Raw genomic sequence first — 72,089 nt, 5'->3', positions numbered from 1 at the left:
AAGGTTCATCTCCCACCCTCAGTTTCACAGCAGCTCATAGGTGTGGTCTTTGTGAGTACAGAACTCCACAGTTTGTAGGGGGAGCCTGGCTGGGCAGGGAAGGAGAAAGAGATATGAACCTCTGCCATACTTGCAAAGACATCCCCACCTCAGACAATGCTATCCGTTATCTTCTCTCACTGAGGGTCCTCAGCTACATTGGGACCAGTGTGTTTCTACTGGCTGGGGGATGGAGAAAGTAGGATTTGAGGAGTCTGTATGCCATTCAGCTCAGTTTTGTTAGGACTCTTTGTGTCATGGAGTCATCAGTGAGGAGCTCTATCTTAGGGTGTGTTGTCTCTTTTGGGCTTGCCAAACTGTCAGTCTTCCACAGAGTCCTTCCCCCTCTGAGATAAGGAGAGAGAGTGTGAATGCATCATTCCCAAGGGACCTGGGGCTGGAGTCCGATTACTTCAGTAGCGAGATTGGAATGGTTCATCTTCCGTACTTCTGAAATCGGCTACTAACTTAGGTGCCAAGATAGTTGAGTGTACAGGGACCCTAGACCAGGATGCAGAAGTCCTGAGTTCATGATCCTCGACCAGCCACAAATGTCCTGCATGAAGTAGGGCAAGTCAACTAATTTACCCTCTGTTTCCCCTCTGTAGAATTCAGATAATACTTTCTTTCCTCAGAGAGGTGTTGGGAGATGATGATGGTGAGGTATTCATGTGATCCTCACCACTGTAGTATTTAAATATCTGGACAGACAGAAACATCTGCATCCTTTTCCCCCTGTCTTTAGGCACCCAAGTTTGAAAACAGTGCCATAGTGCACATGTTCGGAATGTTTGCTTTTTCAGCATGCATAAACTTTGCTGTTTCAAACCAAATTTCTTCACCAAGGCTAAGTGTACGGTCCTCATTGAGGATTATAAACATGACGTGTTAAATCAAAGCCAGCTTTTAAATATGGAGTAAAAGCATCTGAAAATTTCCTTAGCAGCTGAAAACTTGTTTGATGTCCAGAAAATTTTTACTAACTACCCAACAACCATGAAATATCTCTGCCAAGAGAATAATGAAACTGCTAAGTAACTGTAGATGGTCATTTCATTCTAAATGCCTATCTCAACCACAACTACAGCATCATTACTGAGACACTCTAATACATAGAGACAGATTTATGTTAATTAATTCATTTCACTCATTATCTAAAACATTGAGTATAGCATAACTCTCCTTGAAATGCTAAATTTATGTGGACAAGTGTGTGCTGATTGCATTACATGTAAGTAGCAGAGTGAAGCAGGCCAGTTGGCCCAAATAAATGTAAATAGGGTAACTCCTAGTTTAAAGAAAGTAATGCCAGGTGTGACTTATACTTCATCCGTTTGTCAAATGATGTTGGCCAGGTTAGAAATTTTCATTAACGTTTTGGTTTCCACAGGGAAACCATCACAGTAATTTAGAGGACCTTCTTAAGCAACTGCCACAGTGGCAGAGGTGCCAACTTTTCACTTTCCCAGTGGGTGGTCTGCTGCAAAATTCCCCAGAGGCTAAGGATCCGGAGCTGGTTTGGGCATCCCTTTAAACTGAAGTGTTTCAAAGATTTTTATATGTAATCTAAGATGTTTCCAAGAAATATAGGTTCATATTTAACTTTCACAGTTTGGTGGGGGGTTTTTTCCATCAAAAAAATCTTAAGGGGCAATCAGCACATTCCATATTCAACAGCCACACACACACACACACACACACACACACACACCCTTGATCCTACACACACACACACACACACACCCTTGATCCTACTGCCACATAGCAGAGTCTCCTTGGATTCCAATCTCTTCTCCTCTCATTTGCTTTTCTTTTATGTGGAAATTGCCAGAGGCCAGACTTTGCCATCATTACTCGCAATGAACAGAACCTATCTCCATGATCAGTGCCATTGATTTCTTTCGGACAACTTGCATAGCAAAGGTACTACTCAACATGAGTAAGAATGGCAGAATCAGGTCCTAGGTTAACTTTAAACACAGTATTACAAATACTAAGGGTTCTATTCTGCTTATTCTGTGTACACAGGTTCCTGATCAATATCAATGGGAGTTCAGACAGAAATAATGACCTACATATTCATTGCACATGTTGGTGTAACATGAAAAATGTATTCCTTTGGTGTGGTTTTTTTTCCTTTCTTTTTATATAATCTTCAGAGACCTATGGAAAGACAGGCGTGCCAAACATCTTAGTCACACAACAAATGCATGTTCTAAGTTCTGTTTGCAGATAAATTCTGTGGAGGTACGCTGCTAAGCAGAATTATGGGGTTGTGCATGGCAGATCTATGTACATCTGACTTATTCATGTGCATACCTAATTATCATAGTTAGCCAATCATAATGATCCATGCTCTTCCATGTTGGAAAAACTATGGAAAGCTGTAGATCTCTGCTTCAGAACAGAAACGTCCAGTCTGTGTTGAATTCCTCAGTAGTTCTCCTCACAGAATGGCCTGGGGATTCAGCCCCTTAAGCCTATAGAACTTAGGGAGCTGCTAGAAGACAGAGCCATCTGGTCTTACCTCATTGAAAGAGAATCCCCCAAATGCTGGCTGCCTACACAATGCGCTCTGGGCAGGGTGTCTATATTGCTGAGGAAGGAGGTGAATGAGTAATTGCAGACTCTGTTTGCAATAACTTATGCTCTTTGCCCTGTGGCCTTCAGGTTTGTATAGGCAGAATGTGCTCAAGAGGCTCGTGCCTCACTTTCAAACGGCAAATGTGGAGTCATTTTTTTTAGACTTACCTTCACAAATCCTCTGTTCAAAACCTTCATCATCAGGGATGGTGCTGGTGATACAGCACCAGAATTGTTTTTACAACTTCTAAGCTGTAATAGCAGCTCTGGAGGAGCTGCAGTGGTGCTCCATGGTGGGAAAAGAAGATTCTACTCTCTTGACCACTACAGAGATCCCCTGTTCAAGGCCTGTTTATTTTTTATTATTATTAGCATGGTAATTGCGCCTAAAGGGCCCAATAGAGGCTGGTTCCCCATTGTGCAAAGCAATCTACAAACACAAGGTCAGAGAGCCCTAGATGGAATAGTTCATAGTCAAACCAGGCAAGACTGATTCATTGTTGGAGGGGAAACAGAGTCAGAGAGAGAGAGAAAGTGACTTGCCCAAGGTGACACAGAAGGTCAGTGGCAGAACTAGGACTAGCCCTCAGTTCTTCTAGCTGCTGCCCTCTGAGGTCTTTGTAAAGGGCTCTAGGATCTGGTCTTTAGAAATGTGTATGATACTAACTGCAATACAATTATAAAAACAACAAAATACATGTAATACCCTGATTCAATTAATAGAATGAACATTCTGATATTAGGGGCCAATTCTGCAGAACTACTGATTTGAATGGGACTACTTCTGTGATGAAAGTTTGCTGGACTGGGCCCTTGTTTTAAAAATATTTGTTTAAATAAAGCATAACTATTATGAAGTCCATGTTTTTGCACTCGGAAAGGGATGGTTCATGAACATAATCTTGGATATAATAAGGAATAAAGAACTCACTTTTTGAAAGTTTGTGTGTATATAGAGAAATATTTTTTCACAGCTGCTACATTTGAAAGAGGAAAAACCTGAGAGAACCATTAACTCTATGGCGCATCAGCAATCTGAGATATCTTTGTCCTCTGCTAAATGATTAGCTCAAAGCAATGCCTATTCTTGCATTTCCATCCCAAGCAAATCCTACAGACAAACACTCTAATAGCTATTATAAAATAAAGAATCCTTCATACATAACAATTTTACAACAGTGGAAAATCAGACTCATCTTTATTACCCACAAGAACAATGTTTATTTTTCATTCATTTTTTAAATGTTTTTATGGCAACATTTACCAAACAGTTGAAAGTAGTAGTGGAAGAGAGCATAAATCACAGGAGAAAGGGAGTCAGGATACCTGAATTATATTCTTGCTCTGCCACTTATTTGCTTTATGATCTTAGGCATGAGGTTTAACAGCTCTGGGCCTCCGCTTACCATGTGTAAAATGGCTATAATTCCTAACTCTCAGAGGAATGGATTCCCCCCCACCCCCACTGCTATAGAAATCACATTGGGAGGGGCTCATGGGAAGGAATCTCCTTGTGATGACCTTACCATGTGGTTCCACTGTGGGGCTTTCCCCATCTATGATGCAGAATTAGACTCTGGGGCATTCCTACAAACCTGGAGAATGCCAAGGGATTCATAAAAAGCACAGGGTCATCCACCTGGGGACCTGTGCCTGCCTCCACAGATGTGTGGTCCTGCAGGGCCCTTGCCCTTAACAGCACAGCTCGATTGGAACTGCATTCCCAGGTACTCTGATCATGGCAGCCCAGGTACTCTGTACAAATAAGTTCCTAGGTGTCTTGAATTGCACACCCAAAATTAGTGGAAACTTTTGACCTTAATCTCTTTCTGCCTCAGTTCTCCATCTTATAATGAGGCTACTATCCCCTCCCTTGACAAGGGTGTTGAGAAAATAAATGAATTTAGTCTTTGTGAAATACTCTGATATGGTAGTGATGAGCACTGCAGTGTGCAGTAAAGGAGGTCTAAGGCCACGTACTGAACAGTGACGATAATGAGCAATTATTCAATATTTTGCTTTAAGTCAGCTCCATCCATTGTGGGCACTGAATGAGGCAGCCGTCCTGTAGGAAAAAAATAGTAAAAAGACTATATCCTAATGCATATGCACAAGGGGGCTGACTTAAGATTGAACAGGCAACTTTAATTCTGGAATTTCCTAATTTTGTGAGTGTTTGACTTTGTAACAATGTTCTTTTAACATAGTTGTTTTAATGTAATATATATAGGCTTTGAGAGCCCTGATGATTTATGAAGTGCCAACAGTGTGGTTTGCATCTCATAAGAAAATATAGTTGCTGACCAAAGGAGTTGATATTTTAGTTCAGACTAGAACTGGTCAAAATAAATTTCATTTTTCTTCAATTTTTGTATTGAAATTTTCATTCCACAGGTTTTGGAAACAAAGGATTTGTTTATTCAGCATTTTTGTGTGATTAAAAAATTCCTAAACCAAAATCTCCTAGTTCTTATGTTTTCTCCCTTCTTATCCTTTTTTTCCTCCTGTGCTTTCCCCATTTCTCCTTATTCATTCTTTTTCCCACCAATTTTGCCACTGAAAAGAGGGGAACCCCCAAAAATCTTGGGGGAAAATGATTTTTTTCTCATTTCTTAAAAAAAATTCCTGAAAATGTTGAAAAACACTTTTCAAATTTTTTTTATTAAAAAGCCACTTTTTAATATAAAAGACTTTCAAACAATTTTTTGACCAGCTCTTTTTCAGTTTCAGACATGAGTACTACAAGTTGTACCAAACAGAGCTGTAGGTCATGCAAGAATATAGCAATGGTTATTTAAAATCAAAACAAAAAAAACGGCTTTGTAGAGGTAGTGTGATTGAAGGAGCAGAGGTAGGTTGCTTGATCCATGGGAAGGGACATGATAAATAAAGTACAACCCCACTTATTTGAACTGTTTCTGGATATCCAAAATATTCAGCTGAGCAGGAGAGATGTTGAATAAGTGGTGCACATCAGATGTAACTAAGATTCAGATGAGATGGACTTCCAGATACATGGGGTTTTATAGTATAACATGTTCCAAATGAACACATTCAAGAAGGCATGAGTGTGTTAGCTTGGGCACTTGACTTATTTTTAAACACTTATCTAGTCAGCCTGCCAAGTTTTCAGACATGAGCTCAAGCAAAATTCTTAAGCCCTGTACTTTATAACTGCAAAATGTCTGTCTTTCTTGGGAAACCTATTACTTAGGCCTTGCCTACACACAACAGTAGTACTGCTTTAACTACACTGTTAAAGTGGTACAACCTCTCTAATGTGGATGCAATTGTATTAGGATAGCTAATTTATCTATTGGAAGAGGAATAACTTGTATTGTTATAAGTGTCTATACATGGATCACTGCATCCACACTGGGAGTTGTGCTAGTATAACTATTTCAGGAAAAGTATTATACCCCTGACCAACATTGTTATACACTTACAAAAACTGCGTGCAGCCCAAGCTGAAGTGGTCTATGGGTCTTTGTCCTTTTTTTAATCCAGTGGGATTAATACGTGCAAACTGCGAATACATACAGCCAAGGACAAAGGGCTTTCTAAACAGCCCTCTGCTCACAGAGTCTGAATCCTTCAGACCTGCACTATAGGCTTCCTATAAATACAAGCTGGTTGTGCAAATTAGATGCATTTTTATATGGTGAAGGTGAAATATATTTTTTATGTATACTTTTGAAGGGATGAGATAGCGCCACTTTTCTTTATGGCCTATTATTTTATAAATATCTGGATATACTGAACATCTTAAAGCAACTGAAAGAAGGATTCTATTAGCTTTTGTATAATCTGTAGGATGAAGGGAGGCACTTCTAAAAGCTCTAGCTGACAGGTTTTAACAGGATGGTGGGTAAAACTGTACTGTAAGCTCTTTGGGCCAGGGACTGTCTTCTTGGTCTTGTTGTACAGCAACTAGCATGATGGCACCCAAGTATATGATGGGGGATCCTAGTCATTACTCCAATAATAACCACAATTGAAATGCTAACATTACTTTGCCTACACTGTATCTTATACTAAATACAAAACTAGATGAGATCAACTTTCCCGGTTGGATTTGAACTGACAGAAATTAAGAGAATAGAAACAGCCAGATTCCAAGTTTCCCTTGTTGTGCCACAGTACTGAAGTAGCTAATGTACTGTGCATGCAGTTCTACGTGCTGGTATTTAGGGCCCGTTCCAAATCCCATCCAAGTCAAGGGGATTCTTTCCATTGACTTCAGTGTGCTTTGGGTCAAGCCCATAGATAATATAAGAATTGATGCCACAAAAATCCCTAAAATAGTAGAAAGATGTACATGAGACAGGCTGGTACAGCAAAGTCAATTGAAAGTGACCTGAAGAGGAAAGAGTGGGTTTGTTCCTTTTTTGATTCTTAATGAAGCACAGAGCGCCTGAGAGGGGTTTTATATTTTTTTTTAAAAAAAATCTCCCTTACTATTTAGTGTTCTCCATCTTGCTGGCTGTATTTCTTGGAGCAACCCAGTGATAGGGATCGGGAGCTCTCTGAGCACTTAGCTGAAGGAGGAAATGTTTTGAATTTGTAACCAGCCCCTGATTCGGCAAGGTACTTAGTTATGTGCTTAACTATAAGCACGCAAATAATTCCATTGAAATCAATAGCACGACTTGTGTATTTTAAGTTACGCTTGTGCTTGACTATCTTGCTCAAATGGGGGCTCCAAAGGGCTTTTCTTCCAACTATTTGTTCAGCAAATCAATTACGCAGGTGTTAACAAAAAGTTTTATGTGGTCTGAATAAAAATGACATCCCCTCTCAATTTACTAGGTTTCAGTTCTTTGGTCTCTGTTGTCACAAACCTACTAATTCTCCATCCTCTATAGAGTCATCCAGGAAAAACTGGGTAGCCAATACCTCAACTTCATATATAAAATACAAACAATCTCAGGAGTTCTTTGTATATAACAGGCAGCAGAGAACACAAATCCATTCTCTTCCCCTTTGCAGGTTACCTTTAAGAACAGAGTGGATGCCTTAAATCTGCATTCCCTTGGGTTTGCCACACATTTAAAATTCTTCCATAGTAGCAAAGAAAAGAGCTTCACTCCAATCGGTAACAGAGTTAACCATTGCACTGCTGTGCTTTTCTTCTTTCCTTTCAGATGATTCTATTTCAGTCTACATCCACCTGTGATTAATGGCACCAAGTCCCAAGACACTGACACAGCAGCTATGTATCTGTGAAGTATAATTTCCTGGATCTGACACAGTATATTGAAGGAGCCCAGAAACAAGAAACATTATGGGCATTCATACAATCAGTGTAATACCTTCTGAGGGGTTATAGGCATTTTGTACCAGCCCATCCTGTGGAGATGTAATATCAAAAAGTTCAACAACAACATTAAAAAGCTTTGATTTCTGTTCATACAGAGTATGCAGGCAACAACAAAACCAAAATCTGCTATGACTACTACCAACAATTATAAATTAGCTCTTCTAAAATACCACATACTCTGAAGAGATTATGATGTTAATATGTGTATAAAACATTAAACACTTTTCTGGGCTCTGATCCTGCAAGCTATCGCACATGGGTGGGGCCACATGGAGTCCCACTGACGTCAGTGAAGCTCTGGGCGAATATAAGGGTCTGCCTGTATGGGTTAGATTGCAGGTCTGGGGCCTTGCAGCCTTATTCAGACCCCATTGAAGTAAATGGAAGGACTCCCTTTGATTTCAATGGGCTTAGGTTCAGGCCTTTAATGAGCATATGAAATGTTAACGTTCAGATAACCTGACAATTTCAGTTCTTTAAAGGGCCTGGTTCACAATAATATTATTTGTAAGGCGTTAGCACCTAGAGTCCTAGGTCTGGATCAGGACCCCACTGTGCCAGGTGCTGTACAAACACAGAACAAAAAAGCATTGAACGTCTCTTTGAATAAAAGTTTCCGGGTACTGTTTTGATTCAATAGTTTTAAAAGCCACTTTTTTGTTTTAAGTTTGAAAAGTAAATAAGCAACCCTTCTTTTGAGCTGGGACCTTATGTGTCAAGGGACAGCCCCAAATGAATGTTTACTGTTGAGTCATAAACTCTTACCGTTAAATAGAGAGTTTATAATGAAAATGTTGACAGACCCTGAGCTCTGGTATCACTTCTAAGCATTCTGCCTGATGCATCCTGGAATTTATTTCCATTTACAACCTAAACGGAAAAAAAACCCCAAATAATGCATGGGTGTGTGTATGCACATGTGTGCACTTGTGCCCATAAATCTGTGTTTTAAATAAAGATGAAACTTCCTGTCAAGTTTCAGCAGAGTGACTTTTTGCAGTAGAATTGCTGGAAAAGCAGGAGTTTCTAATGGAAATGAGGACACACCTATGAACCGCATAAGTCTTAACAGGCCAGGAACACACAATTTTCTTATATTTTGTGAATTCCTTTTCTGTTTATAAGCCATTGTTTTAAAAGTTCTGAAATCTTTCAAACTAATGCTGCATTCACTGAGAGATTCCCTCTGTGTTGTTTGTCTTCCCCTAAGATGCATGTTTGCCTTAGAAAGGTCTTCTGATGTTTGTCCCCTCAGTCCCCTTGCTAAGTGTTGAGCTAAAACTGATTAATATTTCAAAATAAATTGCTCCCTCTAGTGAGATTACAACAGTACTGATGTCTGGCAGCAATGACTAAATTGCTTGTTTTGCTATATGAACTGATAACAAGTAAAATATGTAATGGACACGATCCTGCACACCTTATTCAGACAAAACTCACTGATCTCAATAAGAGTTTTGCTCAAGCAAGAAGTGCATAATAGGGCTTTATACATTTAAGATTATGCTATTTACAAAGGCTCATTCCTCTCACCTCTTCTCAATACATTAGGGCTTGTTTGAAACACCACTAAAACCTTCCCTTAAATAACATGTCAATTAACTAGCAGACCTCTGAAGAGCCATAATAGCTTACACAGTGCTAAAGGCTTTGCTATGGATAAACTTCACAGTAGATACAAACAGCAGTCATTAATATCCACTTTATTTCTTTTATCAGAGAAAAATTAATTTTTTTTTGTTAGAATCTGGTCAAATTTAACAAAACATATGGTGTATATGTCACATTCCTTTCTCTACCCTTAATTTTTTTAAAATAGAAAACTAACCTAGAATAATTATTTAAAAAATGCCCAAGCAAGATATTAAATTAACCAGAACTACAACAACAACAAAATTAATTCTGTTTAGGTTCTTATTCCATGCTCACCATTGTGATACAAGAGTGCCTTCAGAATTGGGACACTTAACAAGGCAACTAATATCTATTGTGACAAAGTTCCTCCTCTATCTTGGTGGGTCCTGCACTTATTAGCGGATTTTCTTGCCTCAGAGATTCACCATGTGGGTTGGGGAACAGCCCAAAGACCTTCCCCTCTGGGAGAAGCACAGTCCAGGTCAATTGGGTGGTTTGGGGGGGGGGGGGGTGTGCGACCTAGGCCTGCCCTCTACTCCGGGTTCCAGCCCAGGGCCCTGTGGACTGCAGCTGTCTATAGTGCCTCCTATAACAGCTGTATGACAGGTACAACTCCCTGGGCTACTTCCCCATGGCCTCCTCCAAACACCTTCCTCCTGGTGTCTGATAACACTTGTGCTCTTCAGTCCTCCAGCAGCATACACTCTCAGCTCCTTACACCTCTTGCTCCCAGCTCCTCACACTCACACCACAAACTGAAGTGAGCTCCTTTTTAAAACCCAGGTGCCCTGATTAGCCTGCCTTAAGTGATTTTAGCAGCTTCTTCTTAATTGACTCCAGGTGTCCTAATTAGCCTGCCTGCCTTAACTGGTTCTAGCAGGTTCCTGATTACTCTAGTGCAGCCCCTGCTCTGGTCACATAGGGAACAGAAAACTACTCATCCAGTGACTAGTATATTTGCCCTCTACCAGACTCCTGTACCCCACTGGTCTGGGTCTGTCACACTATTATAATTTTAACAGTGTGTTGCCCTTTTGATTAGGCAGCAGTAACCTGGAAATTCTCAGCAGCAGCTCTTCAATGCAAGGAAGGGGGTACTAAGCCTTTTGTCTGCCAAGTCTTGTAAATGAATAATTAGCAGTATTGTCATAGAGTTGGGCATACGATTAGTTATGGATGACATATAATCATCCCCTTCTCAGAATAGTTGCATCATGCAACCCTAACATAAGAGGCTATCTAGAGAGGGCCCCCTGGATGGGTGTCCTTTGCTAAGAGAACATGCAGATAACTCCCAGAGCTCCAGACTGTAAGGTGCAGGGCTCCACCAGGGAAGAAGGACAGTAATCACAAACTCATTGGCAGTGATAACACTTCCCACTCCTTAATAGATCAGCTGCTCCATGACTCTGGGTTCTGCAGGCTCTCCTTGCTTTCTAATTTAGGGCTTGAATGTGCACTATTTAAGTGAATGCTGAGCAGAATCAGACCCTTAGACTTCTTCTCCTTCTCCCTGGCTAAAGCTGGTATGTGACCTTCTGTTTTTTCTCTTTGATTTCACTTCCTCTCTGCTTTGCCAGCCAGCCAGCACTAACTATTCTCAGCATGCAGGGGGAGGAGGGCATGGCTTTGTGAAGGTATTTAGGTGTTGTTCTGCTTAGCACTGTAAGGCCTGAATCCCATTTTTCCAGAAGTGACCCAAGCCTCAGGTATGGACCATGGAAAAGGGAGTCTGCTCTTCTATGTGAGAGAGAGGGCCAGGAAAAGGGGAATTAAGAAGGGGACTTGGGGATGTGGAGAGGCAGCAATAAAGAGCCCAATAAGGGAAGTGGACCTAGGCTAGATACTGGGAAAGGAGAGGGGGAAGGCAGGGAGGAGCCAAGAGAAGAAGGGAGTTAGGGGGAAATGGATCCAGGGGGTGGGGAAGACAAGAGGGGACATTTAGAACAAGAAATAATTCTATTTACATGTGTTTCTGGCAGGATAAAACTGCCTTTTCTTTTTGTTGGTTGAATGGCTCATCAAGATCAATTCACCTGATTTCACTGGGGAAAGGTCTCCCTCCTGTGTCACTCTCCACACCAGGTGTCTATCAATGTGATGACCGTTGTGAAGCCACACCATCAAAGACAATATGTGAAGAGCTGAAAATCAAAACTACCACCCTGTATTTTATCTGGGTACCATTTAAGGTTAGTGAGCATCATTGTAACTGTCTTTCTGCATATGCTTTAAAATCCTAGCTTCAAATGCGAGTGCTCTGCTCACCCTTTAATGTCTTACACAATATATGCAGGATTCAATGATCATCTTATGTCAACCTTACTGCAGCTGGGCTAAAACTGACACCAGAAACTGTTGCTCCTTCCCTCCCGCCCCCCCCCCCCCAGTTATTACCAGTCAGATCCATGGATGTTCGGAGAAGGATAGTGCAACATAAAGGGGTTCTGCCAAATGGACTGTGGTCTGCTAGTGTGCCTCAAAGCTCCATTTAAACACTAAATTGTAAAATTACAATGGTATCATTAGAATTTAAGTTATGCGCCTGGATCCTGCATCGGCTTATGCATGTGCTTAACATTGTTTACATGAGTAGTCCTTTTAAGTAGGGCTGGTGGAAGGATGTTTTGTGCCCTAGGCGAAACTTCCACCTTGCGTACCCCCTCCCCCGAGCTCCTGCCCTGAGGCACCTCCACCCCCCCTGTGGCAGCTCCCCACCCTGAGGCACCCTCCCTGCCCCAGCTCACCCCTTCCCCGCCTCCTCCCCGAGCACGCCGTGGCTGCTTCACTTCTGCCGCCTCCCAGGCTTGTGGCACCAATCAGCTTAGAAGAAAATGCCCCCCCCCAAATCCTAGCACCCTAGGCAACTGCCTAGGTCACCTAAATGGTTGCACCAGCCCTGCTTTTAAGGCAAATCATGTGTGTGTTTGCTAACCAGGGCCTCTAACTTGCAATGGGCTGAATTGCCTGCCTACTTGATTGGGTGCTGCAGGCAAAGTAGATACTCCTCTGCCTATTGTCTTGTTTTTGGATCACACAGGGGGCTAGGTGAGGACACCTGCAGTAAGGCAGCAATATGTGTGTCCAGAGGCAGAAACATAGGCCTCTAGGGAGCTTTTATCATGAAAATTTAGTTGTTTGAGTGTAGTTAGGCACTTACAGGTTTTGGCAGCAGCCAAGCCGGAGTTTTGTGGCTCACAGTGAAGCCTAAAACTGGGACTTAAGTGCCTAAATACCTTTGTGGATATGAGCCTTAGATGCTTTTATAAAACCCCCAAAGCAGATACATCTAGGACATTTTTTTATCCTAAACATTTGAAGAAATATTAATACATAAACACAGGCAGTGCTAGCAAAACCAAATATAATTAACTGTAATGACTTCTACCTGTCACTAGAGGCTGCTGTTAATACACAATGATGAAACATTAATAGGAAACAGTTCATTCTGCTTTTTTCACCACAAATATAGATTACTTACAATTTACTGAACATATTCTGATAAGAAGTTAGCAAAGCTAATTTGTATTTCCAAGATGCACTTATGCGGTTATCTCTATTTCCATTCCTCAAATCAGATCCATTCAGTCTCTGTTGTAACTCTTAACTCCGATGGGACTATCAGTATCATAGGAAGGTATCCCATTTTCCAGACTAACATGCACACTTTTCTATAAGGCTCAAAATAAAATGGATCCTAATATTCAAAATGCTGTGTAAGTCGTGGCTTCTCTGTTTTATCAGTAGCTGGGTGATATTTCCTCTAATTTATGGTGAACAACGCATATCTACAATCTGTAACAATGCACTGCATTTCAGTTACTGAGAACTTTAAATATACCAGTTATTTTGTCATCTCCTTCTTCCATGTCACCCTCTGTGCTTGGAATCCTTTCCAAAATCTATTCAGTCCTCCACTCTAACATTTTGCAAGGAACGCCAGAGGATCACTTCTGTAGCATTGTTGACCGAAAAATAAACACACTTTTTTTTTTTTTGGGTCAACTGTGACTATTTGAGGTGGTTGCTGCATATCTCTTTCCCCTGGTAATCTGATTTTTGAGTTAACTAGCATTTCCTCTAATTATAGTGTCAGGTTACGTTAGATGTTTCACTTTTATTTTACTTCAGTCCCACTGCAAAGTCCTGTTGTTGTCTCTGTGTTTCACCCCTGTGTCTATGGGGAGGCACAAAGGCATAGCCTCAGCTCCCTGCACTAAGTTTGGCTTTCCCGTGTGGGACCCTGTGCCTGCAGCCTGCAGAGGGACCCCCTCTGCTGCCTTCTCTTGTGTGCAGCCAGCAGTTTTCTTCAGTTTCCCACAGCTCACCCCGCCCCTGCACACACCCCTCTCCAGCATACCGTCGCCATCCCTCATTTGACTTAAAATAAAATGAGTGGTTAATAATTTTAAGCACAGACCTGCACCTCTTGCAATTTACACCAGAACAAATGACTAATCTTAGTGTCATCAAGAAAAGGACCCTCCCACAATATGCAGCCACCTGCAGTTTCTGGATCTTGGGCTCCCCAGCCCATCCAAACCTACTGAGAACATATAACTCACATGTTCCAGAGTCCTGGGGCATTACAGTTGGGGTGAGACCTGCCCATTGACAGAACATTAACCTCTTTCTATTCTGGGAGGCTGCTTCACTGGGCTCTACTGTTCCCTGAGTAAAGTGTGAGAGCAGCTGCCAGCATGAAATACAGGAGAGGAACTCTGCAGACACACTGACCTCTTGCCTTGCTTTGGGTGATGCCCATCCTGGAGGAAACTATTCTAATGACTAGCCCTCCAGCCAATGACAATCAAACTTCTCTGTGCAAGTGGTAGAGTGGCTTCTAGTCCATGTGGGGGGGGGGCGGGGGGGGGGAGTTCCCTGGCTGCATGGGGCCTCTAATATACATAGGTGTAGCATGCCTTCCAAATTGACATATAACTCCTCACAAGTAGAGCTGTGTGAATCTTTTATCCAAAGAAACCTTTTCTTGGGGAGGGACAAAAAAGAAGATTCAGCAACACCAAAACATTTTGTGAATTTGTGTTGATTTTTGCTGAATGATTTCAGTCAAAGCACTTTAAAATTCAGAAAAAAATCAAACCCTTTCATTTCAAGACACTTGCAAAAGTTTCACTTTTTTTTTTTTTTAATGCTGAGTGGCTTTTTGTTCAGAAATTTCCTTTACTTTTATTTGAAAATACTTAAAGTAAAAATGCTCAAAATTAAAATGCAACATTTTGTTTGACCCTGAACAAATATTTTTGACTCTTTGATTCACTAAATATTTTTTTAAATTGTTTTCAGTTTGAGCTGAAATTTTGCTTTTTTGGGGGGCAATTGCCGGCAAACAGAAAAATTTGTTATTCACCCAGCTTCCTTATGTGTGTTAAGGAGAATTCTGCAGTGCCCTATAAATCCTGTTGTGGGGATGTGATCACTTTTCTCACAGCCCTGAGACCGGTGGACCTTTTCTGGTCTGTCCTGAGCCTGAGATTATCCCCAGTGTTATGTAGACCCGTTGCAATACCAACTAGCCATAAACTGCTGTCAGGGGAATCTCTGTCTCTGGCATCCATCTGTAAATAAATGCGTGGTCAACTTAGAAGGGGAAGGTGATGTAGGGCAGTTTTCTGGGGGCGAGGCAGTATCGGCAGCAGTTTGTAGGTGCTATCTGTACACAGCAGTGTGCCCTTTTGGATATTTCATGGTGGGCACCCCCATCTCCCCTGCAACTTTTGGGCTAGAAACTAAAACTTCAGTGATGGTTACAGCCTCTTGTAGTTTTTTTACTTTGTTTTTAAAATTAGGTACATTTCAGATACATTTTTTTTTTTAAATACACCTCTACCTTGATATAAAGCTGTCCTCGGGAGCCAAAAAATCTTACCACATTATAGGTGAAACCGCGTTATATTGAACTTGCTTTGATCCATCGGAGTGCACAGCCCGCCCCCCTGGAGCACTGCTTTACTGCGTTATATCTGAATTCGTGCTATATCGGGTCGTGTTCTATTGAGGTAGCAGTGTAAATTAGGCTGCAGTAACCCAGGAAGACTTATCTCCAGACCACCTCCCACTAAGTCTCAGACACATCAACAGCAATGTGCTCCTGTGGGTGCTTCAGTGCTATTTTTCTTTGGAGGGGGCGAAATGTTTTTACACTTGTATCATATTTTTTGACACCAATTTTTTACCTCTTGAGACAGTTTCTTATCATATGTGTGTGGATGTAAATCTGGAGTAACTCCAGTGGAGAATGTAAAGTGGGGCCCTGTTACAATGTTTCCTGATTAAAATATAATCTTAGCTTGGTTAATGTTTTCATAACCCAAAATATACAAAGCCAAGTCATAAGTAAAACTTAGGGTGAGAGCTTGATCCCTCTATAACAGGAATTTTGCCATTGATTTCAATAGGGGCAGATTTAATCTGTAGTACCTCTTTCCAATATATCTAGTACAACCTGTTGATATTTGTACCAATCACTGGTTAGCGTCTCCCATTTCACCCTGAAGCCAATGAGCTGTTACTGTACTGTTAGAAGACACAATATTCTAGGATAGTGGCAATTGCCAGTTAAGTTTTCATTCATGACCTATTTTAACATTGGGATCCTTTATCGGTGAGGTTAACTGCTTTGCAGTCCACTTCTCCATTGCCCCTTCTGTTGTCTCAGCAGCTGACTCAAGAACACTTATACAGCTGCAACACCCAGGGCGCTGCAGAGGTGCTATTCGTTTCTTGTTCTCTTCTTCAGAGTAATATTTCCAACTAGCCCTTCAACAGGAGCAGCAAGAGAAAGCATCTTCATATGCCTATAATTTCTGCAGTGTTCTCATTCTGTGAGCACTTGCATCTGTGTTTAATATGAAAATTTCTCAGGCAAGAGTAAGGCAACACTGAAACAGTCCTAGTGCCTGTTTTAATTCTGCAAATGCCAAAGTACACTGTGGTGATACTCCAGGCATTTCTCTTACTCAGTGTATGCAATAGCTTTTCCTCTATTGGCAACCCAGAAAATGAACCTGGGGTAATAGGAACAGCAGAGTCCTAAAAAGTTGTGTAGAGCTAAAAAGCCAGCCAGTTCTGCACTCCTTCACTTTATCAGTGGAAATTCCTTCCTCGCTGATCAAATGACCAAGGGAAAATTATCTCTTTTTAAAACAGCTCACATTTCTTTGGATTCAGTTTCAAATTGTCATTCTTAACCTTATCGCAGACCATTTATAAATGCACCAGTTCCGGACCAAAAGATTTAGTATGTACCAGATTTGTTATCCATGTATGACAAACAGTCTGAAAGAGGTGCATGCCACAGAGTACATTCTCCATGAGCCGCTTAAAGGTTCCAAGAGCACTGCATAATCTAAAGGACATTACTTGAAATTGCCAGAGCCTTTATCCTGCTGTAAAAGCCGCCGCCTTCCTGGTTTTTTGGATCCATTTCCACCTTTGCAGAGCCAATTAAGATCAACATGGAAACTGAACTTACCCTATTACAGCACTAAATACATCTGTTTCTGACAAAGGACAGAAATCCTCTGTGACTGTAACAGAGTAGCTGGCCCTTTAAATAAAATTGGCTCAGCACTCCTTTTCCAGTCCAGGTGTGCCCTAGTTTGGTGTAATGAGCAGGGTTGGGAGTTCAGAAAGGGCAGTTCAGAACTCCAGAGTCGTCAAAGAGAACTTATAGGGAGAGCTTGGAAAGGGCAAGCCAACCAGCACTGATAATAAAGAGAGCTCAGAGGAAGAGCAGAGCTGAACTGAAAGCTTCAGGGAGGGGTCCCACTGAAGGATGGGGTGGTGAGAAGTCCCGGGTTGAGCAGTGGAGCCACAACAAGCTGGTGAAAGCAGAAGCTAGGAAGGCAGTCAGTCACCTACAAACTTCTCCAGGCTGAAGAGCTAAGCATGGCCAGAGATAATTGGAGAGGTCTGAAGGCTCAAAGCAGCAGAGGGAGATACCTGCTGGCTCTCTGAGGGCCAGAGAAGGCTGAAGGCTGGGGAATGGATAGGGCTGAGCCCTCTGATGTCTCCAGGCAATAACTAGAACCATACGTGGGAAGGAAATAAGGCAGAGAAACACTTTAGGTAGAGGAGCTGGCTTTGGCACGGTGAGAGATGCTAGAGCCGTACCTGGGAGCTGAGCTGGAGCCCGGTGAGAGACGCTGGAGCCATACTTGGGATTGGACGGTTGGGGACGAATGTACTGTTTGGACTGTTCTGAGGCTGGGGGATTTGGGGTAATAAGCTAAAATCACAAAAAGGGGTATTTATATACTCTGAAGGGTGCAGTGAGTTTATCTGAGGAATCGAGAAGGAAACTGAGGCAAGGGACCACTTGCTGGGCTGCCATGAGCGGGAGCTCCCAGTGACCATTTAATTTTCTATCATCCACACAGAATCTGGCATCAATAATCCCTTTTCCCAACCAGAAATTAAGGCTGATGCTAGAGGTTCAATTATCTCTTCCTGACATTTCATTACTCATCTGTAAAACTCTTCTCTGTCAGAAAGTGAGAGTCCGTGAGGTACTTGCTTGAAAAACATGCTTCTCCTAGTGTCTGTCTTGGTGTATTTACTAATGCAATAAAACTCTTTATCTTGGTTGATTGAGGGAATAAATTCAACCAGAAACACTTGTCAAACGCTGCTGCTTGTAACAGTGTCCACTAGTGCACTGGATCAAATCTAGTTAGACCTTTAGAAACTCCTCTTCTCCCCTCTCTTCCTACTAGATGAGCTGCCTCACATTTTCTCATTGTTTTATTAACGAACACAAAAAAATCTGTATTTTTCAAACCGACTTCACAAACCAACTAGAATGCTTGTCTTGAAGCTAATAGAGCTGAACCATCTTGTAAAACTAATTCTCTTCTCTTTTTGATAGGTGCGAATGTAACCCATTGCTCCGTATATGAAATGGGTATCGCTCTATGACTGATCCACAGAGGATATGGATCTATTACAATTCTCAGCTTGGGAGGTGGTTCCTTTTAACTCATGCTTTTTACGGTAGAGGTCTCTGGTTCAGTGCCAGATGAGACCTCACTTATGTGATAGCTGACACACAAGGGATTGAACTGAGTACCTCCAAAGCTAAAAGAACAAGGTGGAGCTAAAATGCTCGGCTCTTAAGGTGAGAGCTGTAACAGATCTCTATCTCTTTTGGCTCAGGTACAGAGGGGAATACACAGTACGTATTGGCCAGATAGGATCAAAAACATTTGGCTAAAAATAGGCAGTGTGACTTTGAGGGGGGAAAACAGCCTGTGCCAGTGAGTATTACTATGTATTGGAGGGTGCTAACATTAAATCAGCCCACAGGAGAAGAGCCACCGTATTTATTTGCTTTATTCACCATATTTATTTGCTTTATTCAATCATAAAAATCTTTAAAGGGACAAACAAAAGATGATGGGGTCTAAGACGCATGTGATATGTACTTGTCCAGACAAGGGCTCATTATAAATATAGAATCATAGAATATTAGGGTTGGAAGAGATCTCAGGAGGTCATCTAGTCCAACCCCCTGCTCCAAGCAGGATCAACAGCAACTAAATCATCCCAGCCAGGGCTTTGTCAAGCCTGACCTTAAAAACCTCTAAGGATGGAGATTCCACCACAATATGAAATAGTTCTTCATATTGAGGGGGGGAGGAAGTGAAAGATTTTGTTCAGGGTCTGTGCATGTTTTGGTTCTGTACAATTGCCTCACTTTCATTGCTGGGCAAAGGCGAGAGCACTGAAGAAGTCACTTGGCTCTTTGCCATGTTCCCATCACAATTGGAAGTATATGACAGCAGTGGGTTGTAACCATTGCAGGTTAAAATCCTTAAATGTTTATTTGCGGAATGCTGGCTGACACTTTCCTTTCACATAGCAATTGACTAGCGATCACTAGAATTCTCTGACCTCAATGGAAGCTACCTGCACATCCTAGGGTGAATTTGGCCTGAAACATGTGTAAGGGGTCAATAGAACATGAGGAAGCATCAGTTCTGATTCTCAAATCTCTGAAAGTGAAGAAACTGCTTATTCTTTCACAGCTGGATCCAGATTCACAGTTGTTCTGCATCCCCTTTTTGCACCAGCTAAGGTGGAACAAATGGGTTGGAGGGGTGGCATAAGGCAGGAGTAGCTGCACAGGAGCCCCCTGTTCCTAGGATATTTCTCTATTCCTGGTGCACAGCCAGATCTGTGCCATCTCTTCAGCAGCCTCACTCACCCTCCCGCCTGCTGGGGGACATTCCAGGGTGAAAGGAGGTGTGCTTTTACTCTCCATTGATTCTGCACTCCTGCAGTGGCCCATTGAAATAGTGGATAAGTTTGGCCAACTCTGTTCTACTCAGTAGCCTGCACTGGGAGACAAACTGGCCCCCAGTTGTTCCTGGATAGAGGAGGCACAATCTGTTTTTCCCCGTGTTCCTGGGCCAGCCCTAGGTCCAGCACAGGGATGAATTTGCCCCTCCTAGGGCTGGAGGTGATTGCCATATCTGAAATTCTTAAGAAGCAGTGGTTGATGTTTTTCAAAAAGGCAGTGGTGGCCAGTCTTTTACTTCCTAGTTAAGAGTGAGTGTTTCCTAGTTTTTGTTGGTTTTTGTTTTTGCTCTTCTTATGGAAAGAGAGGTAACAGGTACCCATTTCCTTGTCTAAAACATACAGTGACTTCTATCCTAGGCGCTGGTTACTTTGACAGGATTTAGAGAGAAAAACAAAATATAAAAATTACAGAATCCCAAATAATAAACTTAAACAGTAGGTTGGTAATATTGATCCCTTGAATACCAATAGTTACACTTTTAAAGAATCAATCGGGAAACAAAATTAACTGACATTTCTTTAGTACTAAGAACACAAAGCTAAATCCCACATGCTGGCTTTTACAAGTATAAATATATAAAATGATTTTAAAACAAGTTCAAATTACTACTTAATTCCCTTGGAATAGACCACCTGTAAAATACAGTTGGAAGGGTATCCCTGAGTGTTTTAAATACTCTTAAATGGGTTTCTTTCTACATAAACAAAGGGGTACATTTTTCAAAGCAGTAGGTGGGAAGTACAAACAGGAGCCCAACCCTGCAATTTTTTTTATAACTTGAGTAACTTTACTCTTACAGGTAGTCTTATTTATCTTACATGAGTAAAGTTATTCAAGTGCATAAGTGTTTGTAGGATTCAGAGACAGCATTTGTAAATGGATTCCCAAATGTTCATGTAAGAAACAGTAAGTGCATAAAATTAAGACAATATATTTTTAATTCTTTGCAACTTTGAAGTAAAACATTAAGTTGTTAGCCATGCTTCTATCTCTCCCTTGTTTTGTTTTAGCCATTCAATATTATTCTTTACTGTTTCGAGAGCCTGTTTTCTGGGTGCTTGTCCTGCTCCAGCATTAGGGTATTTTTCAAAGAAATTTTCCATCTTGAAAAGAGAAAATGAAAATGAATTCACAGGCAGCAAGTACTTCTGTTGTATTTAACATCAAATAATTTTTATAAGGCCCAATTCTATGTTCTTGAAATCTGGGAAAGTTTTACTTGAGAAAGGACTTCAGGATTGGACTGGTAGTACTTGAATAATTATTTTATAGCATTCAAAATTATGTGAGGCATCTTAGAGAATAAAAGGGCAAGTTTCCTGCCGAGGAAGATCTTATAACTTAGTAGTTTAAAATGACTATAGGCATCATCTCCATACCTCCCAAAGCTGAAGGTCAGTGTTGAATGTTTGGGTTATTGATACTATTCGACCAAGATTTCTATCATTGATTGTGTATCTGAAAAAAATAAATAGTATTTGATATAAAAATAATATTGCTTTTTTTGGAGTGTTTGTTCCTTTATTGTTAAACGCTTTTAGCATCGTGAAATAGATGTTGCCCCCAAATTCCAGATGTTACAGAAATATTTGAAAAAGCATATTATATTATTTTTGTACTATTCTGTAGTTTAGCTATACCTGGCGAGATCTCTGATGTAAACATATTCAAAGAATGGTGTCTTCTGCCGGGAATCAAGCCAACCCTTGAGAGAAATTTCCATTACAACACCCTCACATGTCTGTGTCCCTTTGTGGAGCTAAAATTGTGTATGGCCAGAGGACCTCTGTAAATTGGCAGGCTTAATGTGATTCTATGCCCTCATGTGAGTTTCAATTAGATTCCCTTTCTAATGTCCTTCTCTGGTAGTAGAAGTGAAAGAGCATCTCAGGAATCAGTGTGAATAGACAGGAGCAAAGCTGGAAGCTGATTTCATTGTTACTACAAGAGGGAATAAGAAAATTACAAGACCCCTCATTGTAGATTGCTGTGAATAAAGAGAATATTCTGTATTAGGCCAGATTGGGGATTGACTGCTGCAGAGTCCATAGAAGAACACTCCCATAACTCTGTGGAACTTGCTACAGTTTTCTCTTGGCATTGGCTGCTAATGATCATTTAGGAATAGAAATATACCTTGTAGAATAAGTCTTAACTGCTTTATCTACATATTTTTATTCCTCAAATTCATATTACTATTCTTTACCACACAGATTTACAGTTCATAAAGCCCAAACCATAATACGGCACACCTCTAGGAAACTGTCCTGTATTTTCTCTCTCCTTTTCCTAGAAAAATACTTGGCTTTTTATGAGTAAATATTAAAGCAAAAAGCTTCTTGACTGATTCTTCTGGTGCTGTCACAACTTAGTGTGGGAGAGATCACAATTCACTAATGGTGACAATCAATATGCCTGCAGAAAACCAGAATGGGCAGTGTCTATATGGGTGAAATGACTGGAAATTCTTTTTTTTTTTTTTGCGGGGGGGGGGGGGGAGGGAGGGAGGGACAGGGGAAGATGCAAAATCTACCTAGGGCACTGGGCAACAATGCATTTTCTCTGTAGCTGTTGTTCAAGCCTATTGGTTGTCCCAGCAGGTGCAGCCCTTTCACACTACTTGCATGGGTGTTAGTCACCGAATCCATGGAATTATTGCTAGCCTCTGCAAAGTTTCTGATGAGCTGGTGTGATGACTCCCTCTGAAGTTTGTTTAGTTATTCCACTGGTAGCTTAAGTGGTGTGGAGGGCCTTATACAGCCTTTAGTCTGCAAGGAGCTTAGTGTTGTGAAAGCTGTGGCAGATTAGGGTGCTCAGTATCTCACAGATCAAATGTTAATGGCTGGAGTCTCAGAAAAGCTGGTCTCCCATAAACCAATGGGATTATTCACATGCTTAAAGTCAGGCAGGTTTTTAAGTAACTTGCTGAACTAGGGCCTTAAATGTGCTTCCTATGTTATGCAGTGTTTCAAAGATCTGATAGCTAGTTACTTTGTCCAAAAGAAAGGCAGGTACCTAGCACAATGTAGTTTTGATTGTTACTTAGCTCTCAGCAAGTTTTGATTCAGACTGGAACTATTGTGTAGTATTTTCAAGTTGGCAGAAACTTTTTTTTTTTTTCCTCACCACAGGCTGCAATAATATTTAAAACATTTTCAGCTCTCTGTCCAAAGGAGTTGCTTCTTAGAGCCATTTGCTTCCACAGAAATGGGTAAACCCAAAGATATTTGCAAGTTTTGCTTCACATTAAGAGAAATGGATTGATGTGTTCCTGTACCTAATGGTGACTGTGTGGAGAGACTAAAGTAAGGTGAGATAAGAAAATAAAGAGCAGGCGACTTAGAATTAAGTGTAAAACATTCAAAGGATGTTAACATACCTGCTGACTAAGTATTCCCAGTTGAGCCGTATCCAGTCCCAAGCCATGGTTTTGCCATAGCTGTTATAGGAGATGTATCTCAGGACAGTGAACACATCCTGACTTTTAATAAGACTGGTGTTGTAAATATATTTTAGATACCTAGGAGAAACCAGATGGGGAAACAATTAAACAGACTTTTTAAAATCTTTCATTAAAGATTGTGAAAAGTGAGTTGTAAAGAAACGATTCAAGTTGCTGAGACCAACCTAAACCGTCTGTAGAAATATTTGTATTTTACTATGGAAAATCTAACACTAGAGACTTATTTTTCCTAGACCATTTTAAGGATGATATAGGCTGGTCTAAAATGTGATTACCTATTAAGGATAAGATTTTTTTTTTTTTCCCAAAAGTGACCGGCATGTAGACATCGCTAGTGTTTACTTTTTTTTTTTTTTTTTTTTTTTTTTAAAAGGTGCCTGGGCTCAAGCAATAACAATGGCATCTTCCACATATCATGACCTTGTTTGCACCATATGTGCAAAGTCGTGCCTGGCACACTACTGCCAGAAGAGATGCTGGAGCTGAGCCCCAACACAAAGTAAGCCCCGGGCATCTCACTGAAAAGTAACAGGGCTTACGGCCCAGATCCTCAAAGATATTGAGGCATCTAGTTCCCATTGATTTCCTAGTTCACTTGAAAATTTTACCCTAAATCTATCCGTTTTCTATCCCAGTGAGTGAGGTCAAAGTTCCTTCGTCTAATAGGATGAAATCTTGTGAACTATAGAAGGTCTATAATGCAGTAGGTCAGGGGTGTGACCAATAGGTCCATAAAATGGGTGGACTCACTGTCACATAGACACATTTAAGGACAATATTGGGAAGCTACTCCTAGCTACAATGTACAGTAGCAGCTGCAAAAAGGTTCCTCTTCAGCTACTGTAACTTGGGGCTGAGGGTTCTGTTCTTCCACTCCATAAACAAGTGGCTGAGTGCACAGCCAGCTTTCTCAGTGGTGTGTTCTTTTTTCCTTTATTTCACTAAAAAAGTTGATTCTGGGAAGGGCCAAATTCCACCTGTGAGTTACCTACAGTGCAGATTTTTTGTTGTGTTTTTGCTCTGCATATTTGGGTTTGTCTGAATAATCCATGTTTTAGTCATAGAAATGATGACTGTGTAGGGGTTAGTTATGAAATAACCTTAAATGATGTGCCCCTGTGAAGTTATACACAATGCTAACCTCAGTCACCACATAGCCATATTACTGTTACCTTCATCCCCTCTCTTCTAGTTCTTCCTATTGTTAATTCTGCTCATTTGTTTAATCTTGTCTTCAATTGTAAACTCTTTTTGGGGCTAGGACAATGGTGCCCAGATCCCAACGGGGACCTTGGTGGATACTGCCGTGGTGGTGGTGGTAGTAATAGTAGTAATTAGGGTAGTTCTATGCTTGCAAGAGATGAAGAGCTATAAAACCCATCACTTGAGTGTATTCTTTCAAGCAAGGGAACAATGACTTTGCCTAGATATTGGCAGTATAATCTCAGGGAGGACTACTCAAGAGTGACAGCATTTGACAAGTATCAGGGGGTAGCCGTGTTAGTCTGTATCTACAAAAACAACAAGGAGTCTGGTGGCACCTTAAAGACTAACAGATTTATTTGGGCATAAGCTTTCGTGAGTGGGCGTAAGCTTTCGGCGAAGAAGTGAGGTTTTTACTCACGAAAGCTTATGCCCAAATAAATCTGTTAGTCTTTAAGGTGCCACCAGACTCCTTGTAGCATTTGACAATCTGCTGTGTTCTATATCATACTTTATAGATGACCAAAAATGGTAATGTGGGTGGGTATATGGGGGAAGGAAAATAACTCTTTCAGCATATTTTCAGTAACCTGTCCAAAAGGGTGATGTTCTTCACTGATGCCAGACCATAGAGCAGCTTTTCTTTTTCTTGAGCTAATGAAGTACTTTGGTATTTCTGAAACATATAGTTCCATGATGTCTCATTGCCGGAGTTCTGCATCCCATAGCGATATACCAAGAGCCGGAGATTTACAGATGGACTAAAAAACATAAAGAAATATATTATGGTTGCCACCTTTTTTGAGTTGCATTAGAATACCATATACAGTATTCTTAACTGAATGCAAAAACCATGAATATTCACCTTGCTCCATTTAACCAGGAATAAAATAAGCTAGATGCATTGTTCAAAGCATCCTGGTCGTCCATGCTGCATGCAAATCCTAAAACATCTGCACGAAGAAGCCTTTTTAAAAAAATAAAATAAAATAAAATAAAAACACAGAGAGGGAGATTTTCCTAGTGTTCCACAATTGGAGTCTATCTATAATATTAATATACACAATAAATTCTTAACCTCATCACATGGCTTCCAGTTTCATCATCGTTCCAACCCAGCTTATTTGCAATGGGTTTAACCAGACTGCGAAAGTATGTCTGAAATAAAGAGGTTTTCTGATTACCCTTTTAGGTTTCATGATGTAACAAGGTTTTCATCTTCATAGTTTGTCTTTTTAAAAATTCCAGTAACAACAACATACCCCGGGGAAAAAAAACTTTCAGCAAAGTCACCATGTCATGAAAGGATGTGAACATCATACTGCACCTTTGCTTTGCACTGTTATGATGCATTGACACAACATGAAGATGTCCCATCAGCCTCAAGCCTTGTCTACACTATGATAACATAACCACCAGTGTAAACTAGGACACACTCTGCTCAGCTTGGTCCCCTGACATAATGCTGACTACAGTTTGTGCTTATCTGTGCTGACCACTGAAGTATGTTCAACTCCAGGTCAGCTATCATGATTGCTGACAACCTCACTGAGACATGGTTACCTTTCCTGGTGTAGGTAAGGCATCAGAAGTTTTCCTATCTTGAACAATCCTGCTTGTAATACATATGACAGCCCTGGCACAAAAACAACTGTACAGTGAACAATCAAAATAGGTGGCAACCGTAACAGGGAACACTCCAATTTTATTTCCAGTATATACAGATCCACAGTCTGGGGATCTGTATAATTCATGGGCCTATATAAATCAGGTCACAAAATATATGTTGAGTATATTATTTATTATACATCTTTTAATGTTGAAATTATACATAAAACCGCTTCAGCAACTTTGAAAATCACTCAGCCTTCAATACTATAATTGTTATAGCCCTGAACTGTAGGATTAATAGATTATAAGCAAGACTTTCATGGTTGTATCACCTTAAACCTGGGGTAGAGCTCTATATCATCTCCAAGCATGTCTCTGAGGTAAGATACAGCTGATATAACTCTATGCCAAGGTAAATAATCCTCTTCATTTTGTAGATATTTTGTTAGATTCAGTGGAACAGCATAATTCAAAAGTTCAGCCCTGAGGAAGGAAGAGAGACAATTGACACAATCTTACAAATCCTGTCTCGTTTGTAACTGGAACACACAGAAGTCTAATATACTGGGTGCTAATTGTAACCACGTTCCATCGCTGCATCATTCTTGTGAGGAGCTCTTTTTGGAAGGAATTCATTGTATGCAATTTGAAAACTTGCGTATTTTGGAAACTGTTGTTGTTGTTGTTGTGGACAATGTTTTATTGGTCCTATTGTACAATCTGTAGGAAGCAGAGGGACTCGCCTCAGGAGCATGTGCCTCTCTAGAAGCAAATCTGTTCAAATCCAAATTTCAGAAGAGTCAAGTTAGACATCAGCCTTCTACTTTTTTTTTTCAGTGTCTGTTTGCCTTAGTTTAATTTCTTCTTCCCTCTCCATCAATCACTTTCCCTTTTCTCTCTCTGTCCTTCAAATCACTCATCATTTCTTCCCCAGCCGTGTACTACACCCAGTCTGCCTCTTCTCTGATAGGAAGAGAGAAGGACGGAGTGGGCCTCCAAACAAGCAGTGTCCTCTTTTCCAGTTTCTGTGAACATGGTCAGGAGAAGAAGTTTTCTTGTCTCCCCCTTCCTCCCCTATTCTGCCCCCCCCCCCCGCGCTGCCATGGGATAGGGCTGATTAGGAGTTCTTGAGAGCCAACAAACTGTGTCTTCTCTAGGAAGGAACGGGCAACATCTTCCTCTTCCCTCCCCTCCCCTCCTCAAACAGTAGGAGGTGGGGGCTGCTGTGGCTTTCTTATCCCTTTCCTCCCTGGGAATGTGCTATATTATGGAACAGGCACTCATGAGGATTCAACTCACTGTCTGGTCTAAAAATAGACTAGGCAGAGCAAGCACACCACCATTCAGCACGGTGCTCTTGGGAGAGCAGCGATTGTTCAGCCCATGGGGGTGGGGTGGGAGGGGAAAATCAGACAAATTCATTGCTGGTCGACCAGATTGATGCTTCAGATTTTTTTTTTTATTTAAATCAAAACAATTTGGCAAATTCAGGTGAACTGAAACATTTTGTGAATTCAGGTTGAATCTATCCCTCCCCCCTGCACCACACACACACACACTGGAAAAAGTTTATGTGAAAAAATAATTTCACTCTGCTTTAGTGATAACCTGATTGACTTCATAGCCTATTCTGGAGAACCGTCTCTCCCTCCCTATTACATGGTGAAACGGTCCAGGCCTGTATAAAAGTCTGCTTCTGTACACTGGCTTTTAATGTAGACTCTCGACTCCCCCCTCCCACACTTGCGTGTATTAGAGATTTTGTGTTCTGATGGGACAGCTGAAAATCACACACTTTTAATTGTGTTGCAGTCATGGAAGTGTTGTAAGTGTTCATCCGCAAGGCTATGGGGCATACGTCCCAGTGGCACTATGGATACATAGTTCATCTAAGGATTAGTTTTCTCTGCTGAAAGTATTTGGCTACAGATTTATCAACTTACAGTAAAATGCAGAAAATCTGCTGAATCTATTCTGAGTAGGTGTTACTAGAGGAGGTTGTTTCAAATCCGTAAGTAATTACAATAATACCTAGGGCTAACAGTGCTTTTCATCAGTAAATCTCAATGTACTTTAAAAAGGGTTAGTAGCATTATCTCCATATTGTAGCTGGAGAAACTGAGGCATAGAGTGGTTAAAGTCACTTGCCCAAGGTTAATCAGAAGGCCAGTGGCAGAGCCAGGAATACAAACTGGCTTGCAAATCTTTTTATGACACAGAAATAAACACTGAAGATCTAAACATGGGGAAATAATTTTAATATTGGGAAAAAAATCCAATGAATTCAGTGGGACTGCTTTTGTAACTGTTCACCAGTGGGAGTAAGGGATTCATTCTCTGGCTGTAAGTTTGTATTTGCACAAGCAATGGGTATCTAGTGGTCTGATCACATGACTGAGAGCTAGAAAGCCAGAAATTCTAATACCACCAATTCACTGTTTGGTCTTTGGCAAATCCCTTAACACTTGTGTATCTGGGTTTCCTTATCTGCAAAATGGGGATGATAATCCTTACCCACTTTAAAGAGTTGTTGTGAAGATTAGCTAGTATTTGTAATGCAGAATATAAGTGACATACAATATTTGGTAATGCGAGTCTCACAGAAGGGACAAACTAGCTCTAAATATCTAACTAGTATGTTTAATAATCATGAAATTTTATGTTGTGGGTTTTTTTGTTTGTTTCTATATTGTACATGGTACTGAACGTGAAGGGTTTGATTTTAAACAAATTAGATGTACAATTCATGCACACACTTGCTGTGACTGTATGTGCAATTCTGTCACGTGGGAACAAATGATCATAATTAATCCCTTGCATGCACAACTGAAATAACTACAAGTAAATTGAATGCAAAATTGTGCATATATTTTGCTTATGCAATTGCATTCTTAATGGGTTTAGTAACCAGGCCCAAACCATCTTTATTTTCCTGACTTTTTTTATGGAACTCTGTTATCAACAGTTTTTCTAGTTCTCACAGTGTTTATCTCTTTTATACACAGCTACTCAACTGCACACCCACAAGAGCCCTTCACTTCATCCCAAGGCAAAAGGAATTGTCTGTATTGTGTGATAGCAGCAATTAAAGTGCTAAAGAGATTATTATAGCACCGTGCTCTTTAAAAGAGCTCAGATAATATACTTGGGAAAAAGTTATGGAACATACACAGGAGGCACTTGCCAAAGAAAGTTCTGAAGGATTATTATGATTAGATGTCACGTACAAGAGCAGAGCAGCTCTGAAGGAGCTCTCATTACCATTCTAGGGCAATCCGCATTGTGTAGTTACTTGCTTTTATTCACCAAATAAACCTTGAAAAGGTACACACAGTTGTGTGACCAAAAAAGAAGTTACATCTCATTAACTGTCTTAATTCAAGATTCAGAAAGAAATTTGGGGATATCTATGGAGACCATATACTCCTTAGACACCTGGTTTCTTCTGAGAACATGGCTTCATCTGGAACATTTCTGTCTTTGTCTTGCCAGCCACACCAGGCTCAAAAAGTCAAGAGTTCTGCAGGCAGAGATAGGAAATAAATCCTTCTCCCTTTGAAGCGAATGGCAAAACTCCCATTAACTTCAGTGATTCAGGATCAGACACTAATACTGGACAGGTAAGGCCAACCCTAACTGATATCAATAAGAGTTGTACACACATTTGAATTTGCTCCTTTATGGAGGAAAATGTAAGAGAAGAAAAGGCTGCTAAAGACAGACCAAGGCCTAATTCTTTCTGTAGTTATAACAAAATAATAGTTTAAAAATTTTCATTCTTACCATCCAAACCAAGAGAATGCCAATATAATAAACAGTGGGAAGACATGAAAACTATTTTTAAATATCTATAAGAGGGGTGGCCAAACTTTTTGGCCCGAGGGCCACATCTGGGTATGGAAATCATAAGGTGGGCCATGAATGCTCATGAAATTGGGGTTGGGGTATAAGAGGGGGTGAGGGCTCTGGCTGTGAGTGCGGGAGGGGACTCCAGGCTGGGGCAGGGGTGCGGGAAGGATGAGGGTTCTGGCTGGAGGTGCAGGCTCTGGGGTGGGGATGGGGATGAGGGATTTGGGGTGTAGGAGGGTGCTCCATGCTGAGACCAAGGGATTTGGAAGGCCAGAGAGGGATCAGGGCTGGGGTTGGGGCCTGGGGGTAGTGGTGAGGGCTCTGGCTGGGGTGGCGGGCTCTGGGGGGGGAGCCAGAAATGAGGAGTTCAGGGTGCATGAAGGGGCTCCAGGCTGGGGCAAGGGGTTGAGGTGCGGGGGAGTGCTCTGGGCTGGGATCAAGGGGTTTGGAGGGCGGGAGGGGGATTAGGGCTGGGGCAGGGGATTGGGGCACAGGAGGGGCTCAGGGATGCAGGCTCCGGGCAGTGCTTACCTCAAGCAGCTCCCGGATGCAGCGGCATGTCTACCCTCCGGCTCCTACGTGGAGGCGCGGCCAGGTGGCTCTGCACGCTGCCCTGTCTGCATGCGCCGTCCCTGCAGCTCCCATTGGCTGCAGTTTCCAGCCAATGGAAGCTGCTGGGGCGGCGCTTGGGGCAGGAGCAGTATGTGGAGCCCCCTGGCTGCCTCTAAACGTAGGAGCCAGAGGGGGGACGTGCCGCTGCTTCCATGATCCGTGCAGAGCGGCCCCTAATCCCATTCCCCGGCTGGAGTGTGGGAGCAGGGCAAGCCTCAGACCCCGCTCCCCAGCAGGAGCTCAAAGGCCGGATTAAATTGGCTGGTGGGCAGGATGTGGCCCGCGGGCCGTAGTTTGCCCACCCTTGGTCTATTATGTGTTAGTTTCATTATAAAACCTACCTTGCCAAAGAAAACACATCATCCAGAAGCCCGGCACGATCAGCAGAAGAAAAAGACTGCACGAGGGGAGGAAGAATGAGAGCAAAAAGATGTTTATATTTTGTAGAAGAAACAACAATTGTTAGTAGATTCCAGAAACCAACCAGCTTACAACCAAATCCAGTTAATTTCATCAGACTCACCGTATGGCTGATAGCCAATAATCTGCTTATGTTGTCCCAAGTTTGTATTTCATAATTTACACGATAAAATCCAATGTGGTCTGGATTTATTTTCAGTAAAGAATCAGGGTTGCTGGGTGTTATAGTAATTCCTGTGGCTGTAAACAAATACTAATGAAAAAGGTACATGCATATAAATATAATCCTGGGGGGGAGGAAGGGTGCTCATTGGAAATACATTCACTCCAAAATTCATGTTTGATTTTTTAACCCTTATCCACAAAGGACCCGAAGCTTAATTCTAGGTTGGCTGCTCTAAAATGGCAGTGAGTAAAGATATTGATGCAGCTGTTAGCTTAGAATTGGAAATAACTGTGGTAACAGTGTGAAATCTGTAGGCAAATGTTCATTATTAAATGGAGACTACTGTACTTAGAATAATCATAAAGGAAATTATTCTTTTTGCAGTAAACACTTAATCACAAAAATATTCCTATTAATATTTATTCCAAAAGCCTCTATCAGTTCTCAGTGTTATGGTTTGTATTAATCTGATTTTATATTTTACCTATTTATCCTCTGCATGGTTTTTCCATTTTATGTCCATGCATCTCTTTTCCCTTCCTCTTCCTTGACTCAATTCCTATAACTACAGATTAATTAAATCCCAAAATAAACCAAGCCCTTACTCAAGTCTTGAGGTTCATGGAAACTCAGAATGAAGCCTAACCTTTGAGGATGATGTTTCATTCTCGAAAGTTAAACTGCTCCCACTGTGATCAGCAGTTTTGAAAGTTCACTTAGTGCCTGTTCCACTGTCTGAAGCAGAAGACTTTTACTCCAATGCGTATTGACTCAGCCCTTAGTAAATCGTATTTCTGACTTTGGATGAACCGTGCAAGGTATTTCAAAAGACTGTTCTAATTCATTGGGACAACTCTCAGCCTCCTGTGTTGTGATGGGGAGAGTGGGGAGAGAAAATTCTTTCATGCAATTTTGTTATGCACCATAACATAATGGGTAGGTTTAATTTTCATCCTAGTCTCTGAATGCAAGTAAATTAAACACAAACTTTAAAGTAATTTAAAAAAACTAAACTAAAAGAGGGAGACAAGTGCTAAATACAAAAAGAGAATAGAAGAGCTGGTTATATATTTTTGAATTTTGAAATTTTGTTGAGCACTCGAAATTTTTCAAATTTTGAAATGTAGAATTTTTGGAAAAAAGCACACAACTTTCATGGACATCTCCTTTTTTTTTTTTTTTTTTTTTTTGAGCAGAAAATAGCTTCAGCCAACTCCAAACATAAGAGTACTGCAGCTCCCTCCACCTAAACTAAGCGAGTCCAGACTGCCACCTATCACTGCAAGAGATGTATTTATCAGTTTCCAGATCCAGCTTCTCCCTTAGGCTGAGATTCAGGAAAACACATATTTAAGTCCCATTGCTATCAATGGGACAGCATGCTTAGAAAAGCACCTACACATGTGCTTAGCTATGAGTAGGGATGGATTTAAGCATATCTTAAATGTTTGAATATGCAGGCCTCGCACATACACACGCTATCATTAACATTAAATGGAAATCTTTGTTTTAATGTGCCCAAAATTCCTCTAAACCAAATGACCAATTTTATATTAGGGTGAGTGTCATATTGTGTGAATAAATAAGAATAGATTTTAATTATTGGACTTAATTAGCATAATCTTGTTTATGGGAGGGGCTTATTCTCATTCCAGGGAAAGACCTTAACTCCTTTATTCTCAAGCAGTGTGTTTCAAGCACTGAAGAGCATAAAAGTTAATTACTTTTTAGTTCTTAGTAAGGATATTTTTAAAGCTTTGTGTGATTGTCACATTGAGCCTACTGTTATTCTTAAATGAAACATTACTGAAGTTTACCTGCAGATACTGACTTATTGTAGAATGTAACATTTGTTTCGGTCCCAGCACGCCATTTCACTGGGATATTCCATGTGTAACTGAAATGATTTCAATTGAAAAAAATAAACAACTTTTGAAAGAGAACCTAAAATAACACATTTAAAACATTTTATCAATTATCATGATTAATAAATACATTTATTGTAGCATCTATGGGTTCCAGCTTTATTGTGCTAGGCACTGCAGAAACTTACACAGGTACATAAATATTTATAAATTGACTATGAAGAAGTATCTATATCTAGATATCCACTAATATATGACTAAATACCACAGATAACAAATTTTGGGCTTTCCCAACAGCTTGATTATTTAAATATAATAAAAACTTCTTTAGGATATCTTCCTGGCAAAAGCAGTTTATAAAAAATTTTGGATCCAGGCAAGGTGAAATAGATAATTGGTTATTTTTATTGGACAAATGTTGCATGATTAGGACAATATTCTATTTCTAAGTTAAAATAAAAGGTTTGAAGTTTCTGATGGCATTCCTCTTTTCGATATGGAGAATAGCAGTAGTTAGTCCCTAAAACTATGAAATATACATAATTGCTGCCTCTGGCAGACTGAGCACTGGACAGGGAGCTATGGACTACTGAGTTTTAGTCCAAACTCTGGCATTGACTTTGTGTGGTATTAAGCAAGTAACTTTTATGCCTTGATTTAGCAAGGTATTTAGTCACATGCCAAACTTTAGCCATATGAGTGGTTCCATTGACCAAGCCATGTTTTGGAAATCCATGGAAGGATTCACATGCTTAAAGTTAGTACGTGCTTAAGTACCTTTCTGAATGAGGGCCTTAATGTGCCTGTGCCTCGGTTTCCCCATCTATAAAATGGGAATGATATTTACCCAATATCAGAGGGGTGTTCTGTGGACTAGCTAATTTCTGTACCATTATATACTGTAAATGTGTTTATTGTAATTATACACAGTTGGAAATATAGTCTTGTCAAGTAGTATTTCTGTATCATATCATGCTAATCTAGTAGATCACAAGGCATTGAATTTAATGAAGTATGATTATATGTGGATGGGTGACCTTAGCATTAATGTAGAGGTTTATATGTTCAAAGTTTTGTACAAACGGTAACTTCACAACACCCCTGTGTGGTAAGTTGCTAAGGATTACTATGCCTGTTTTACAGATGAGGAAAACTGAAATAGAAAGTGATTCTTTGAGGGCTATACAACGAATCTGTGTCAGAGGGAGAATTAGAATTCAGGACGTCTTGATTGTTCCAATCCCGTGTTTCTTCTCTTAGACCACATTGATTCCTCCCTCCCTCACTGAGTGCCAGATTGTGATAGTATCTTACTCCTTGATAAGTCTAATTGAAATCAATGGGAGCAGTTGGGAAGTAAGGTACTATATAATGCAAGGGTATCAATATCCAGCCCAGAGATGTTTTTCTAGCATCTTAGATACCATGGCAACAAACACTATACAAAAACTTGTCATTCTTCTGACTTAGAATCAAAGGAACGATAGCTTCATTCTAGCAAGTAAGAAAATGAAGGAAGTCGTGTCTCTTTGCTACCTACGGGGAGAAAGGTCAGCTCTTGTTTTATATTTTTGAATAAAAATATTTTAACAGATTTTTACATTTCTAACTTTTATTAGCTGTTTTTTGGAGAATTATTGCCATGGAGTTTAAAAGGGTTATTACTTGGCCAAAAGCCTGGCTGTTGCATTTCTCCAGGAGAAAGCCGATAAAAGAGTTTTTAATATTTGTTTTGTAAATGCACGTAGTGGAGTGATTTTTTTCCTTTAGTGTTTTTATATGTTCCTGAGATCATGTACATAAATACTTCTCTTGGGCATTAAGTATAACGTCCATATCTGGTTAAGTATGCGTATTGAGGATGTGTTCCTGACATGCTATATTGCAGCCACATACTTGCCTACCAGCACTATTTAAAAAACATGAGTTCTTGAAGTTGTATTTCTCTTTTGAGTGTTAATATCCATGACTGGACTTTGTTAGGACAGGGGCACTGTAGCCATCTAGGGAGACAATCTTTTATTAGACTCTGTTTCACAGCTTAGTCACAACCCCAGACCTGGAGCTGAGCTGTCACAGTTCCACTGGAGGGACACATGGCCCCAGTAGTCTCCTCTCCCACATCAACGCTGGCTGGGGGAGGGAGTACAGTTTTCCAGTGCGCTTGGATCCTTTGCAAGGGATAAAACCTATTCCAATTAAGATAATATCAGGGTTTATTATATAATAATAATAATTATATATATATGCATTTTATCCCTAAGCACTTAATAAAACTTTACTTATCTAGAACTAATTTCCCCCACCACTGAGATGCCACTGTTTCTGGAATGACTGGAGCAGTTCACAATGTACATGGCTGATTAGGGCAGGACTTGCTTTAGGATTTACATTAAAAGCATGATGAACACCAAGAACCTGGTGCTCTAATTCCTTTGATTATCTGAGGAAAGCCGGGCTGCTGGATTCACCCCCTTCTGAAAATAATGCAATGAGCCAATGTTGTGAACAGTAAGGAGCTGTTAATTGAATACCATCTTCCATATGGCACAGAGGTAGAATTTGCAAAAATGAAATTTTTTCTTGGTTCAAGTCTGCAAATTTTTTTTTTCCCCAGTTCAAATCCAAACCAGGTCACTAGTGACCAGAAATGGTTTTTCTGGCTGACGGCTCTTTGATCTGTGTAAATTAGTTGGTGGCCAATGTCCAAGCCCCAATGGTGCCCACTTCACAAAACCACCACCGCAGTTGACACTGTTTGGCAGCCTTGTTGGCAATCTCAAGCAGAAAAGGCAAGAATTGTATGGACGTGGGGACAGAACTACTCTTTTGACTTTACTGATGGTGCTCTGTGGGTTATTGTTGAGACACACATGCTGGGCAGCATGGGGAAGGCTGCATTGTTCTGTCCATGGTTGTACCTGTTTTGGTGGCTAAAGTCTCCAGGGCTGTAAATAGGGCATCTTCCACCATCATGAAATTCACTCAGAAATATTGAAAAACTATCCATATATAACTGAAACTGCTGTGATCTCTGTTACGCCCAGTCCTCCATACTATTTGTCCTCCCTTCCTCTTCTTCCTTTTGGATTTAGACATTTGGGGCTGGTCCACACTAAGCCCCCAGTTTGAACTAAGATACGCAACTTCAGCTACGTGAATAACGTAGCTGAAGTCGAAGTATCTTAGTTCGAACTTAAAGGTACTTACCGCGGGTCCACACGCGGCAGGCAGGCTCCCCCGTCGACTCTGCCTACTCCTCTTGCGGAGCAGGATTACCGGCCTCGACGGCGAGCACTTCCGTGATCGATTTATCGCGTCTAGACAAGATGCGATAAATCGATCCCAGAAGATCGATTGCTTGCCGGCGAACCAGCGGGTAAGTATAGACGTATCCTTGGTGTTCTACACTGAGACACACAGAGCTGATGCAGTAGTTGTCCTGGGTGTGGGGAGTTATTATACAGCATCCTGTTAAGTTTTCTTGTAATTTACTGATTGTTGGGTTTCCCCTGAGACCTCTTCCACTTGGTCTCCCAAGAACTCAGTTCACTTCCAGTCTTGTCTGTTACTCAGGTTCCTTTATTTGGCATAAGGCAAAGTTATGCAGAGTTGATTAGATTCAAGCATAGGGGTGGGTGGCGTGTACCTTGCATCCAAAGTTACACCACATACCTCTTCCTTTAGACATTACATTTACTGTACATTGCATTACATGTTTTGGGAGGTAACTGTAAATTCAAGGCAGGGAGGTGTGTGTGTGTGTGTGTGTGTGAGAGAGAGATAATGAATACATCTGAGCATATCTATCTACAGCATCTCTCTTTCTGCTGTTTGTCTACAGGACAGGCATATACAGGAAAACCTTACCCTAGTGCAGAGGTCGGTTCAGAAGAATTTGCTGAGGGGTCCAACAGAAAACGTCTCTGTGTGATCTTTGAATTAGCTTCCACACTCAATACAGGGTATCCCATCTGCCTGGTCCAGGTGTCCATCACTTCCTTCACTGGCTTATCACTTGCCTAAGAATAACAGCAGATGGTCACACTGAGAAAGCTAAATCAGACTGAAGAGGGAATAAAACGCTCATGCTGAGTGGCTGGGAGACCAGAAAGGGAACAGGTTTCCCTCATTAATGTTAGGGCTTTGTTCCTAACAATTCAGCAAATAAGAGCGCAAGATTGGCTCAAAAATATTTTATTTGTTAAACCCTTTCATGGTGCATGTAACAGAAGAAAAGTAATGAGCTGTTAACAGAGACATTTTAAATACTCTTAAAGCAAACAGGGTTAAACTAGGTCAAGGTTCAGGCAGTAGGAGGGGCAAAGAATATTCCCTGCCCTTGTGGCTTGCTCCTCTCTGCACACTTCAAGCTCAAACGATTTTCCTCCTCTGCTGCCTTCTGAGGAGGGAGTAGAACACAGGAAGGACTAGCTGAGATTCTAGCACTATTGGCGAATCTCCTCTATAGCAGAATTCCCAAACTATGGTCTGCAAGCCAGTCCTTCCAGGTGCTCTGAAGAGAGCTGAGCTGCTGGTTCCATCCTCCAGACAACTTCAGGTAGGTGCCGGTGGAAGGAAGGAGTAGCAGCCAGCACTAGGGACTGCTGGTGGAGCTGCCCATGAACTCAAGTGTAGCTGCCTCTCAGATTGAGGCCATGGGACTTAACCAGTGCCCCTCCAACCCACCATGTGCTGGATGGAAAGGAGCCAGGTTTAAGGTGTTCTCCAGGGCCAGAAGGTACTGTGAGCAGCAGAGAGGGAGAAGAGAACAAGGAGAGAGCCAGGCTGGGCAAGCAAGAGCCTGGGACTAGGAGGAGGGCAGGATGAGACACTAATGTAGAACTTGGGCAAAATGGCTGTCAGGAACCTGGAGGGGGAGAGGAAGGCATATGGTGTCCAAGTAAGCAGCTGGGAACTTGGGGAGGCAGAAAACAGTTGGGCCTCAGGAGGCAACTGGGGAGCAGCGTGGGAGGAAAGAGCCAGAACCTGGGGAGAAGGAAGGAAACAAGGTCTGGTGGGAAACGAGAGAGCAGTAGGGATCCAGGGTAGTTAAACTGGCAGTCATACTAAGTGCTTAGATCAGTGGTTCTTAACCAGGGGTATACATGCCCTTGGGAGTATGCAGAGGTCTTCCAGGGGGTACATCAATTCATATTTGCCTAGTTTTACAACAGGCTACATAAAAAGAACTAGCGAAATCAGTACAAACTAAAATTTCAAACAGACAGTGACTTGTTTATACTGCTCTATATACTATACACTGAAATGTAAGTACAATATTTATAGTCCAATTGATTTATAATTATATGGTAAAAATGAGAAAGGTAAGCAATTTTTCAGTGATAGTCTGCTGTGATACTTTTGTATTTTTATGTCTGATTTTTGTAAGCAAGCAGTTTTTAAGTGAGATGAAAATTTGGGGGTATGCAAGACACATCAGACTCCTGAAAGGGGTACAGTAGTCTGGAAAGGTTGAGAGCCACTGGCTTAGATACTGTTGTGATGAGCGCTATAAAAAATCCTACTATAGAAAGAATCATGTTAGGGGAGTGTGTGTGTGTGTGTGTGTGTGTACGTACATTTAAGTGAGACTGATGTGGGCAGATGGATAGGTTGGAAGGGTTGAAATTTCTTGTGTATGTGGATTGCTTTGCGTTGTCAGTTCCCCCTCACTTGCTTCCAGTTCCAACCCACACCTAAGCAATTTTCCCATGCAAAAAATGAGTATTGTATTTACTAGAGGGATGAGATTTGGAGTTTTCTGGGCTGGAGGAGGCTGCCTGGGATATGATCTCTCTACTAATGAGGTTCACAATATGAAAAAGTTTGGGAAACCCTGCTCTGTAGGATGAGTACAGAAACTTTTAATAGCAAGGGTGTTAATTGTTACAGACCGTACCAGTGCCAGGGATTCCCAGAAATCATCTGTCTTTGCATTCTGGAATTGGTAGTTCTTTAGGTACTCCTAGGAAAAAAAGAGAAGAAAATGTTTTAAATATTTGCACGTCCTTCCTCACCTGTCAAAACAATGCACATATTGTAATGTTATCTGTAGTACTAATATGCGGAATACCTTCCTAAGAGTGGTGTTATTCTTAACCAGCAAAGGCTTTGAGCAGGGCCGGCTCCAGCATTTCTGCCGCCCCAAGCAACAACAACAACAAAAAAGCCGTGATCGGCGGCGGCAGTTCAGCAGCAGGTCCTTCGCTCCTAGAGGGAGTGAGGGACCTGCCGCCCCCGAATTGCCACAGGTGCTGCCCCTCTCCCTTGGCCGCCCCAAGCACCTGCTTGTTAAGCTGGTGCCTGGAGCCGACCCTGGCTTTGAGAGAGATGTACATTTGTTTATTTCACTGCTTTCTGCACAGAAGAAAAGTGGAAACACTTGCCAAATGCAGGGTCCACAGGTTGTTCTAAAAAGGAGATCTCCGGGTATGTCTACACTACCAGCTGGATCAGCGGGGATCGATTTTTATCGCCTCTAATGAAGACACCACGGTAAGTCGATCTAAGTACGTCGACTTCAGCTACGTTATTCACATAGCTGAAGTTGCATAACTTACATTGATTCCCACCCCCCCCAGCCCCCCCAGTGTAGACCAAGGCTCAGAAATATCCCAACTCCTCCCTGTATAAATGCAGGTTGGGAGCTTTGAGAAAGCCAGAAACATTGAGAAATTATTGCACACTGAATTATAAGTGTCAAAATATTAGTCCATATGACTTACAAACACCATTTCCTAGTGAAAATTTGGGGGGCATGAAAGATCTTAATGTCAGCCAGGATGAAGTGTGATTTTAATTTATACACTGTCCATAAGAGAACCAGCCTCTTCTTCCTTCTGGAAGCTAAATTGGGTCCATTGTTTTTTATAAAAGTTTTATTAATTTATATGTCTCAATTTAAAAACAAACGGAATCAGCAAAAACATAGCTGCTCATTGATGAGACATTTGAAAGGGTGGAATAAAGTTTCCCCATCATCCCAGTCTTATGTGCCTTCAATAAATCAAATGGAACCATATTAATCCAAAAACATTTCAGTACTTCCCAAAGGACAGGCCTATTCTTAAGATGGGGAGTCAGTATTTTCCAACATGATACATTAATGTGCAATGTATTAATCCTTGGAGAGGGCCCTTGACTTTTTTTCTTTGTTGTTTACTTGAGTGGACAAAATGTAGTTGTATTGTACATTTCTGGCTTATTAAATAGGTCACAAAAAGAGTTATTTTAGGAATGTCTAAAAGTGGAAATCAAAGTTGAACTATGATAACTTGGATAACTGCATTCTGTGATCAGAATCTTCTTAAAGGCTTAACTGATAACTAATAATTAGCTATTTAATGATTTCCTGTTCTACTTAAATATTGAATGCTAGAACATGTTATCCCCCAGTTCAGTGCTACTCTGAGACTGTGACACGTCAAGTAGTACGTGATATTTTCTGCCTACAGAATGTTAGGTAGGTGGTGCTGTTTGTTTCAATCTCCACCACAGCTATTTCTGTGCTTTTATAGGGATGTGGGTAAGCAGGAAGTATTTATCACGGCAGCTTGTGCCTATAATGTGGAGTGTGACTGAATATTCCTGTCTTGTAGGACTGTCCTTGCTGATTGTATGGAAATGTTTTTGCTGTGGTTTCAATATAATCAGTCAGCTGGCCAGCTAGGATGTTCTCCCAGCCCCTCCATATCTTAGCCCTGTCAATTCTAGCTCGGGAGCAGTGATGAGAGCACCAGTGTAAACAGGGCTCAGGCATCTCTATCACCATATTCTGAAGATTCACTTTGAGGACTAGCTCAATGGTGAGAGATTTCTTGAAAAATGCCAGTGTAGCAACTCAGAGATCTTGGAGGGAAGAGGAGGAGGTGTGTTGTTTTGTGGGGGGTGAGGATAAGAACATATTTAATAACCCAGGAAACAAAGGCATCATGATTAATTATTTAAAGATTTCAGAGCACAACAGTTATGGCCTCTATTTTTGGAGAAGACTCCAAGTTCTCCAATTTTCTCTTTTGTGTGTATGGTAGTTGGCATGTATCCTAACCATGTATCCTAGCTTCTTGGTAGGGGTAAAGTAAAAGAGGGCTTTTTTTCCCCCCCAGGGCAAATTAGCACCGTGCATTGGGATTGACAAATGTGGAGTAACTCTGTTTTCCAGTTTTGGCTTCCCTAATTGCTCTGAAAGAGGAGTTTGTCTGTAGTGGCCTCAGGACCAGCTTCAAATTTTTGCAGGTGCCAAGTGAATCAAGATTTGTAAAGCTTTCAGGTCGATTTCTGTAAACGGCATAGCACAACTGAATGGTCTGGAGGTCCTTGGTGGTAGGAAGATGCAGGAGTGCTTTGGTAGCTGGGTGACTAGGTTCTAGTTAACACAGATAAGAGCATGGGGATAGAGTATTAAGGAGGAATCAAGAGGGTATTGTTAGATATCATGTGCCTAGGGTCATCACTGGCTGGCCTTCAAACACACATACAACCCTTCAGTTCAAATTCCAACTCATTGTGAGAATTAATTTCCACTTAACATTGCTACCTATTCCCATTGCAAAAGGTTCCATAATTTCTATATCATTACAAAACTGTACCATCATGCTGGGAATTTGGGTAACCTAGCTTTTATTGTCTACACAGCTTTTTCAGATGTGGTTGAAGGAGCTAGTGTATCTACATCCTGCAAAAAATAAAATTTAGATTAATTGGAGTAAATGTTAGTATAGAAATGTTGTTAGGAGTGAATGTTTTAGTACATAAATAGTTATCTAAAATTGTAATGAGGACACACAAAGCGAATGTATCCAGGGCCGGCTTCAGGATTTTTTCCGCCCCAAACAGCCCCCCCCCCCAAAGCCGCGATTGCGATCTGCGGCACTTCAGTGGGAGGTCCTTCGCTCCGAGCCGGAGTGAGGGACCCTCCGCAGAATTGCTGCCGAATAGCTGGATATGCCACCCGCCTCTGGAGTGGCCGCCCCAAGCACCTGCTTGCTAAGCTGGTGCCTGGAGCCAGCCCTGAATGTATCACATTCACTTTTCTGAGTAAAATCTTTCCCTTTCCCACATGTGGTTTATTTTTTTCTGGCACGTTTTACTGTAGTTCATACCCGACATCCTTTTTGAAACTTTGCTGGTGTAATCCAATCTTGAAGCATTCTGAGAATTGATGCTCCCTACATACAAAAAGAAAGGGAATAAGGTCATTTCACACCTTTTTAAAACTAGATTCTTATTACTTTAAAAGACTTCACTAGAGTGAATATTCCATCTACCAAAAATAGAAGTAATCTATATGGATAAAAATTTAGTTCCTTATTTCTGCAGACCATTCTCTCACTCACTCACTCACTCCTGCCATGATTTCAGATCCTGTTATGAGACTTTGACTAAGAGCTTAGGAGCCTTTAAAATGCTGTAAATCTGCAGTTTTAGATTGTACAATGACTCTACTCAAGGCTTAAATTATGCTGGGATGCTGACTTGGAATAAAAATACCAGCATCTGAAGCAGATTGACAGGCTCTGTGACACTTACTCCTGGGGGGTCAGGAAGAGACAAAGTGTGATAGGGGCCTTGGGAAAGGAAGAGGGTGGAGGAAGACACCAAGGTAGAAGAAGAGAAATAAAAATGGACAGAGAAAATAATAGACAGGTGGAAGTAGGGTGACCAGATAGCAACTGTGGAAAAAATGGGACGGGGGGGGGGGGGGGGTAATAGGCACCTATATAAGAAAAGGTCCCAAAAAACAGGACTGCCCCTTTAAGAATGGGACATCTGGTCACCCAAGGTGGAAGAGATAAAATGGGATAGCCACAAAAAGAAGGAAAGGAAAATAAGCAAAACCCAACCTACAACTTCAAGGTTATTAAATTTTATTTCCCTGGCAGAAAAAAAGGATAGTTGAAAAAATGTTTTGAACTGGTTAAAAACAAAACAAAACTCACTGTCCCATGAAATTAGGCACTTATGTCAGTCCTCAGTAAGCCTTGACTCCATTCTTTATATTATTAGGGATGAAAATTTGGACACGTCAGTGTGTCACTGGAGTGGTTGAGTAGACTTTTATGCAATAGTTAGGACTTGTCTACACTAAGACTTAGAGCGCAGCAAGGCAGGGTATGAATATACAGTGCACTAGTCTGCTGCACGCTGACTGACCGCGTGGATGTGCTACCATACACTAAACGTTCCATAGCATGCTTTGATGTAGAGCAGTGGTTTCAAACAGCAATAGACAAGCCCTTAATTTGGAGACTCTCTTTTCCAATTAATTATCACAGTTCTTAAACTGGCCAGCAGGTGTCTCTTTTCCAATGCAAAAACAGCTTTGTTATAAAAATTGGAGAGGTTGACAAGCTTCAGAACTGATTAATTATACAGACTATAAGGTCACTTTTATAAACAATGTAGAACAGTGTTTCTGATCCTCACAACACTCCTGATTGCCTTTTGTTATCCCCTTGAGGTTGTGACGATGGAGAAGAACACAAGTTATATAAACCCAGTTGTTTGCACAACTTCTCTCTTATTTGGGCCAGATCGTCATTTGGTGTAAATTGGAATAGCTCAGCTGAAGTCAATAAATTGACACTGATTTATACCAGCTGAGTAGCTTGCCCTATTTTATTTTTTGTAAACATACTTGCTAGGAGCATATTCTTAGAATTGCTAGCCTATGCCAGAGATATTGTGAGGTTACACGTGTGTAAATTTGGAAGTTTTGGTGCCTATAGTTCGTTAGCCACAGGGTTCAGAAATGCTGAGACTCTCAAGACCACTTCAAAAAGAACTTATTTCCTCTGAAAAAAAATTATCAATATTCGAGCTAAAAATATTATGGAAAATTCAATTGTTATCTGAAGACAATGCATTAAACTGTTAAATTTAACTGAGAGAAATGGAGTGTAATAATTCAAGTGCAAATCTCAAAACAACTTTAACTGTGGAATCACTAATACCAGCTCTATTATATGGTCAAACTGTCTTTTACCTAACTTAGAGACAAGTTGGTGAGATAATATCTTTTATTGGACCAACTTCTGTTGGTGAGAGAGACAAGCTTTTGAGCTTCCATAAAGCTCTTCTTCGGGAGCCAGGGATATAATTTATCTTGAATCTGAGTACCCTCACTTTGTGGATTTAACTTGGAGTATTCTTATTGTCTGTAGATAAATCTCTGATAAGATTAGTTTGCTTCCTTTCAGGTGACACTCAAAATAATGAAGAAAGCCTCTTATGAAAGCGTGTGACAGGTGACAACGCACCATTTGGAACTCAATGTCCATTTAATCAGAACACATAAATATGACCTGAAGAAGAGCTTTTTGTTTTTGCCAGTGGGTGCTCCCCTCCGCTCCCTCTCCCCCATGTGAGTGGGGGTGGGGCCTTGGGGCGGAGCAAGGGGCAGGGCCATGGACCTGGCGCCGGGGCACACAAGATTAATCCAGTCTTGCGGGTGCTGAGCACTCCCTATTTTTTTTTTTTCGGTGGATGCTTGAGACCCAGAGCACCCACAGAATCCGATCCTATGTCTCTCACCAACAGGAGTTTGTCCAGTAAAAGATATTACCTCACCCACCTTCTCTTTCTGATACCCTGGAACTGACACGGCTACAACAAAACTGCATTTTACCTAACTTGACTTTTCTACCTATGTTGTGCCCTATCAATCAGATACTGACCAGGTATGTAATTACAGAGTGTGCTGTGATGACTCCATAGACCCTAAAAAATTCATTGCATCTTTAGACTGTATAAACATTTTTACATGTTCTGATTAAGTTGACGTTGAGTTCCAAATTGCGTGTTCATTGTCAGCTGTCATACAATTTCATAAGAGGTTTTCTTCGTTTTAATATTTAAAATATATGCCCAAACATTGCAGGTGTCTCCAGAACAGTGGTTTATCTTAGAATATTCAGTTTTGTGGTTACTATGTAAGCACAAAGGGGAGGGTGAATTAAAGATGGGAGTTTTCTATCCAGTTTCTTATACAGTATAGTACCATCTGGGTACCTTTTTAAAAGTTGTAGAAAACAAGAAGGTGTCTCTTACTCACTGCATTGGTGAAACTTAAATCAGCTTTGGGTCCAGTGTGTCTGATTTTACTCTACATATCTTGGCTATTGTTGGTTTGACCGAGACCTTCAGGGCTGCTAGAATGGCAATTTACTTAATGATTTATGGTTTGGCTACTGGATATTTATGGTGCAATAAATACTGACAATTGGGGACGGTGGGGGGGGGGGGGGGGCGGGGCGGGGACTGTAAAAGAAATAGCCTACTCAGGTGTAGGGCTAGCTAATAAAAAGAGATACCTAACACTCAAAAGGATTTTGTTCTAGACATAGCGGAGGCTAAAATCAGTGAAAGATACATTTTTGCTTAGAATAATAATGGAAGCCTTGAGAGAAAGAATAGGCTGGATGTAACATTAGCAGACACTATGTTAGAATTTCTACATACAGGGTTCTGAAGGAAAGATACAAAAGCACAGTCTATAGTTTGTTCACTATGGATTTAAGGAATTCAACTTAAAATCTTAAACCTACTAAATTTTTTGTGAAATCAGATTCTTGAATGCGATTAATCATTGGGAATCTCTGAATTCTTTAAATAACTGCTCTTTTGGAGTGTAGTGTGCAACGGAGAATTTGAATGATTAGAGGAAACCTTATCTATACCATCAAATAGGAAAGAGCTGTAGAGTTGTACAATAAGCTGTTAACCTAAATGGTTTAAGTATACTAAAAAGAGGAAATGGCAGGAATATTTTGCCGTAACAAGCCACTGGATCAAATCCTTGCCTTGCTCCTACAAGTACTCCCACTAAAAGCAGTGGCCCTGTCTAAAAAGTTCCCCACTGTCATTAACACTGTTTGAGCAATATTAGGTACCCTAGCTTAGATGAGCGGCTTGCTGCTGCCATTCTTACCACCACTAGGTCGATTAGATGCTCGCACTAGGGTAATTCCATCATTGACAATGGGAACTGTAGGGTGGACAAGGTGCCAGAGGCTGCTAAGATTTTAATCCCCACATTTCTACATGTGCTGTGAGCAGATTTAGGTGGCACAGTGGTCAGAACACTGATGTCTGCCTGGAGGCCTGGCTAAACTATTGTTCTTGCAGTTGCTGTAACCTGAAACAGTGTTAGTAAGAACGAGGAGTCCTTGTGGGACCTTGGAGACTAACACATTTATTTGGGCATAAGCTTTCATGGGCTATAACCCACTTCATCAGATGCATGGACTGAAAAATACAGTAAGCAGGTATAAATATACGGCACATGAAAAGATGGGAGTTGCCTTACCAAGTGGGGGCGCAGTGCTAATGAGGCCAATTCAATTAGGGTGGATGTGGCCCATTCCCAACAGTTGACAAGAAGGAGTGAGTATCAACAGAGGGAAAATTATTTTTTGTGGTGACCCAGCCACTCCCAGTCTTTATTCAGGCCTAATTTGATGGTGTCAAGTTTGCAAATTAATTCCAGTTCTGCAGTTTCTCATTGAAATCTGTTTTTGACTTTTGATGTTGTTGAAGAATGGCCACTTTAAAGTCAGTTATTGAGTGTCCAGAGAGATTAAAGTGCTCTCCTACAGACCTTGGGAGATAGGCCAGTCCTTGCTTACAGACAGCCCCACAACTTGAAGCAAATACTCACCAGCAACTACACACCACACAACAGAAACACTAACCCAGGAACCCATCCCTGCAACAAACCCCATTGCCAACTCTGTCCGCATATCTATTCAAGGGACACCATCATAGGACCTAATCACATCAGCCACACCATCAGGGGCTTGTTCACCTGCACATCTACCAATGTGATATATGCCATCATGTGCCAGCAATGCCCTTCTATCATGTACATTGGCCAAACCAGACAGACTCTATGCAAAAGAATAAATGGAAACAAATCAGACATCAAGAATTGTAACATTCAAAAACCAGTAGGAGAGCACTTCAATCTCCCTGGACACTCAATTACAGACTGAAAAGTGGCCAATCTTCAACAAAAAAACTTCAAAAACAGACTCCAACGAGAAACTGCAGAACCAGAATTAATTTGCAAACTTGACACCATCAAATTAAGCTTGAATAAAGACTGGGAGTGGCTGGATCACTACAAAAAATAATTTTCCCTCTGGTACTTACACCTTCTTGTCAACTATTGAGAATGGGCCACATTCACCATGACTGAATTGGCCTCGTTAGCACTGACCCCACACTTGGTAAGGCACTCTTATCTTTTCATGTGCTGTATATTTATACCTGCTTATTGTATTTTTTACTCCATGCATCTGATGAAGTGGGTTTTAGACGACAAAAGGTTATGCCCAAATAAATTTGTTAGTCTCTAAGGTTCCACAAGGACTCCTCATTGTTTTTGCTGATACAGACTAACATGGCTACCCCTCTGAAACCTGTCATGGTGTTAGCAAGGGTGGGGAACTTTTCAGAAAAAGGCTAATTGTCTGTGATCTCCATTGTTTTTTGTCTCCTCCTTAAACCCCCTTTGTCATAGTTAAGATTATAATGCGAGGCCTCTCCTACCTTGCTGTATGATATGCCATCAAATACAGATGTTATTTCAGCTGGAGATGACACACTGACCACAATAGGGTGAGAAGACAACAAGGAGTCGTCCTTCATCACAGGCAGCACGTCATCAATTAACACCTGATCAAGCTGGTAAACAGAAACAAAACCAGGACTGTAATTCTTACTCAAAGAACATAGTTGATAACTTTAAATGGAAGCTTCAGATCTGCCTTTGGTATATGGGGATGTGGATGGAGGAGGCATGCAGAATGAAATTTCACCACCTCAACAGAACGACTTGTGCAATAGCACTGTATTTCTAAGATGGGGACCTTTTTCCTCTGTTATGATAAATTACCTCTTACAGAATCCTGTTTGAACATGTGCGTCTCACAACACAAAAAGCTCAGCAAGGCAAAAAAAGGAGACTATTACCAATTTCAGCTTTGAGACATAACACAGATGGCTATATAGAAGTCAGGTTGAGGAGTACATAGGGTTTCTTCAGGAACTGTCCCTGTTTTTTTTCTTTTCCTTTGTCAGATCCAGTAACCTGTGATCCATATTGGTTTAATTCCTGATTAATAGATGAGTGAGACTAAAGTTTTACATAACTTTCTGTTATACCATTCACTGATATACAGCTCTATGCCTTTGTTAAATAGTGTGTCTAGATTTAAAAAGGGGCTACATAACTTCATGATCAATAATATATAGTTATGTATGTTAAAGTAAGAGTAATGGAATTTCATATTTCAGGTTGTAAAGAGATAAATCCAGGGTAAGAAAGGATCTCTTCACCCCCCCCCCCCTCACCACGTACAGCACAGCATTGCACAAATGAATATTTTTTGGCTTTGCTTTAGAGTATCAGATATGCTCTGGTCACTGCTAAAGTAAATGGACCAGTGATCTTTATTTTGCTATAAAGGATTTAATGTAATAAAAATTTAACAAACTAAAGCACCCCCTCTATATACAAATAAAAGTAGGAATGCATATGGTAGGTAGAGTCTCATACTAATTTGGGAGATATGGGCCATGGCATCTGTTTTTGGGAGACGACAAAATCACCTAATTCATACAAGCAGTTATTAATCCCCAGTGTGTAAAATAAGCACCTGCTTTCCTTTTCTTGTGTAATGCTGACAGACCCTGATCATTGATGGGCAGGATCAAACGTGGGACCTCTAGAGCTTCGTGCATGAGCCAAAAGCCAACAGTCTGTTAGCTAAGGCTGCAGAGCAAACTCATTAATCTCTCTTTAAGTAGTCTCAGTGCCACTAGATGGGACAGAAGACCGCACCCAGGAGGTGTGTGGGTTACATACTTGTAACGCCAACAGACCCCGGTTGTCATCGTTGGGCAAGATTGAACCTGGGACCTCTGGAGCGTAGTGCATGAGCCAACTGGCTGTTAGCTAAGGCTGCAGAGCAAACTCATTAATATCTCTCTCTCTCGTGGTCTCGGTGCCACTAGATGGGAAGAACACCACACCCAGGAGGTGTGTGGGTTACACTTGCAGAATCAGAAAGTAAACTAATTAGTTCAGCTTCACTGTTAGCAATGTTGGGAGCTTTAGGATAGATAGGCCACCTGCAGTCACTACTGTTTTAAGCATTATTTTGATTAGACCTGCTCTGAGCATGGTTCTATGTCATAGTGCTTAAAACACTTGCAGGAGCTGGAGAACTGATTTTTTTCCCCCCACTGAACCAAAGCTGTAGAGACAGTTTTGGATCTGAATAAATTCATCCTAAACTTGCATTTACCAATCCACCAGACTTCAAAGGGATTCACATTCCAGATTGGATTGTGGTTCTGTAACACCCCACCCCACTCCACTCCCCCACACACACACTCTTCAGCTCTTCTGAATCAATAAAAGGAGACTCTCCATCTCCATCTTTCAGGAGTAGGACTTATAGCCACTTCGCAAAATCGCCATGACCAGGCTCAGAATCCACTTATGATTCTTTACTATGATAAGCTAATAATTTACTCATCAAAACATTACTCTCCTCAGGTGAGCAGAACTTTGCAAGTCTTATAGACTGGCTTCAGACCAAAACCCAGTTAGCAGGACAATTTAGAAACCCAGCAAGTCTTTTCACAGTCCAACCAATAGAGATCTGTGGTATACAACCACACAAGTCAATTTGTTCAGGTATCTCCTTTCTCTATATATCTGCATGCCACAATAATTAAGTGTATGTGTATCCACTATGTGTCCTTGTTTTCAGTGTCTGTGACATGATTCTTATTTTCATTTTATTCCAAAATAAAAAACATAGTGTAGAAATAATTACCATTTGCCAATTAGTTTCTGCAGCATTTACTCCTAGGAACTCAAAGTAACTGGCAAATCCTTCATTTAGCCACAAGTCGTCCCACCAGTCCATGGTCACAATGTTTCCAAACCACTATAATTGTAAGCATTAAATATGAAGTGTTAGCCACCGTGATAAGTGTATATTATAGTTTTGCAAATCTTCATGCAGTACCTCCATTTGTTTACATTCTTCCTGTTGCCAGGAAGAAGAATTTGTCATAAAGCTAGGTTTTTAATGGGAATTCAGATGATGACTCACATTAATCATTTGTATTATGAAATTACATATTACAGCGGTGATTTGGAACTGATTCATATACCACTGGAAGTATTTTTAGTTTCTTCCTCTTGATTTGATTTACCTTTATATGGACCAAATTTTCAAGCAGCTTCCAGAGTTTAGTTGCATCCATTTGCAAGCTTAGATCACATATCTGCACATGTAAATGATGTGGGTGGGTGGATGTGAGAGAGATGATGTTGCAGGCAGATTTTTCAGAGGCTGGCTGAAAACCTGGTCCTAAGCATCTAATTTTCTGAGAAGAGTCCATTTGCAATAATTCCAGTACTGTAAAACTCTAACAGCAGAATTGCCTTTGTGCACTTATTTTAAAGTGAGGTTTAAACATACTTAGAAGACCTGGAACCAAATGTATGGCTGATTATTTTCATAAATGAGTTATGGATACTGTGCACTTCTGGTGCTTTAAAAACGTTAAACATTTAATAAAATCTACCTGGTGAACGAGCTCATGGGCAATCACAGCTGCCACTCTCTGTTTGTTGGACGAAGCAGATTCTTTGGGATCGTAAAGTAGGTTTGTTTCTCTGTAAGTGATCAGACCCCAGTTTTCCATAGCACCAGTACCAAAATCTGGAATAGCTATTTTATCTATATTGAAAAAAAGACAGCTGGGTAAACATTGTATTCTCTAAGATTCTTAAGTGATATTTCCTTTTTAGGTAGGAAGACGTCCATCTGCTTATTCACAACATAAGATAATAGTTTGTTTTGTGGCTCACCATTTGACAGTCTTCTTCTGTATTACATACTGCAATGACAGGGTGAACCCCAGGATCTCTGTTCCTATGTATAGGATGCTCCGTGATACATCCTCAACTGAATGTAAATTGTCATAGCTGCATTGACTTTAATGTAGTTCTGACAGTTTACATTAGTCAAAGATCTGTCCCCAGATAAAGTGCTGTTCAAACTTATGGAAATACACATGTGATCCAACACTTAAATTTGGCTCCAGAAATTATTAGTATTTTCTAGGGATATGCTGTAGGCAATAAAGCATCTGAAACTGTAGCATAATGAGGCATGTCATTGTTTGTCACCCTCTTGAATAACAAATATTTACTGCCTTATTAACTGAAGTTAATCCCCCATATGGTGAACAACATTTGCTTCTCATTCAATCTGTGGAGTCACTTTTCTTCATGTTCCATAATCAGTACAAGTTAAAATGAGAATTATGGACTCGCAGATGACAGAACAAGAAGCAATGGTCTCAAGTTGAAGTGGGAGAGGTCTAGGTTGGATATTAGGAAACACTATTTCACTAGGAGGGTGGTGAAGCCCTGGAATGGGTTACCTAGGGAGGTAGTGGAATCTCCATCCTTAGAGGTTTTTAAGGCCTAGCTTGACAAAGCCCTGGCTGAGATGATTTAGTTGGGGTTGGTCCTGCTTTGAGCAGGAGGTTGGACTAGATGACCTCCTGAGATCTCTTCCAACTCTAATCTTCCGAGGGAAACAGTGGGGGCGAGGGACCTGTCTGGTTTTAAGATTAAATTAGATAAGTTTATGGAGGGAATGGTTTAATGGCAAAACATATTAGCTGAGGAATACTGAGCAATAGCAGGTAAATAGTATAATGGCTAACAAGGGTCAGGCTGGAGACTCTTGCCTACATGCTCGGGGTCTTACTGATCGCCATATTTGGGGTCGGGAAGGAATTTTCCTCCAGGGTAGATTGGCTGAGGCCCTGGAGGTTTTTTGCCTTCCTCCGCAGCATGGGGCAGGGATCGCTAGCAGGAGGGTTCTCTGCCAATTGAAGTCACCAAGACACAGGATTTGGGGACTTCATCAGCAGAGTCAAGGGAAGGGTAGGGACGGTTTTGTGGCCTGCAGCATGCAGGGGGTCAGACCAGATGATCATAATGGTCCCTTCTGACCTTAAAGTCTATGAGTCTATGATTGGCCATGCATTCTGTTCTGTGAGGGTAAGGGTAAAATACAAATCGCTTCAAAATTGGACAGATCCTTACATACAGCTCTAATTGCAAATTGCAGGTGTTTATTCTAGCCAGCTCGGTCACTGGGCATAGCTGTCAACTTGGCAAGGTCTGCGGGACACATTATACAGTCTGTCAAGAGATCCAAAATGAGGAACACAAGAAAAATAGTGATGCCAGAAGCTTTGATGTGATAGTAAATTAATTTATTTAAAATAATCATTTTGTTAAAACCCTCTTTGATTCATTATTTCTGATTTAATCAATTTATAATAATGAAGGGACAATATTATAAAGATATGAAGGAAAGATGGACTTTTGGGTTTTGAACTGGAGAGTTGAGATGTTTGTCTCCTACAGCTTGGCACTTTGAGGAGCACAATATAAAATCTATAAGATGGTCTACATTACAAATATTATTAATTCAGGGGACAGAGTTCCACTTTGCAATGTAGATGGGACCTTATCAATGTTCTTTAACTGGGCATCAGATATGTTACAGAAACATGCGCTTGGTTATAGATAGTTAAGATCCAGTTTAAATGGATCCACAAATTGGAGCCAGCTTGTAACCAGGTAAAGGGACAACTGTGTTGTAGCTAGGTCTCCTGACTTGGTTGTAATTTGTAGCGTAGATGGACATTTATAGTGACTCAGTTGATATTCAGGGGTGAGGAGAAGAGAAAGGTCAAAACTTTCAGAGAATTTAGCATGTCAGTTGCTTTACATGGGTAATCCATTAGACAACGCATAGCATGATTATTTTTTTTTAAATCCTCTGGCTACCTTAACTTTTAAAAAAAATTTCCATCCTTTTCAGTTAAGTTTATAAACCTTAATAAACTATACCTTTGGATTTTATAGCAGAGGATACTTTTATAGCTTTTTCACAGCTCTAATTGTATCCCCAATTAGTTCAAATTTCACAAATCAGATCCAGATTTCAAACATCCAAATTTAGGGATGCTCAGATCTAATGTTTTGCTCTGGGACCTTAAAATATAAGGGCTACAGGCAAAATTTGGTTCAGCATCAAGGTTGGTTTTGTTTGAATCTGGGATCTTCATTCAACCGATTTATAGAAAATAAATTATAGTTGTGGATCCAAACTCCACCCTGGTGGAAATGGGTGCACAGAAATTGGAGCAAGTCACATGACTTGCATCATTTATGTCACCAGTAACTCTGGTCGAGAAGTTTCCTTGGGAGCTGAACCAGTTTATCTCAAGCTGCATCTGGCTGTATTTAGCCCATATTGTTTCTCTGTTGATGTCACCAACATTTCTCGTTATTTAAAATTGGACACTCTAAAATAGCAGTGTTTAGTGCCAGTGTTTGGATTCAAGCTGCCAGAATGAAGGGAGGAGAATGTCCTAATTGGGTCTGAGCCTCCCATCTTGACATACGAGAGAGTCTTGAACTATAAAGTCTTAATCTCAGCAGATTGCTAGCAGCAAAATTTCTATATTTTCACTCTCCCATGAAATAACAATGACTCAGAGCAGAAAACAAAACTGTGATAGTAAATTAAGAGAATGAAGAATATAAATGGTAGTAATCACCTAATTTTGGAAGAGAGTAGTTCATATCGAAATACTGTTCAAAGTAGTCAAATACAACTTTAGTAACATTTGCTGCATATTCTGCTGTTTGTATTTGCTGTGGCTGTGCATATATCCTGAGCTGTAAAACAAAGTGGAGAAATACAATTAGAGCAGATCCCAGTTGGACAAAACAAATCAAATTATATTTAGCAAAGAGAAGGATAATATGGTTGACTTTTTTTTTTTTTTTTTCTTCTCTGGAAGATTAAACCTAACACTAAGACCTTTGTCTAAACCACTTATATGACGAGGTTTATGAAATGTCATCTTTATATATAGATATACATAGATTAAATCCATGTGTAACCGCCCCAAATCTGTGCACTATTCATCCATGAAACGTTATGAGCTTATTTTCTTCATTCCTCCCAGCCACTCTCACTCTATCATTTCCTTTTTTTGTCCAATCTTAGATTACAAGCTCTTTGGGTGGGAATTCTGTCTTTACTTGTTTTGTAAGGTACCATTCACATCTATGGTGTTACACTGTATAAGTAAAAAGTAACACTAAGGTACAAACCTAGGCTATATTTTACTAATCTATATTTTGCTACATTTGTCTGCTCCTCTGCTTTCAACAAATTCTCTCTGGATTTTTGATCATCACTTATGTTAATTATGATTTGACCTTTGACCTCATTTCCCAGTAATTAGTGGAAGCCACCACGTCAAATTTGAATAGATTTAGGAAACTTATTTGTTGGAAGACCAGCTATGCTTTTCAGTTTTTTGAAGGGATAGCTTCCCCAAATTAACACTCTTAAGTTTTGCCACTGTTACTGATAGACACCCTCTAAGAAACAATAGGTATGCATGCTCTCCTAAGACTAGTGCATGAGACAGGAAGGGCTGCAACCCTCTATCAACAAAACAGTGCAACTGACCATATAAACATACAAAGAAAACCAGCTGGGGAAAAAAGGGTGTTTTTTTCCCTCTAGTCGTTTGGTATCTGAGAGTTTCCTTGTGGAATACAATTGTGTACCTACTTTTGTTACAACTCTCTGCTACAGAAGTGCACTGTATAGGGAAGAGGAGGTAGGGAACCCCTTCCCCACACCGACCTACCAGTGCAGGATTGCAACCTAGCATTTCAGGGCATTGGATCAAGGAGCTGGCACATCCTGGGCCCAGCAGGGTATGGTCAAATGGTTATACTTCTGGAGCCAACAGAGAAGGAGATGGAGACAGACTGACAGATGCAGAGGGAACCGATAGACATACACTCTCTGCTGTGGTCACTTTATTGTTCTGGCAGCAAAAGCTTTGCACTTGGGGATGGTGAGGGTGGGAGGGAGGAGAGTACAGAGTCCCCTGAACTTTTAAAGGGAAGGACATCACACAGTCGTTGGTCTCTCTATATGTATGTTTCATTTAGTGGATAGATATTGTTCCTTTTTGAAGCAATAGTGAAGTGTGCTCTGCCGTATGTTTCCTTCACTTTCCTTCCCAGCTCTGGTTACCCTTAGCATTCCTGTTCTGCACTGGCAGGACAGTTTCTCAACTTTTCATGGTTCATGTAAGTGTAGGAAACTGACTTTAATAGAAGGGCTGCAGACTAAACTCTGACTGTTGACATTAATATTATAAAAATAGACTGGCAGTGGAGTAAGGTAGGAATAGGCATGCGTGATAGCTGCTAAGCCATCTGAAAAGTATCGTGCTTAGAGCTTGGCTTGTGAGAGTGATATTTTAATAGAAAATTCCAAAGCTGGTATGAGGAGGATAGGCTCTTTGAGGTAATATGCATGTTCTGTGATATTTCTTACTTGGATTTGTTTATTATAACCTGCAAACTACAGACTAGTCAATTAACTGTGCAGTATGTTTGGATATTAAGGTGTATGCATGCACATTTTAAATCTATAATTACATTTTTTTAATGAAGAGGAGAAAAATGTTATGTCAAGTGCTGATTTTTCATGCCTCCACTATCTGTGATCAGGAACTGCCGCTGCCACATGGTAATTAATTTTGTATTACTATTTAGCAATGGAATATCCCCCAGGCTTAAGAGACCAAAGACCTTTTCCTTCAAAAATGTACAATTAGAGCTGGATGGGCTTTTTTGGTGAAACAATTTTCTTCAGAAAATGCCAATTTGTCAAAATCAAAACTTTTCTGAGAAAAGTATTTTGTGCTGACAAAGCTTTGTCTGGAAGGTTGCTCAGGTCCAGGATGGAATTTGTGGTCAAAAGTAAAAGAGAGAGAATCCAGAATAGGCAGTAGTCCAGTGGTGAGGACACTCACCTGGGATGTGGAAAACCTAGCTTCAAATTCCTGCTCTGAATCAGGCAGGGATTTGAACCTGGGTCTTCCATATCCCAGGGGCGTGCCCTGACCATTGGGCTTATTGGTTATTCTAGTGTCTGCACCTCACTCTTTTTTTCACTCTCACACACATACCATAAATTCCATCCTGGATCCAAGAAACCTTCCAGATGAAAGTTTAGTCAAAAATGATAGGTGTCCACAAAAATGTTCACTTTTGATGAATCTGAATCGTCTGATGGAAAAAAACGTTCCTTTGAAAAAAATCCTGACTGAGTCTAGGCTTTGAACTGGACAAAGGAGTCGGCCTGTGGTGAGGAGCCGTGGTTGGCAGTTGATAGGCTTCAGTACAAAGAAATTAAGCTTTCTTCAAGAAAAAGTGGTGAGGAAGATAACTGAAAGGGGAAAAAAAAAAAAACCGCTTCTAAAATTTAATTGGGTTTTCATCAAGACCATGGGATTTCCACGAGGGTTGGTTTGCAATTACTGTCTGTAACTTTCCCTTCAGTAATCTCTTTACTCAGTTTAGTGTGCTTCATTTCCCTAGCTGATCCATACTCGAAAATCTCTTGCACCCGTCAGAACCTACTTTTACGTTTGATTTGTGTAATCTCCCTTTATGAAACTCAAAACATAGATTTAACATCTGATGTGGAGTAGTAATCGATTTCTTATGATCATTTAAAGCTGCAGGCATTTCATTCATTATCTCTTCCACCCTTATCTCTGCCAGATCAACAACTCAGAAGGGATCCCAAAAGAGTTTTAAGAGCTTTTATTATATATTGTGAGACTTCTGTGTAATTGCATTGTTTTGTTTTGCTAAAAAGTAATATATTGTGTTACAGAGCCTCACTATCTTATGCTGCTATGTAGTTAGTAGAGCTGGTCAAATGATTTATTGCCAATAATTAATCCAGTGAGCACTGGCATTTTCTTTTGAATAAATTGTCAGTTGATTTGTCCCATTGTTTGACTAGCAGTGCTGATCACTATGGTAAGGCCTGGTCTACATTTCAAAGTTTTACCAGCATAACTATTTTGGTTAGGGATGTTCCTAACTGAAATAGTTATACTGGTGAAAGGTCTAGGGTGGACAAAATGATATTAGTAAAAAGGTGCATTACATTTGTATAATTTATTCTGCTTCAGAACTGAAATAAGCTATACTGGTATTAGCACTTTTTTTTACGAGTATAATTGCATCCACATTAAGGGGGTGCTGCTGCTTTAGCTACATCTAAGCAGCAAAACTTTCTAGTGTAGCCAAATCTTTAGGCATTTTTATTGACTAACGTAAATAAAATGTGTAAGAACTATAGCCCAAACTAGATGGGGATTCTTCATGCAAACTCTGTTCTGGTATTAACATCCCCTCCCCCCATATACACACTTTAAAGTGCTGTATAAGAGTGAGGTATGTATGTATTTGTAACTTCTAGATATTCACTTTTATTCACAAAAGCTACAGTCATACTATAACTTTGCTTTAATATTCCCTTTTGAAATAACAAAGGTCAATCCCTAACTCACAGCCTAGAGTGTGGTAGCTGAACGTAGAATGGGAGAGCTTTTGTATATACAAAACAATGATGTCGTGTGCGGTTGCAGCATTCTATTTCTTTTTCCCTGAATAAATTTTGCAAAAGACCCATGCAAATTCTGATCATGTAGATGATTAAGCTCTAGAGAGTGTGTGTCTAGGCTAGATAAACATAGTCCTGACACTGAAAACAAGTGGAGCAGCCTATCTGAGAACTACAGTAGCACCTTGCTCTAAAGGTTTGGAGTCACAGTTTATGACTTAGATTTGCAACTAAACAAACAAACACAAATTTAAAAAAAATCAAGGATACTGCATCACATTGCAAAATGTACCCTGGTCACATGTTTAGACAAATGTAGTGCATGCACAAAGATGTACAAATACATAAAGTTTTAGAGCAAGGAGACCTCAGCACAGCACTGTGCTATTAGATCTTTGCTAAGAAGTGAAGTGAGACCTCTGGGATTTTTGTGAAAACCCTATAACGTAGGAAGGGATTGATTTGCAGGTTGGGATACTTGAGGCAAAGTACTGATTTACCCACAGAAGGTCACATACTGAGTCAATGGCAGTGTTGGGAATATAATCCAGAAATCTGGATTCCTAGTCATTAGACAATATTTTCTCTAGAACAGCAATAAATTAGCCTGAGCAAATGGTTAAAACATCCTTACTGCAAAAGTGTGTTGTCTGATTCTTAGAAGGGAACTAGCAACAGCACCACACTGGAAGAATTTTTCTGTCTCTCATTGAAAAACTTGGACAAATAACTAGTTAACAGGGGTTGAACATTCCAGATTAAGTTCAGGCTGAATAAGGAGGTTGAGTGAAAGGCTAAATCATGGCTGGGGTTTCACATCAGATTCAACAACTCTGGTAAAATCTTGTGAACTCGTCCCACAGGATTTTGAATAGTAAAAATCTCACGAGTAGAATCTTATAAGAGTTTTGGCTGAATCCAAACCAGAATTGGAAAATAAACTCTTTACTCCTTTGGATACAATCTGCAACCAAAATTATAGGAGCCAGTTCAGATTTGTGGATTCAAATCCAAACATACTCAGCTCAAAGGACCTGAGGTTTCAGCCCTTCATGGCAGGGACTGTCTCTTTTTAACATGTGTCTGCATCATTCCTACTCTGATTGGTGCATATAGGCACTACTGTAATATAATTAATAACTGTACACTATGCATTTTTATATAACAATGCATTGCTATGACTCAAGTTTTTCAATGTTGTTGATTAATAAGCAAGAGAGACATGAAGTCCACATAGATTCACAGCTTTTAAGGCCAGAAGGGACTATTTTGATCATCTAGTTTGACTTTGCAGAACACAGGCCATAAGAATGGGAAGATTAAGCAATACAATATGAAAAGCTGATTTATGTTTTTTAAAACTTGCATCTGGAATATGTTCAAAATGAAAATTGGACTTACAGGAATTCCACTGGCAGACTTTCTTTCTATCCATTCAAACTGGTGCACAGCAAAGCACACCAAATATGTGCTCATTGGGACAGATTTCTGAAAAGTTGTCCTGTTCCAGCCATCACCCACTTGAACCGTTTGCTGAAGAAGGAGAAAAATAATTCTTACCTTGTGAAACTGCAAACATATGCATAAAAGAGTAAAATATTCAGATATAAACAAGAGCTATAGGAATGACTAATTGTCTCTCTGGTTTTACACAGCTCATGGGATGGGAACATGCAAAGTGATTTTTTTTCTTAAAGGTGGAATGCATATGATGGGGTTTTGTTTTTATGCACTAAGAATGAGTTTTCTTATTTCTAGCTGTTTGCATTAAGAAATCAAACCGTGCATGTCTGTGCTTATATACTCTTGTTAAGATGAGCTTTTCAATATGCTTGAGTTCCGTTTAATGTATTTTCTAGCTAGCCTTCTTGAAATGGCTCCACAAAACCAAAATGGAGAAATTAAAGATTGGGCCGCATTATGCCCTCCTTTAAACCTGTGCAACTTTCCTGAAGCTAGTGAGGTAGTACAGATGTAACTGAGGGCAGAATTTAGCCCACTGAATCCAATCCAGTTTCAGTAGTAATTAATGCTGTAAACCTTGGTGGGTTTGCTTTGCAAGGGGTTGTTCAGACACCCTTTTGTTCTTAGAGCTGGCCAGATTTTTGGTTTGTTAATCCATTGCAAGCCAGTCTTGATTTTAGCAAATGTACTTGGTATTCTTAAATATTTGCTGAATAGTTTGGACAAAATACTTCAACTGTTCATTATTTGTTACTGGTCATGTGGTGTGTGTGTGTGTGTATATGTATATGTATATGTATATGTATATGTATATGTATATGTATATATATATATATATATATATATATATATATATATATATATATATATATATATATATATATATAATCTCCCTGGTTGGATGAGACTCTATAAAAGTAAAAAAGGCAATGGCAAATAATAGATACTATACCTATAGTAGAAATACAATAAACTTCTGCAATGTTTGTGAATAGCAGCCTTTACATGAATAACAGATGTTTTTATACCACAAGCAAATTAAAGTAAATTATTTATATAGTCACAAATCTGTTTTTTCCCATTATTCGAGCAGCTCTGTTCTGATATCTCCTGTCCCCAATATCCCTTTGAGTTTTTAAGACTGAGTACCCCCTAATCTCAAAGAAACATTCAAATGAAATCAGCATTTCCCTGTTCTTTCAAAAGTAAATTTCACACAATTTCGTGCAAAATAATTGTTTCATGCAAAACAGTCAAATCCTTTTGTAGAACCTTCCATTCAGTCTTTTTATGCTTTGAACATCTTTCCAAAATATGTTAACTATGCTTCTACTTTCAAGTTACTCAAATTGCTCCTAGAAACTCCATCAGCATTTCCTACAAAAATGAAGTAGTCTATGAAAAACATCAGTAAGTTTCTAAGCCATGTCTACACTCAGAGGAAAAAAAGGTGTATTTTTAGCATATAAAAACACAAGAGATACCATACTGAGTCAGACCATGGTCCATTTTGCCCAGTTGCCTGTGTCTGACAGTAGACCATACCAGAGTTTCAGGGAGAGTGTAAAGAACAGGGCATTTAGGGGTGGATCACTCCATATCTTCCACTCATGGCTTCTGGTAGTCAGAAGTTTAGGGTCACCCCAAAGCATGCGGTTGTGTCCCTGTCCATTCTGGTTAATAGCCATTGTTGGACCTATCCTCCATGAACTTATCTAGTTCTTTTCTGAACCCAGTTATACTTTTGACCATCAAAACATCCTATGGCAACAGAATTCCACAGGTTAGTTGTGTGTGTATGAAAAAAATTACTTCCTCTTGTTTGTATAAAATCTGCCTCCTATTAATTTTATCAGGTGAACTCTGGTTTTTGTATTGTGGGAAAGAGTAAATAACAGTCTCTATTCACTTTTTCCACATCATTCATGATTTTATAGACTGCTATCATATCCCCACTTAGTTGTCTCTTTTCTCAGATGAACAGTCCTAATCCTTTTAGCCTCTCCTCACATAGAAGTAGTCCAAACTCTTGCTCATCTTTTTTGCCCTTCTATGAATCTTTTCCAGTTCCACTATATCCTTTTTGAGATGGGGCTACCAGAACTGGACACAGTATTCAAAGTGTGGGTGCACCAGGGATTTATATAGTGGCATTATGATATTTTCTGTCTTAATTTCTGTCCCTTTCCTAATAGTTCTTAACATTGTTAGCCTTTTTGACTGCTGCTGCAGACTGAGTAGAAGTTTTCTGAGAACTATCCATGGCGACGCCAAGATTTTTCTTGAGTGATAATAGCTAATTTAGAACCCATCATTACATATGTGTGTTACTTTGCACATATCAAAACTGAATTTGGTCCTGCTTTGATCAGGAGGTTGGACTAGATGACCTCCTGAGGTCCCTTCCAACCCTGATATTCTATGAATTTCATCTGCCATTTTGTTGCCCAGTCACCACTTCTGGGAGATCCCTCTGTAGCTCTTTGTCAGCTCTGTGTAAGCTCGAAAGCTTTCTCTCGCACCAACAGCAGTTGGTCCAATAAAATATTACTCTTCCCACTTTGAGTCTTGAATATCCTGGTACCAACACGGCTACAACACCATTGTGTATCATTTATATATATCCAATAGGGGAGACAAGTTTACAATATCTGTGCATGTGGAAGCCCAGGGATAGGCAGCTAATGAGAAAATGTGATTCTCTCCTGCATTGGGATTGGCATTGCTGTGTTGTGTTCTACTGTTGAGCCTTGGTGGCCAGTAATACACAACTAGGAATGATAACGAAACAACCAGTCCTATTTTATATAAATCTTATTTAACCTTAAGCTGTATAGCTTCTGAGATAACAAATGATCTGTTAACACTCAAGGGTGTTCAGGTTTAAATTACTCTTACATTTGTTTTACAGAATCATTCTACTTAAGTAGTACATTTGTGAAATACATACCTCTACGGGCATGTTTGCGAGTGCTTTGAATGGTTCTTTATGGATGATTGATATGGTGTAAGTTGCCTTTTTGTTGGGCTCATCAAAGCAAGGAAACGACTTCCGTGCATCTGTTGGCTCATGATCAGTAGCTGCTATGCTCCTTTAAAATAAACAAAAAGCTTGTTGCATTGTCCTAAGCCTTCATGATAGCCATTTTTTGTTATTTCCATGTATGAACATAATTGTTTGTTAGTACTGCAAACTGTAGTAGAACCAGCAAAAGTTTTATTGTCAGTGGTCTTTTTATAAAGATACAACTTAAATATTTATAACCCTCAAATATACTTAGGCTTCTAGAAGTCATGACCAGTAGGTATTTTAACAAAAAACAAGTAAAACTGCTGATCACAAATGGAGGATGTGCTTAAATATTTTTTAAGAGCAGGAAAAGTAAAATACAAGCAGTTCCTCCCATAGTAAGGGGAAATCCTGCTCATCCTACCGATGTGAGTAATCCCATTGACTTCATATTAGTAAACATTAGTAATGTCATCAACTAAAAGGAAACTAAAGCCCTGATCTAGCGATGAGCTCTGAATGAATGGACTGCTCTGCCCATAGGAAGCGCCACTGATTGGGTCTTCCTGGAGCTCATTACAGGATCGGGACCTGAGCTTCTCTTCAAAAGACATCTTCAAAAGCTTCTGAGTGATGGCTTAACTCTACCCCCACAAAATACTGAAGCTGCCTGCACAGTACTTTCTTGTTATAGGCATTTATCACTTAGAGGTTACCCTGTACATCTGCCTGCCAGTGCTGCTAAACTTTACTGACTCCAGTAATGAATTGTGCACTGACATGAAATGTTTGAAATAGGGTAGAACACTTAATGACAAATCAGTGCAAGTGCGTTTGCGTGTTTTAGCTTGGAAGTGAAGTGGGCTCACTTAGATAGAAATGACTAAGGGAATTGTTGCAAAATAGGATCATTTAGAAAATGTTGCCAAGGCTTTTATGAAACATCCTCCTACATGAAATCAAGTTTTCCCCTATCAGCATGCTGTTCAGGGATGGAGCATGCTCTCTGTTCTGATTCATGGGGGAACACATCTCCGATATCTCTTCAATTAATTTGGAATGCGGTGCATTTTCGGACAGCATTTCTGCTCAAGCTACATTAGGGTAAGGTGTGGATTTTTTTATTGTTCTTTCCCAAAAAAAGTAATTAAAAATACTCATAATAAATTATAGATCTTTACCACCATCACAAGTTCACTAGACAGCCAATTTTTCAATGTTTCTGTTGCTTTTCGCTTTCCCCTGTGATGGTTAAATCTTAAACTGGTCATTAAGAACCTATAGTAGCAGCTAGGTTCATGTAGAAGTCTGAGGAAGTAATACATCTCGACTTTTACTATTCATATTCATTTGGACACTCACTCAAGTGCCTTGAATTCATGGTCTTGGAGGAAGAAGTGTAATGAACATCACCTTATCTAAACCTCTCAAAATAGCTTAGACCTAATGGAGTTTCTTCTGCTTTGTAAGTTTTGTCCCATTCTCCTCTTTGTAGGGTTTGGGAGATATTTCACAACCAAGTTAACTTCAATCCCTTGGGCATTGTTTTACAGCAGTTGCTTTAAGAAATTGCTGTATGTTTGGACACTCTTCTATCCATGTTCCTAAAGACTGATAACACAAGAACCTTTTCACTGATTTATAAGGTGATAAACCATATATCCTCATGCATTTGTGGTGGGCAGAAACACCAGTGATGCAATTCCCCAATGCCACAATTCATGGGGGTTGATTCAGAGACCTCTAGACCAGGACATGCTCCTGTGCAGACAAGTGGTAATTAAAGAAAAAATGAAATCTGGTATAACTTGGTTTTAAGATTAAAAACCCTCCCTTTTGTATAAGGTGGATTCTACCCCTGCAATTTCGGTTGATCTCTAGGTTTTTAAAACATGAACCAGAAGTGACAAAGTTGTAAATATACCAGGAATATTAAGAGGAGATCTGTCTGTGACCACATGCAGCTGTTGTTCCCAAAATAAAACATTGCTACATTTAGAGCGATGATAAATTACCATTTTTTGCCAAGCATATACAGATTTTCATGAGAGAGAGAGAGGGAGAGAGATTTGTCTCCCTCAGTTAAGTAATGGATTTTCATACATTTTTTTGCAAACATAGATTCATCACTTTCCCAGGGAAATTTTGGCACTTTAATAAGGATACACAGTCATGGCAAAATGTGTTTTCTGCCTGCCACAACTGCCTTGGCTTCCTTTTAAATAGAGAAAATTCAAGGAGAGAATGGAAAACTATTTCACATCTGTGCAACCAACAAAACCAGGAATACCAGCTTCCTTATCAGCTGGAGATGTGCCCAAACTAGCACCATTTGAGCCCCCCTCCACGCCCACACAATGCTTCACTTCAGAGGTTTGAATAAAAGGGAACTCCGATCTGAACCAGATTTTAGTTATGCAAAGCCAAGACACAGCTGCCTTGCCCATCTGTATCCTCAGTAATACCAGAAGAAAAGAAACTGGAGTTATTTCACATCTCTTGATGGCAGCTGAGGATTAAAAAATTCTGTCACGCTCTAGGCTGATGCTTATTTGGCACTTTTATAGGTCTCGTTATTCTCACATCAGAGCACCTCACATTCTGTTTATTGTATTTATTCTCACCACAACCCTGTGAGGTAGGAAAGCGCTATTATCCCCATTTTACAGATGAAGCGCAGAGAAGCTGGTTGTTCAGTGTCATAGTGGAAGTCCGTGACAAAGAAGAGCATTAAACCCTGGTTTCCCAAGTCCCAGGCTAGTCCTCAAACCACGGACTCATCCTTCCTCTGGGACCTAACGTTGTCCTCTGGTGAATGTATAAAACCAGAGGTGGATCCAAGGGACAGTGAAGTCTGGACCTGTGCCCAGTGTATAAAGAAAAGGGGCCGCAGCAATGCTTAAGCAATCCTTTGCCCTGGCAGAAACAGCTCTCTAACAGGCTTTTTCCACTCCACCTCCTCCTCCCTGCCATTCTTCCTCTTCTCCATCAGCAGCCAGGTCCCACAGCTTCTGAGGCTGTTCAAGAGGAAAGCTAATTGCCAGCTGGCTCAGTTCCCCCCCCGCCCCCCCAGGTCCCCGCCCTACTCTCATAATATAGGCTGGGCTGGTAACACTGCCTATTGTTAATGCTGCTCAATTCTTCCCATGATAAGACCTGTTTTCACTTGCTTCTAACATTGCCAAACTTTTGTCATTTGGGCTAAAATCTCCCACACCAGGCATCTACGTCAGGGTGACGTTTACTGAAAAATTTCAGTCAAAATAGTTCAGTTGCTTGCTTCTCAGAACAAGGCGAGTGGAAAATAAGTTGTTTGCCCATGTTAAACAATTCTGGTGCTTTTTCCTTCGTGAATCTTTAGTGCCCGCATGCTCTGGAGGCATTTGACATTTTGGTAGGGGGTGCAAGGCCTTTGTGTCAGGACTGTGCTATGCCCATGAAAATCTGCCCAAATTTGGTCAAGTTCATAAGCCTTTGAAATATTGCAGTTTGCATATGTTCCATAGTGGCTTGTTAGAATTTGGCCTCTAAATTCACTGAAGATTTCATCTGCATTGGGCATGCTGTAGCCTAGGGCTGAGTAGAACTTTCCCTGCAATTACAGCTCTGGGTTACTGAGGAGGCTGGGTACCTGAACGTAGAGCAGGAAGTCTGTCTTTCGTGTGCTCTCAATGCCCACCCAAACCTTTGACCCTACCCCACCCCCGGGCACAGTTGACATGGAAGAGGAAGCAGCCTGATTTGAATGCAGAGGAGACAAGAGCTGGACCTGAGGGGAAATCTGGGGATTATATTGGGCCAAGCAATCTTTTGTGGGGAGACTGGGACTGTAGGCTGATGGCGAGGGGAGAGGAGAAAGAAACTGGGAGTTGGGTGGGTAGACAGGGACTGGCTGGGCAAGAAGAGTGGGATTAGGGGGCAAGGAGGGAAGTGTGTGGGGGAGGGGGAGGGGGGAGAAGACTGATATCAGATGAAGAGCCGAGGAGGATTGGGACTGGCAAGCAGTGAAGCTGGTGGGAGAAAGGGTGAGGGAAGGCAGATCTGACTAGAAACCAGGATGTGGGGGGACCATTGGGGCAAGGAGAAAGGGAGATATGAGTGGAGGGACACAGAGCTTGAACTAGGAGCCCAGGAAGGGAGACTGGGACTGAGAGCTAATGGGGATGGAGAAAGTGGAGGGAGAAAAACAGATTAGATGAGGAACCAGAAGGGGGAAATGGGGAATTGTTGGGTGAGGAGACTGGGACTGTGCATGTTATGAGGAAGACTGGGAGTGGAGGTGGAGAGACTGGGATGGGGAGTTGTCATAACTATAAAGGGAAGGGTAACAGCTGTCCTGTGTACAGTACTATAAAATCCCTCCTGGCCAGAGACTCCAAAATCCTTTTCCCTGTAAAGGGTTAAGAAGCTCAGGTAACCTGGCTGGCATCTAACCTAAAGGACCAATAAGGGGACAAGATACTTTCAAATCTTGGGGGGGGGGGGGGAGGCTTTTGTTTGTGTTCTTTGTTTTGGGCGTGTGTTCTCTCTCGGGACTGAAAGGGACCAGACATCAATCCAGGTTCTTCACATCTTTCTAACCAAGTCTCTCCTATTTCAAACTTGTAAGTAAATAGCCAGGCAAGGCGTGTTAGTTTTCCTTTGTTTTCTCAACTTGTAAATGTACCTTTTACTAGAGTGTTTATCTTTGTTTGCTGTACTTTGAACCTAAGACTAGAGGGGAGTCCTCTGAGCTCTTTAAGTTTGATTACCCTGTAAGGTTAATTTCCATACTGATTTTACAGAGATGATTTTTACCTTTTTCTTTAATTAAAAGCCTTCTTTTTAAGAACCTGATTGATTTTTCCTTGTTTTAAGATCCAAGGGGTTTGGATCTTGATTCACCAGGAGTTGGTGGGAGGAAGGAGGGGAATGGTTAATTTCTCCTTGTTTTAGATCCAAGGGGGTTGGATCTGTATTCACCAGGGAATTGGTGAAAGGTTTCTCAAGGCTTCCCAGGGAGGGAATCCATTGGGAATGGTGGCAGCGGGACCAGAGCTAAGCTGGTAGTTAAGCTTAGAAGTTTTCATGCAGGCCGCTACATTTGTACCCTAAAGTTCAAAGTGGGGATACAGCCTTGACAGGAGTGCAAAGAGAAACTAGGACTGGCTTGGCAAGGAGACTGGGACTGAATAGGTGAGGAGAATGAGATTTGTACAAGGGGCCATGGAGAGAGGGACAGACAGCACTGGGACAGGGACAAATTGAAGAGGACAGGACAGAAGAAATCCAGCTAGTGAGAGAGAAACAAAAGACGGTTTGTCCACTTGAGCACGTTCCCCTCCAGAGCCTGGAATGAAACCCAAGATCCCTGAGCCTCACCATTCCTCTGCCATCAGCAAATATCTGTGAAAACCACTGGTAAAATGTGTCTCTCATCCCCCTCTAGTGCCAATCCACATAAAGGGGGACAATCTACTACTGTTATCAGTTGTTCTGTAAGTCTGTGGCAGACATCTCTGTGGTGGATCTAAAGCTTCCAACCCTGCTGATGAACCGTGTGAGTGTCAATATAATTCCACATGTTGGAATTTCTGTTTGCTTGCTTTTCAGTTTGCTTTTTTGAAAACTTAGGAGATTACACACACAAAGCTACATTAAAGAAATATTATTAAGGTTGCAAAGTCAAGTACTCAAAAGTTAGGAAATGCCAGAATTAAGATTGCCTGTGCAACCTTAATTCAGAAGTCTTGTTTATATGCATTATGATCGTCTTAAATTACATGGTCAGATACTATTTTTTCCAGAGGACCTCGGTGTACTGAATGAGGCAGAACAGATCTGAATGAATCAGGGTTGTGTAATGAAGGAGACATGTCTGTAGGATCCCTGACTGATTTATTGCCGATGTTGGAAGGTGTGTAATGATAGAGGCAGGGAGATTGTAGGAAGAGAATGTACGGTCTCGTGGTTAAGGCATGCTGTCCTACCTAGAGAACTGGAATGTACCCCTTCCTCTTCCACAGAGTTCCTGGTCATGCTAGGAAAATCAGTTAAACCAAACTTTTCACAGGTGGTTAATAATGGTGCTTCACTTGAAACCCTGGTATCTAATTTGCAGAAGTGCTGAGAACTCCCAGCTGCAGCTGAGGTCACTGGGAGCTGTGCTTAAATATATAAAATGCAATGTAATGCTACATACACTGCAAAAAATCAGATACTGGTATCACCTCAAAGTAGTGGGTACATTTGACCTTAATTTCTCTGTGCTTCAGTTCCCCATCTCATAAAACGAGAATAGCAACATCCCTTTGTTTACAGGGGTGTTGTGAAGGTAAAATCATTAATGTTTGTGAAGCACATGGATACAATAGTGATGAGTGCCAGGAGGAAATTTAATAATTCCATCTCCAGAACAGGGTTTGAATAGTGTCCAATAAATAAGGCCTAGAGCAACACCTGGAATGATGAGAAGACGACAAAATAATGAATAATTGCTCATTAATTGAGCACCATCCCCACTGTCTACTGAATGAGGCAGTGGTCCTGTGGAAAAATAGTATGCAGTGCTGTAATTAAAGACTGTATCATAGTGTATACAAACAAGGGCCAGAATTAAGGTTCCCAATATGTTAGTGTTTGACTTTGCAACCTTCATAATGTCCTTTTAACAGAGTTTTTTGGTCTCTAATATCCATACACACACACACACACACACATCCCCTTCCCACCATTTGCCACACACACTTGCTATGAAGATAGGATGCCTCCTGCTGTTTGAGCTGCTGTTCCACCTTTCCCTCCTACTTCTGAAACTGAGGCCTGGTGGCTGACAGAGGGGTGGGATGAAAGATGAGCTTGTGGTTAAGACCCTGAACTGGGCTTTAGGAAATTGGGGTTCTGTCCCTGATTCTCTGACAGATTTCTTGTGTTACCTTGGGCAAGTCCTCTCTCTCCCTCCTTCAATGAACTAGAAATAACAACTCCCTACTTTACAGGGGTTCTGTGAGACTAAATGTGTTAATGATTATGAGGCTGTTAGATGCTAGGGCCATAAGTATCTTATCTAGATTGATAACAGAGGAGCTGCATAGGGACGGTAGTGAGGGAATAGAGCTGAAGAGCCAATTGGGGGCTCAGATGCTCCCCATATGGCTTCCTCTTAGATCAAATTGCTGCTGTAACTCATTTTTATACATATGGGGAGGGGACCCAGTTGCCCTTTGCTCTTCTCTCTGCCCTTGCATCCTCCCTTGCCAGTCCCTGCCTTTTGCTCATGGTATTACCAGTCAGCAGCAGAATGAAGCTGAGGTAACTCTTGCTTGTTGCACCACAGGGTTCTAAATAGCAACAATGAAAACTAACTAGAGTTGTTAATTTCACTGTGCTGCTATTCAGGAAAGCTAGGAGGTATTCCAATAGCCTGTCTGCAGATTCCAGGTTACATTCTAAGTATCAGGGCTGGAAATGTCACCTTTAAATCATAAATGTAGTAAAAAGTGATGGTTTTAGTGCCCCTCTCCTAACACATTCTCACCAGGGAAAGTTTGCCACTTTGCACTGGCTAGCAGATTTTTCAAACCCTGCCTTTGAAGTAGTGGAGATCTGAGGCAGGGAAAGGGTTAATTGAGCATCAAAAGCACATACATTTGGGTTCTTTAATTGGGGTTAAACCTTTGCAACATTTTAATAATCATTGATCTGATTACAAGGGATGAGCTGGAGCAGAAATATGTCAAATCACAGATATCGTCCAAATTTCAAACCTGCCCACGTGTAATTTAAACCAGCTGGGGAAGGAAAAGTGGAGCTCTGATTCTGACATTCCTTTTGCTTACAACATCAAAGCGGTTATGTCAAGAAAGCTGCCACAATGCTAGTTAGTTGGCATTTCACTGAACGGTTCTTACTTTGGGGAATGATAGAAAACAACGTACAGAGCTGCATGTTATGTACCAGACTACACATACAAAGCAACAGATAGGACTCAGTCCCCGCATACAACTCCCAGATGCGACTTTGCAAAGATCGGGGATAGACTGTGGCCAATAGAGATCCAAAATGTTTTTCAGAATAAAAACTCCAACCCACATTTCTTTGTAAGCAGCCGCCCAGAGACTGCTTTGGCATTCTTAATGCTGTACCTTCCTGAGGGAAGCAGGAAAATTAAAAGAGAGCCCAGAAATGTACGCAACTTGGTGACAGAGAGAAGGTGAGAGAGGGAGAGAGCAGGTCTGAGCAAGTAGAAATAGATGTGCAAGTCAAAATTTAAAAAAATGGGTTTACTTGGTCACTCCATTCTCAGTGTAGGTGGTTCTATAAAATCCAACGAGGGAGCCATTCAGCCAGCCTTGGAACTTCAGGGTTAGTATATAGTTGTCATTTGCAGTAGTAGCAGAGAGCATCTCTTTTGCCTCCATCACCACATATTCGTGTTGTTCATATTCAAAACATTCGATCAGTGCAATCTGCTGCCCTGAGGATTTCCAGAGCATGGGTAGCTCTGTGATCTTGGTCTCTCGGAGGTGAAGCCACAAGTATTTGGTAGGTTTCCCCAACTTGATGGAGATGTTGACTGTCCCTGTGTAGATATCTGCATCCATCAGAGGCTTCACTTCCAGCTCATAGTGTTCTGGGTTAATGTAAGTGGGTAGCCTGAAATCTGTCCATTCTCCATCTGCATCATTTTTGGGAGGGCAGTGTCGTGTCTCCACTGTCACAGGAGTAGTGGTTGCTGGCTGTTCTGTGCCTCCGGAAGGTTGGCAAGGCTCAGGTCTGCTTAATCCCACGCCAAGTCCCACAGCTAAACCCACTGCAGCCACTACTGCACAGATGATGGCCACATGCTTTTTCTTCATGCAATACCTCTTGGACTTCTTATCCTCAAAATCCATTCCCTGCATCTTTGCTCCCCTGTCTTCTTTCAAAGATAAACATTAACCTTAAAAAGGCTTATTAAGCACCTCCGCGCTGCTTGTTTTTAGTAAGCCCAGCAGATTCGGTTTGTATTGTAATGGTGTAGTTACAGCCTTTTTGTCTCTGCCACCTCTCCTTCCACTATGTACTCAATTAATTAAAGATAGCATTCATCTGAACCAGAGGAAAAGTGGTTGATCCAGAGGAGTGCAGCTGTGAAGAAAGACAGAGGAAATGGACACAGAAGAACACTGTTACTACTCTACTCTCCTTATAAGCAGTTCAGCCCCACCCTCTACTCCTCCTGCTCTGCTCTGAGTTAAATATAAAACAGCACTATGTTAATCAGCAGTTAGGAGATGATCATATGCCAAAGCTCTGTCAGCAGCTTTCAGAAAGTTCACAGATAGTGGTGTAACTGCTAGGAAGCCTCAACTTTTGCCACTACCTCTTATTTTTAATACTGTTGTTGTTTGTTTTGACAACCAATGATTTCCTTGAACTTCCACCAAAGTTTTTGTGCAATAAAATTTCCAAGGTTTTAAAAAAATCTTTGTAGTTTCAGTCAGTTGTTTCCCCTCATTTATAGAGTCATTGTTTTACCGTACAACTCCATGTGGTTATAGGCAGAAGAATTGGCAATAAAATTATATAGCTTCACTTTTGTTTCAAGCCTTAAAATTTTGCTCTTTTCACACATACAGGACCAATTTTCCAAGAGATCTTTTAGAACTGCACATAGGAACAGGTAGCCAGGGATGTATTTACTTCCTTAGCCAATGCAATTAGTGTTTTGTGTTGTATGAGCCATTTGAGAAACTTCTAAAAATGTGGCTCCCAATATGATTTAGACACTAGACAACCTTCATTTCCATAACCAAAGCTCAGGTAACATGAATCAAGTGGAACCTGATCCTGCAAGGGCAACTTTTGAGAGTAAGGTCTACTTCTGTGAGTAAAGATTCCAGTTTCAGGCTCAATGTATAATCTATCAAAGTAGATTAGAACTGAACACTGAAATCTCCAATTTGTTTTATGCTCATAGTGGAGGAATT

The 72,089-nt window shown here is 40.8% G+C and overlaps 1 protein-coding gene and 1 long non-coding RNA gene across 2 annotated transcripts; one reads left to right on the top strand and one right to left on the bottom strand.

Annotated features, from left to right (window-relative positions):
- The first annotated feature begins 11,629 nt into the window (after positions 1–11,629).
- LOC135983587 (uncharacterized) lies at positions 11,630–37,068 on the top strand. The gene is made up of 4 exons (XR_010601286.1): positions 11,630–11,769; positions 29,671–29,798; positions 34,561–34,640; positions 36,935–37,068. It is a non-coding gene; the product is annotated as an uncharacterized LOC135983587 (long non-coding RNA).
- Positions 20,405–71,331, bottom strand: ENPEP (glutamyl aminopeptidase). The gene is made up of 20 exons (XM_024106849.3): positions 70,405–71,331; positions 62,080–62,221; positions 59,067–59,198; positions 53,767–53,887; positions 50,701–50,855; positions 49,941–50,054; positions 47,644–47,778; positions 42,195–42,260; positions 38,993–39,058; positions 36,961–37,112; positions 33,043–33,122; positions 31,163–31,299; positions 30,981–31,036; positions 26,511–26,661; positions 25,646–25,725; positions 25,433–25,534; positions 25,158–25,328; positions 23,281–23,421; positions 21,281–21,359; positions 20,405–21,004 (listed from the first exon to the last, which is right to left on the bottom strand). Exons 1-20 carry the CDS (start codon positions 71,019–71,021, stop codon positions 20,867–20,869), a joined length of 2,835 nt encoding a protein of 944 aa, XP_023962617.2. The 5' UTR covers positions 71,022–71,331; the 3' UTR covers positions 20,405–20,866.
- Between the last annotated feature and the right edge of the window lie 758 nt (positions 71,332–72,089).

This window comes from Chrysemys picta, chromosome 5 (assembly GCF_011386835.1).
Source record: "Chrysemys picta bellii isolate R12L10 chromosome 5, ASM1138683v2, whole genome shotgun sequence".
NCBI lineage: Eukaryota > Metazoa > Chordata > Testudines > Emydidae > Chrysemys > Chrysemys picta.
Note: the sequence above shows the minus strand (reverse complement) of the source record. Positions and strands in the feature narration are given on the sequence as shown.

What these genes read in the sequence shown, in the direction of transcription:
- ENPEP (XM_024106849.3), bottom strand. Translation starts at nt 71,021, where the DNA reads ATGCAGGGAATGGATTTTGAGGATAAGAAGTCCAAGAGGTATTGCATG. An exon ending in CAGAAACTAATTGGCAAATG is followed by an intron (nt 47,779 to 49,940) that starts GTAATTATTTCT and finishes TCTGTTTACCAG; the next exon opens with CTTGATCAGGTGTTAATTGA. An exon ending in GATGTGTTTTCTTTGGCAAG is followed by an intron (nt 26,662 to 30,980) that starts GTAGGTTTTATA and finishes TTCCTTCCTCAG; the next exon opens with GGCTGAACTTTTGAATTATG.